At 43.1% G+C, this 72,089-nt stretch overlaps 1 protein-coding gene and 2 long non-coding RNA genes across 10 annotated transcripts in view; 2 read left to right on the plus strand and 1 right to left on the minus strand.

The window, feature by feature from the left end:
- The first annotated feature begins 15,536 nt into the window (after positions 1-15,536).
- Positions 15,537-19,588, plus strand: LOC122227056. The gene is made up of 3 exons (XR_006205875.1): positions 15,537-16,088; positions 18,821-19,009; positions 19,485-19,588. It is a non-coding gene; the product is annotated as an uncharacterized LOC122227056 (long non-coding RNA).
- TRIT1 (tRNA isopentenyltransferase 1) lies at positions 17,398-60,452 on the minus strand. 8 transcript variants are annotated; one of them, XM_042951197.1, is made up of 12 exons: positions 60,072-60,448; positions 34,569-34,709; positions 30,583-30,681; positions 29,724-29,869; positions 26,953-27,095; positions 25,105-25,216; positions 24,623-24,735; positions 24,298-24,375; positions 21,390-21,499; positions 20,936-21,053; positions 18,284-18,480; positions 17,398-17,683 (listed from the first exon to the last, which is right to left on the minus strand). In XM_042951197.1, the coding sequence occupies exons 1-11, from the start codon at positions 60,243-60,245 to the stop codon at positions 18,311-18,313; spliced, it is 1,404 nt and encodes a 467-aa protein (XP_042807131.1). In that variant the 5' UTR covers positions 60,246-60,448; the 3' UTR covers positions 17,398-17,683; positions 18,284-18,310. The 8 variants fall into 8 exon arrangements, 7 of the variants coding, with proteins under 7 accessions (XP_042807131.1, XP_042807132.1, XP_042807133.1 ...); XM_042951198.1 differs by lacking the exon at positions 60,072-60,448 and adding an exon at positions 59,155-59,262; XM_042951199.1 differs by lacking the exon at positions 60,072-60,448 and adding an exon at positions 58,675-59,131.
- Positions 60,453-66,806: 6,354 nt separating this feature from the next.
- LOC122227711 overlaps positions 66,807-72,089 on the plus strand; it is a 17,041-nt gene continuing 11,758 nt past the window's right edge. The window contains exon 1 of the long non-coding RNA XR_006206206.1: positions 66,807-67,093. This is a non-coding gene — a long non-coding RNA (uncharacterized LOC122227711). The remainder of the gene's footprint in view (positions 67,094-72,089) is intronic.

Here is a 72,089-nt window from a genome sequence, read left to right on the forward strand (position 1 = left end):
AAGTTTAGTGAATACACCAGAAGGAAGCAGCGGGCAGGACAGCAAAGGAGAGACGGTCTACAATGAGGTGGTGTTGAAAGGCCACAGTTATAGGGCCGAGTGAAGCACTATGGGATTTTCTCTTTTTCCAGTAATCTTAGGAACTGTGCCTGGTTATAACTGGTTAGTTAGGGCCTATGGCTATTTCTAGTCGGGTCACTTAATGAGACTCTTTGCATTCAGCCTGGTGGCTGTGGGCCCTTTTGCCTCGCTCTACAGTTTGAAAAGAAGGAAAGGGAAGGGTCACAGAAAGGGTGGAGGATGTTGGCCAGGATCTTGGCTTGGGGAATGGGGCTGGTGGCGAGACCGTTACAATCAGCACCGAGAACAAAGAGGAAAGGGCAGTTTGGGGAGTGGCGGAAGAAGGAAGAAGGCTAGTTCAGCCTCGCACGTGCTGAGTTTTAAAGTGCCCGTGGGACACCCTGGTGCGATGTGCAGGGGGAAGGCCCAGAGCCTCGGACAGAGCGGAGAGCCATCTGTGGGCACACGCTCTGGTCTGAGACGTGGGCTTATTTTCCCAGCTCATCGTCTGTGGGGGAGGAGGGAGGGGGGGATGAAAGTCCTTCCTGCTCCTGTCCTCGCATCCTCCTCACACCCCAATTTGGACTGGGTGGCAGACTTACTCCAGATGGGAGAAGCCAAATCGACTCTTCCAGGGAGTGCCTGACGTGCCCTGAGTTGCTTCTGGGTGAGTTCTGTTGGCTCCTGATGGGACCCCCTCCGTCCCACTGTCCATTTGAAGATGCAGTGTAGTGTCTCAGCCAGTTTCGCTCGAGGTACACCTGTGGACAGCACCAATGTGTTTCTGACAGTGACAGAAATATCTCAGTGGAGTTTCCCATGGGTCAAACTAAACATTCAAACCCTGAGCACAAAGTACACGGGGTAGAAATCACATATCCGTTAAAAAAAAAAAAAAAAAAAAAGCCTGTTCATCCTGCAGAACAGGCGTGAGCTAAGGCCTCTGAGCAGGTGAGATCATTCAGGGAGGGCTTGTGGCCTGAGAGAGGAGGGCCAGGGGCACCAACTTCCAGAGAATGGACTGGAGAAGGGCAGGGGGATCCCTGACGTACTTACCTTATATGCCCCCAGAGCGGCAACTCAGAGGATGCTTGATAAATGGGTTAGTGTGGATTTTATCCTCTACAGGCCATACAAAAGGAAAGAAAGAACGTGGGAAAATGTGTATACCAAAACAAACAACCAGATACATGTTTAGTATCTGAATAACTGAGTTAAGTGGAAAACCAGAGTCCAGTCAGAAGCATATATTGTAAACAATGTATGAAGTTATCTCAGGAAAATGTTGGATCTTCCCAGTGAATAAAATAAAAGCAAATTCAGTTACCTTAAGATAACGTTATAGGCCCAAAACACTAGAAAAAACAGAAGCAGGCAAAAAAAAAAAAAAAAAAAAGCCCTGAGCAGGTGAAGCAGTGAGACGCGAGGGCGCCCCAAGCCACAAATAGAGTAAAAGACGGGCAGGAGTTTTATCATCGCGCTCACCCTGGAACAGAGGGTCCTTGAGTTGCACATAAAAGAAATCCATGCAAGCAAAAATAAAACCCCTGCGTTATGAAGGCGACGGAGATCCCCAGGAACCCCAGCAGGCACCTTAGGCCTCGGGAGGATCAGCAAACCAGGAACCAAGCCAGGAACCGGCAAGTCGGCAGGAACATTCTTTCTCTTTCTCCGGCTGGGTTTCCCTCCTGCACCTGCACTTTTCTGCTTCTCGTGCACATCTTCCTGGTCATGCACCCAATCATACGACAAATATTTATTTTGTGGACGTGCCCAAACATTACATTTTCGTGTTCAAGGGTACCCAGCAAAGACTTGAGTTGCTGTTTGCGATCCTCGGGAGGAGTCTGATTGGCCCAGCCTTGGGTCCCCCCACTGGGCTCTTTCTTACCACGAAGGGTGTTGGAGTCTCTGATCTTTTTTTTTCCCACAAGAGGATCCTTCATCTCCATGTAGATTAGCGAATGTGATTAGATAAACTGGGGAAGGGATGCCCCTATGTAGAGAGACAGCTCGCATTAACCATTAACCTACCCCAAACTTCTGAGCTCCAGGCCTTGCTTCCAGCCAGAACATCCGTTTAAACTTTTTCCTGCTTCCTCATTCCACATCCTTATCACCTTACAGTCTATTCTCTGCATAGCAGCCGTACTTTTCTTTTAGCATGTAGATCCCACTATATTCTTACCGTGCTAAAAACAGGCACACACACACACACACACACACACAACACAAAGCCTAAAACACCACCACCACCACCACAACAAAACCCTCTTCAATTCCTTCCAGTTGCAATTAGAATAAAATCCCAATTCCTTGGGGCGCCCGGGTGGCTCAGTCGCTTGAGCATCAGACTTTGGCTCAGGTCATGATCTCAGGGCTTGTGAGTTCGAGCCCCGAGTCAGGCTCTGGGCTGACAGCTTGGAGCCTGGAGCCTGTCAGATTCTGGGTCTCCCTCTCTCTGCCCCTCCCCTGTTCACACTCTGCTTCTGTGTCTCTCAAAAATAAATAAACATTAAAAAATATATATTTTTTTTAAACTCCCAATTCCTTATTCTGGCCTACCAGGCCTTACCTGACCTAACCCCTGGCTAATTCTCTATCTTTTACACATGTCTCCCTCGTTCACTCTGCTATAGCTACATTGGCCTTCTTGCTAGTCTTCCAATATGCCAAATTCGCTCCCACCTCAGGACCTTTGCACTTGTTGTTCCCTCTGTCCCATATTTTTCCACAGCTAACTCCACAACATTCTAGACTCAGGTGATGTCATCTCTTCAGAGAGTCTTCCCCAATCGTCCCACCTAGAGTAGCAACGCCTACATCAACACACACATAACTAGTGACTCCCTACCTTCTTTTCCGTTTTTGCTTCGTAGGACTTCCCACTTGTTGAAACTCTCTTAGTTGTTTGCTTACTGGCACATTTTCTTCTCTCTGCAGTAGAACGTAAGCTCTGCGTGAGCAGGGATCTACTCTGTCTTGCTCTTTGATATTTTCCCAGCAGCAGAACTGGCCCTGGCACTCAAGAGATGCCCAAAAAAAAGTGAATCATTTGGTTTCAACGTTCTGCCTCAGAGGCCTGCGGCTCAGCATTTCAGAGCAAAGGCCTTGAAGCCGGACCACCTGGGTTCACCAGCTCCCTCACCTCCTACCTGCATAAACTTGCAGAAGTGGTTGAACTTACTTGTGCACCAGTGTCCCTGTGTGCAAATGGGGAGGATCACAGCACCCACGGTATTGAGGAGTAGCTGAGCTCACACGTGTAAAGGGCTTACAGAATGCTTGCCACAGAATAAGCACCCGACGCGTTTTCATTTTTTTTTTCTCATTATTAATCGTTAGTTTGAATTCTTAAAACTCATCTCTCATTGCTCCCCCCTCTGTATCTCCTCTTCTATTTTCATACCTTTCTCAATTTCCCCTGTGCTCTGGGAGATCATCTGAAGTCTGTTTTCTGTATTTAGTAAACCCACGGTGTTCATCCTGACATTCAGTTTTTAGTTCAAGAGACACACTTTTTTTTATGTCTATTTATTTATTTTGAGAGAGAGAGAGAGAGGGAGAGGGGAAAGAGAGAAAGCACATACTGCGGAGGGGCAGGGAGAGAGGGAGAGAGAGAATCCCGACTGGCTCCTTGCTGTCAGCACAGAGCTCAATGCGGGACTCGTTCCTATGACCTTGAGATCAGGACCTGGGCTAAAATCACAAGTCGGACGCTTAACCCACTGAGCCATCCAGGCGCCTGGAGCCACACTTTCAATCTCTCCCTCATCCTTCCTTATCTCAAATTACTCCATTTGCAGGTTGGCTGTTTCGAAGTTAATGATGTACTCTCTCTTTGAAGCTTACTGAAATATCCATCAGGTATGCCTACGTTTTCTTCTGTTCCTTGAGTAGGTCTTTTTCTAAGGTAGGTAGCTCCCCTAAATCTTCAGAGAAATGATAGATCACACTCTCTGCAACTGCAGAATATTTCTTAGTTGTCCTTATGGAGCATCCTGGTTTGCCCAGAGTGAGGGGTTTCCCACGACATGGGCTTTTGGTGGTAACACCACAAAAGTCCCAAACAAACTGGACGAGTGGGTCACCCTACCTCCAGCTGTGGAAAGCATCAAGAAGGCTGCTCTGTCGTATTGGTACAGACATTCCTTCAACTCGTTCTTTTTTATTTATTTTCATATCTTATCTTTTCAAGTAACCTCTAGACCCAACATGGGGCTCAAACTCACGACCTCGAGATCAAGTCTCACGCTCTACCAACTGAGCCAGTCAGGCACCCCACCTCCAAATCTTTCACAAAGGGAGGAAACCATTTTCTAGTACTTGCCACTGCTAATCCCTTCCAAGTAGCATTTAAGTCTGGGAAAGTCTGTCAGCAATAAAGGAAAAGAACCTCATTCAACCCTAAACTTCCTCCAGCAGCCACCCCGTCTCCTTCCTTCCGTTCATTACTTGAGGAGAACACCCTCACTACGGCCGCTCTCCTCTTACTCCTCAAACCACTTAGATATGGCTTCCATTTTCCAACCATCAGCTGAGCCCTCTCTTACCAACATTAACACGATGACATCCTCATCACTAAAATCCACCGAATGTTCTCATTCCTTATCAGACATGGCTTCTCTACACATTCTTCCCTACTGACTCCTCCCCTCTCAAAGCTCTTTCCATGGCCTCCATGATCCCAGCCTCCTGGTTTCTCCCTGCTCTCTCACTATGCCTCCGTTTCTGATACAAGCTCTCTTCCACGGTTGTCGATGTTCCGACAACTCTGTTCTAGACTTTTCTCTTCTCCCTACACACCCAGTGACTTCATCTTCCACAGCTTCAAATACCATCAATGCTGATGACTTAGAGATCTTTATCTCCAGCCCAGAATTCTCACTGGGCTCAACCTGAATATCCGGCTCCTTACTACTTTCCATTAGGCTTCTCCGCAGACACTTCAATCTCAACAAGTCCCAAAGTGAACTCATCCTCTGCCCGAGGCCCAGTCCTGCCCTGCCTCCGGTGCCCTCCATCTTGGCCAAAGGAACCACCATCAATCAACCGCTTGGGTGAGAAACCCGAGCGGGCCTTATTCCTGACCCCTAACCTCTCCCTCACCACCAATATTTAACCAAACATCAAGTCCCATAAATTCTACCTGCTATACTTTGCCATCTGTCTGCCTCTTGGCTGTCTCCAGCCAATTCATTCTCTGAATGGCCCCAGACTCACCTCTCCAGTAAACACATCTGATGTTGTTATCTCAGGGTTAAGGGTTTACAGGGCCCTCTATGACCTGGTTCCTACAGAACTCTCCAGCCTTTTTCCCCTAACACTCCCCTACCTGGCTCACTCCCATTACTTTTTCTGCTGTTTTCTTAGATGCCATTTCCCCAGAAAGCCTTCCTAGGCCTCTGACCGGGGTCAGGTACAATCATGTGTATTTCCTGAACATTGCTCTAATAGTATTTGTCACACCCATGGAAATGGCATGGAAGACTAGAACTCTCTGAAGACAGGAACTGTCTTGTTTGCTGATACATCTCTAGCACCTAGAATGGTGAACAGCAAGCAATTGTTGTCTGTTGAATAAATCAACAAACAGATGTTCCTGATTCTGAAGCTCTTATTTATTAGATGAGGCTCCCAATGACCCTTACTTGCCTTTCTGTTAGTTCAGCTCGTCCGCCTGAAGAAAGTATTGTGCACCTACTGTGAAAAAAAACACAACTACTTTGTTGGAGTGCTCCTTCAAAACAGCTAGAAGCGGCCTGATTCGAGAAAGGGCACGACCCCTAAGCCAGAGACCGGGGTTCCAGTCAGCTCTGCTACTATTGGTGCTCCTGTGGGTGACCCGCTTAACTCCCTGGGCCTTGATTTCCCCATCTACGAAATCAAATGGCTAATCTAGATCAGTGGTTTTCAAAAGTGTGTTCTACAGAGGAAAAGACTTGAGTCAGAGGGTCCAGAGGTCCCTGTGACCCGCCAAGACCCCAAGCCACTCTGCTTCGATCTATGTTAGGTATTAGGAGATTGGGTAAGGTTGCTACTTGGTTGGGGGGGTGGGGGGAGGATCCGTGGCCAAAGCAAGTTTGAAAACAATAGAACTAGATGATCCCTGAATTCCATGCACCCTTTACATGCTGACATTTAAAACAACAGAAAGCCAGGAGTGTTATTATCAAGAAGGTAGTTCATATGAAGATTCCGTGAAAGTTTGGGGAGGGTGGGCTGGCCTTTCCACCTGCTGTCAGGAGACCACTGGTTTTCATGCAGCTCTACCTCACTAGACACATCGAGTAGGACACAGAGGCATCTGCGAAGCCACCAATAACAGTTATACAAAGGTCTTTATCCCTCAATCCCCAAACATGAACCAGGAAGCTCAGGCAGAAGGCATAGGGCCTAAATGATTTCCTTTAAATCTCGCTTCAGATGGCTCATCACCCCACGTCTGGTGACTCAGGGGCTGGTCCAGCCGCACACCCGAGAATGCACTGTCCCCGGGCCTTGCAGAGACTGGGCCTTCCTTTTGTGTGGCAAGTACTCAGCCATCAGCATGTGCCACTGAGGGCTATACTAGATTCAGGGTGTCCCCTAATATGCCACTTGTTGGCTCTGGGTCGCAGTAATGGACACCTGTTGTTGGGTCCACTCGGCATCAATCTCCCACCCCCCCCTTCTTAAAAATTGTCTTTCCTGCAGCCCCATTCTTTCTAGTCACATAGTTTTTTCTGCTTTTGTCTTTTTTTTTTAAGAATTTATTTCATTTTTTTAAGTTTGTTTATGTATTTTGAGAGAGAGAGGATCCAGGCAAGGCTCCTCACTGCCAGCACAGAGCCCGATGCAGGGCTCGAACTCATGAAACTGTGAGATCATGACCTGAGCCGAAACCAAGAGTCAGATGCTTACCTGAGCCCCCCTGGCGCCCCGAGATTTTAAGTGACCTCTACACCCAACATGGGGCTCAAAGTTACAACCCTGAGATCAAGAGTCACACGCTCTGCCGACTGAACCAGCCAGGTGCCACACTAGTCATAGCGTTCTACAGGGAGTTGCCATGTTCTTAGGTGACCGGCTCTCCTGCTGAAATCTGGGGGAACAGCAGAATTCAGTTCTGTTGGGAGTCCTCCCTTGGGATTTTTTTTTTAATGTTTATTTCTTTATTTTATTTTATCTTTTTTTAATGTTTATTTTTGACAGAGAGAGAGAGACAGACAGACAGAGCATGAGCGGGGGAGGGACAGAGAGAGGGAGACACAGAATCCGAACCAGGCTCCAGGCTCCGAGCTGTCAGCGCAGAGCCTGACGCAGGGCTCGAACTCATGGACAGCGAGATCATGACCTGAGCCGAAGTCGGACGCTCAACCGACTAAGCCACCCAGGCGCCCCTAATGTTTATTTCTTTTGGGGGGGGGGCGGGGCAGAGAGAGAGGGAGACACAGAATCTGAAGCAGGCTGTGAGATCATGACCTGAGTGAAGTCGGACCGAGCCACCCAGGTGCCCTCTCCCTTGGAATTTTAAGCTTGAGAGTCAGCTCTGCTTCTTTGCTGGGGGAAAAGCTTGAAGATGCGACATGTGGCAGCTTCCAGTGACCATCTGAAGAAAACTTGTTTGCATGGAGAAAAAAAATGAAGTCAACACGCAGAGAAGAGAAAGGGGTAGAGTCAGGGCTGACGGTGTGGGGTCCCTGACGGCAGCGGCTCCTGATGCCCGGCTGTATCTGAGGTGCACTTCAAAGGGGGCTCCTTGTTCGACTTGTCCTTCCATAATCTTCCTTTATATCTAAATTAATTCAAATTGGCTCTTAGTCCCTTATGACTGAACTGACCCCAATTCTACATTAAGTCACTTAAATAGCATGAGTCTGTTACCTCCTTGCAGAACCTACTTCAAAGATTTTTAGCAAGGACTAAGGAGGTACACAACTTTGTTAAAACCCGGGGCGCCTGGGTGGCTCAGTTGGCTGAGCGTCTGACTTCGGCTCAGGCCATGATCTCACTGCTCGCGAGTTTGAGCCCCACGTGGGGCTCTGTGCTGACAGCTTGGAACCTGGAACCTGCTTCAGATTCTGTCTTCGTCTCTCTGCTCCTCTCCTGCTCGTGCTCTGTCTCTGTCTCTCTCTCTCTCTCAAATATTTAAAAAAAAAAAAAAACATACATAACACCATACTGAACTATAAATCTGTAAGAAGTGACTAGGACATATCTGATGATAATAGCAAGTGCTGCCCAGGTGGAGTTTCGACTTAGCATAAGATCACACTTGCTGCTAGGAAAAAAGTGCCTGACTAGAAGGCAATAACTCAGTAGTGGATACTCACTGCTTGTCTCTCTAGTTGTGCTCCCCTCCCACCCCACACACCCTGCTTCTTGGAATCACTCCACCACCACTCCATCCATTTGGTTTCCATGGGAACTGCCCTATTCTTTTCAAAACTGCATCCCTAGCCTAGTTGATGGACCTCAGGATAAGCACCAGACCCAATCTAGGCTAATGAATCCCTTTCCTGGGACTCTTTTTTTTTTTTTTTTTTTTTTAAAGACATTTATTTGGGGTGATTGAGTGTCTTAGTTCGCTAGGCATCTGACTCTTGATTTTGGCTCAGGTCATGATCTCACGGTTCATGGGTTCGAGCCCTGCGTTGGGCTCTATGCTGACAGCAGGGAGCCTGCTTAGGATTCTCTCTTTCTCTCTGACCCTCCCCCTCTTGGGCTCTCCCTGTCAAAGTAAATATCTTTAAAAATGGGTATTTATTGATTTAAGTAATCTCCACATCCAACATGGGGCTCAAACGCACAACCCCAAGATCAAGAGTTGCACGCTCAGTTCCGACTGAGGCACCCTTCTTTTTTTTAATTGTGGTAACATAAAATCTATGATCTTAAACCATCTTCTTCTTCTTCTTTTTTTTTTTTAATGTTTACTTATTCTTGAAAGAGAGAGTGTGAGCAGGGAAGGGACAGAAAGAGACAGAGAATCCGAAGCAGGCTCTGTGTTGTCAGCGCAGAGCCTGATGAGGGGCTCAAACTCACAAACTGTGAGATCATGACCTAAGCTGAAGCCGGACACTTAACTGACTGAACCACCCAGGCGCCCTTGATCGTAAGCCATTTTCCAACATTCAGTTCAGCAGTACTGAGCATGTCACACTCTTGCACAACCAATTTCTAGAACTTTCCCATCTTACAAACTTGCAACCCTGTACCCATTAAACAACTCCACATTTCCTCCTCTCTCCAGGCCCTGAAAACCACCATTCTCCTCTCTACTTCTGTGAATTTAACTACTTTAGATACCTCAGATAAGTGGAATCATATACTGTTTGTTCCTTTTTTGGGGCACCTGGGTGGCTCAGCTGGTTGATCGACTCTTGATTTCGGCTCAGGTCCTGATCTCACAGTTTGTGAGATCGAGTCCCGAGTTGGGCTCTGTGCTGACAGGGAGGAGCCTGCTTAGGATTCTCTCTCTCTCTCTCTCTCTGCCCCACCGCCCCCTCAATAAATAAATGAATGAATAAATTAGGAGCCATCCTAATGGGTGTAAGATGTCCTGGCACTTTTGAACTTAGAGAAAGAGTGGGCACAATCTCTGATGTAAAAGCCCTAAGCGGTAAAGCTCAGGTGCTCCTGGCAACCTTGATTTCTCTCCCGCCATGTAGAGAAGGCCTGTGTGCAGGGAGACAGGAGTCTCCACAGCATCAGATTAGGTAGCACTGGTAACGCCTGGGGCTTTTCTGTCTTCGAATCTGAGAAGACACCTAAGTAAATTTATCACCGAGTCACCTTTTTTGCTTCAGTTAGAGTCTGGCTGATTTCATTTGTGACCGTGAGTCTTAACTAAAATAAGCAGCTTAGCAGAAGAGTTGCTTCTGCAGGAATCCTGTCTGCTTTTTCTTTTCTTGATTCCTTCTTAGAACTAGTTGGGATATAAATAATTTGTGCGTTTAAAAAGCCCTAGGGATGCCTGGCTGGCTCAGTCAGGGGAGCATGTGACTCTTGATCTCGGGGTTGTGAGTTCAAGCCCCACGTTGGGTGTAGAGATTATTTAAAAAATAATAATAAAATCTTAAAATAAATAGCCCTAAAGGAATGCCCTTAGAGAAGGAGCGCAGTGGTTAGAGCACGGGTTTGGAGTCAGCCCAAACTGGTTTCAAATCCTGGCCTAACAAATGTTGCCAGCAGCAGGCCCTCTTGGAAGTGCCAGGGATAAGGCAGTGAACAATGGACAAAACACCTGCCTTCACAGAGCTTTCTTTCTAGAACTCAGCAGATAACCGTGTGTCCACTATGTGCCAGCCACCAGTGAGCACAATTAATATATACACCTGTTTATAAAATGGAGATAATTGCCTTGTCCATCTTTAATTGTATTAAAAAAAATGTTTTCTTGATGTTTATTTATTTATTTATTGAGAGAGAGAGAGAGAGTGTGTGTGTGTGTGTGTGAGAGAGGGCACATGCGGGGGAAGGGCAGAGGGAGAGAGAGAGACAGAGAATCCCAAGCAGGCTCTGCACTGTCAGCACAGTGCCTGACGTGGGACTCGATCCCACGAATCGTGAGATCATGACCTGAGCCAAAGTCAAGCGTCAGGAGCTCAGCTGACTGAGCCACCCAGGTGCCCTGCTTGTCCATTTGTTTTAAGGAACCACGATAAGGTATGCGTGTGCTTAACACACAATGCCTGACACACAGCAAGAACTCAGTGAAAAGCAGCCATGTTTATGATCGGACACGAAGTCGTGCCTTGCAGGAACTAGCCTCAATATCCACCGGGAACCCAATGTATGTCCCACATCTGTCTCAAAATAGGACTGACATCTTGCCAGAATTGACTCTCCAATCGGAGCCAGAGATGGAATGTGCTGTGGCAGAGTAAGGTGGTGAAAGAATGTGGTGGGTATTGAGGCACCTGGGTGGCCCCCGGTGAAGCATCCGACTCTTGATTTAGGCCCAGGCCTTCATCTCACGGTTCATGGGTTCCAGCCCCACATCAGCTCCACACTATTAGCGTGGAGCCTGCTTGGGATTCTCTCTCTCCCCTCTCCCCCTCCCCCTGCCCCACTCGTTTTCTTTCTCTCTCTCAAAAATAAATAAACTTAAAAAATAAAAATAAATTTTAAAAAGACTATGGTGGGTAAGAATACAGACTTTGGAGCCACCCACCTAGTTTCAAACCCCAGCTGGCCCTCAGGAAAATCACTTAACTCTTTCGTTCAGTTTCTTCAATTGCAAAATAGGGCTAATAACAACAGTGACCCTATTCCGTCACAGAGCTGCTGTGAGGGCTAAATGAGTTCTTTGTAAAGTACTTAAAGCCTGTCTGGCCCTTGGGGTCATGAGTTTGAGGCCTACATTGGCCAGAGATGAAAGAAAGAAAGAAAGAAAGAAAGAAAGAAAGAAAGAAAGAAGAGAGAGAGAAAGAAGAAAGAAAGAAAGAAAGAAAGAAAGAAAGAAGAGAGAGAGAAAGAAAGAAAGAAGAGAGAGAGAGAAAGAAAGAAAGAGAGAGAAAGAAAGAAGAGAGAGAGAGAAAGAAGAAAGAAAGAAAGAAAGAAAGAAGAATGAGAGAGGAAGAAGAAAGAAAGAAAGAAAGAAAGAAGAGAGAGAAGAAAGAAAGAAAGAAAGAAAGAAAGAAAGAAAGAAAGACAAACCTGCTATGAAAACCCAGAAGAAGGAGAAACTAAGCCTCCTGAGAGTTGCCAACGAAGCTTTGTCTAAGGAGAGGATATCCTATTTGGGTCTTCAAAGATGTATAGGAGCTCATTTTCCCAAGATCACAGAGACAATATGTCAGATAGGAAAGTGTTCAGCTGCAAGTAAAAAGCAGCAGAAAAGAGCATTTCAAATGAAGAACACAGTTCAAGTAAATGAGCTAACCCATGAAGAAATCATATGCGTTAAAAAACAATAGGGGCACCTGGCTGGCTCAGTCCACACAGCGTTTGACTCTTGATCTCGAGGTCGTGAGATTGAGCCCCACATTGGCTGTAGAGTTTACTTAAAACAATTTTTTTTTTTATTAAAAAAACAGGCAAACAACAACAACTAATCGCTGGTTGGGTGACAGATAATGCCTGAGGCACTGTTTTTGGCCATTAGCATTATCGGCCACTAAATTAATCAGTTTTGAGTCAGAGCTTGACCTGACAACTTCCGGGAACCAACACTTGAGTAGCATTAACAATTTTTCCACAGTGAAGCAAATAAATCCAATTTATACCTACCATTTACTGGACACTGTATTGCCCAGCAAATGGCAACAACTATGCTGTTTTCAAAAGGACTTCATTTAAACCTCACGATGTCTTCTGGAATGGAGCTAATAACTCCATTTTATATATGAGGAAGCCCAGGCTGCTTGAGCCATTTTCCAAAGGTCACAGAGACAATATATTAGATAGCAAAGAGCTCAGCTGCAGGTACAAATAGCAGTTTCTTTTTTTCCACGTAAAAAGAAGTCTAGAAGTAGCGACAGCCCGTAGTTGGCTTATTTCACAATGTCACCCAAACCCTATCATTCCTCCCCACCATCTTGAGTGTTGGCCATTGGCCCTCCGCGGCTCAGCCTCTTTCCTTACGCTTTTTTCAACCTGTCTTTAAAAATCTCACCAGCCAAGATTTTTGTCAAGCTTTACTTTTTTTTGAAATAGTTCAGCAGTCAGCTCATACAGCTCATTGACCTCACAGATGGGTAAATAGAGAGATTTGCCCCCAGCAAGATATCAGAGCTAATTAGTTACACCAGCCTGGAGTCCGGTGCTCTTTCCACGATAACAAGTATGTGTTTAGTGGAGACTGCAACTTGCCCACCCAAATCTGCTCTCCCATTTTTTTCTTGGCACACGGCTTGACTACATGTCTCAGCGGCCGTTGCAGGTAGTGTAGACGGCCATATGACTAAGCTCTTGCCAGCGAAAAGTGTGAAGCCTGCGTGCCACTGCAGGGTGTAGGCCTTAGGGTTTCGGGTGTCTCCTCTACGCTCTTTTTCCCCTTCTCACTGCCTGCAACCAGTGATGACCCAGTTTCAATCACGCAGGTGATGACAATGGCCCCCCTGAGGATGGAAAAGCAACACGATATAAGGAACCCGTGTCCTTGAATGACTGCTGGGAGCACGGCTGCCCCACTGACCCGGATGGTGCACTTCAGAAATGTTACGTGAGAGTTGTTCATGTGAAAAAGAAACAAACTTCTCTGTTCTTTAAGCCGCCGCATTGTTGAGTCTCTTTGTTAGAGCAGCTTAGCCTTTTATTCTAACCAGTACAATCATGCAGCTTCCTTTGTACGTATTCACGGTAGTTTTACAAGTGACCAGTTAGCCATCTTTTTAGAACAGAGCCCTAACCGCCCAAGCAGGTGATAATCAAATGATGAAAATTCTTTCCTGTGGCTACCAACTCAAGTTTTCTTCATCCTGGTTAAAGGCTATTTAATGATTAAAGCAGATCATTTATGTAGAGAACCACTTAGCTTTTATCCTTTCATGCGCTTAAGTCAACCAATATTTGACGTTTTAGATGTTGGGAATATATAGACAGGTTACTACATTCATAAAAGCTTGCCTTCTAGTGTTTTTTGTTTTGTTTCTAATGTTGTGCTGTGTTTTAAGCGGAAAAATCCTCTTTGTGGGAACTGAGGCTAAGAATACAAAGAGTTACTGAGGGTTACAAAGGATCAAACCGTGTAGACGGAACTGTTTCCTTGCTTAGTCTTGAAAACCAAGCAAAATATTTTAAATCTTTTTTAATGTTTATTTTTGAGAGAGAGACAGAGTGTGAGTGAGGGAGGGGCAGAGAGAGAGGGAGACACAGAATCCGAAGCAGGCCCTGGGCTCTGAGCTGTCAGCACAGGGCCCGACGTGGGGCTTGAACTCACGAACCACAAGATCATGACCTGAGCCGAAGTCAGACGCTTAACGGACGGAGCCACCCAGGTGCCCCATCAAGCAAAATATTGTAAAGACTAAGAATCCAGCTCCCTTTTCAGAGTATTTCCTACCGCTTCAAAGCAGCATTGCCTAAACTACAAGAAATGTGAATCCTTGCCAAGATTTTTACTTTATGCGTCAATTTTATCTCAATAAAACCAGGGAAAAACTTTTTACCAACAGAGGTAGATGGACCTAATAGCTTGCTGAGTGTTGGAATTAATTATCAAAGCCATTTAGATAGCACTGCTGTGGACTGGGGACTCTTGAGCACCTGAACTAAATGGCTCTGCTTGTCTGGGGATCAGCTGAGGCCAGATGGTACAAAATGGCATTCCTCATCCTCCCTCCGGGCTGAACAAATAGCCCAGGGCTAGTCTCCGTGGTTCCTTCCAGCTCTCAAATGAGATCTGGAATGAGACTTGGTAGTAGTGAGAGAGGAGAGGGAAGCTGAAGTTTGTCCTGCTGTGACAATGGAACATCCATGTTTGGGGCCTCAGTTTCCCCATGTGCACAAGAAGGTGCCAAGGATCCTTTCATCTCTACACTTAGGACAATCACTAGGAGGAACTACTTTCCTTCCCTACACTCAACAGCAAAGTCATTCAGAAGGTAGCAGGCGGAGAAGGGGAAATCTACCCGAGTGCAGTGCCTCAGACCAGGGCACCAGGCTGATTTCCCGGGAGTGTTCCTCTTCCCTGAGCTCTCTCCTGATGGGGAAGGAGTTCCGTCCGGCTGAATTTATAGTTTCTAAGAATAGGGACAGTGGGCACAACCTCAGCGCCTTAAACGTCGTAGGTACTTCATAAATATTAGGCACTTGGATGTTTTCTTTCAAGAAATTCCTTATTTCCGATTGCCATAGAGATAGCAATGAGTTCCTCCAGGTACTTCATTCAGATGAAAGGATTAAAGGCTTTTTGAGGTAGGATTATGAAAACTAGTTTTTCCTGCTTCTCCACTGAAACTTTTAAAGCTTTAAAATATATTTAGCAACTTGAGTGAAGTGCATTTCAGTGACTAAGGCTCCTCCTAAAAACAGCTAGCTTAACAGTGCTGTGAAGGCCTCACCTGGATTCCAGCTCCGGGGCTGGCTGGCTGTGCTCCTGTGCTGGGCCCCTTCCCCCACGGGTAATGGGGAGAGAAATAGCATCCCCCACCCCACCCCACCGCAGGGCTGTGTGAGAAGAGAAAGTATATAAAGCTTGGTCTTGCTTGACCCACAGTCAAGTATTCATCACCACTTCCAGTGGGGACATGTGGCTTCCTGCCTTGTTAGCTCCTGAAGTAGCTAATAAAAAACTGATTGGGAAAATTATACTATGTTCATTTAGTGTAAAGAACAACATGGGGTGGGGCGCCGGGGTGGCTCAGGTCATGATCTTGCAGTCTGAGTTTGAGCCCCGCGTCGGGCTCTGTGCTGACAGCCTGGAGCCTCTTCGGATTCTGTGTCTCCTTCTCTCTCTGCCCCTCCCCCGCTTGCGCTCTGTCTCTCCCAAAACCATTTTTAAAAATTCAAAAAAAAAAAAAAAAAAAAAAAGGAACATGGGGTGGATACAAAGATAATTTCTTGGACTATAAAAAACCATTGAAATTCAAAGCAGTTAAAAATGGGTAAAGCTCAATAAAACTCAAGGGGCCCAAGGATATCCCACAGAGTGGGCAAGGAGGGAGAAGAGAAGCTGCCCAAGTCACGTGGAGAACCCCCACTTTTCCAGGTCGCGCGCTACCATATCTGCAGGCCTGGGCTGACTCCTGCCCTAGTGTCCTGCTGTGCCACACCACGTGCCTCAGCACATGCCTTCCCCCAACACAGGCACACACTCCCCCGCACCAAGGCAGGGGCCGGCGGGGAGGTCCTCAGATTAGATTACTTGCTCTTACAGCAAGTGTCCTTTGTGTACACCCGCTGTAATTCTGTGATTATTTCATCAGTGTGGACCTGGATCACCCCTGTACCTCCTGAGTCTAGCAAAGCACCAAGCTTTGGGACATAGTAAGTCCCAGGGAACCTGCTGGCTGAAGGAATGGGCTGGCCATACCTCAAGAATTCCTCAGAGGCTGGTCTGGGCCTAAACACTGGCATCTGAATGAAGTTCAGTATACAAGGTAGGTGAACCCTGCTGGGGGTTAACTGGGGAACTCTCGGGTAGGTGGTTACGGCCCCAAACAAGAGACCTGCCAGCAGCAGCAGGAGAAATCCATGCACACCCGGATATTGCCAACAGGTAAGGTGACACATGAAGACAGTATGTGCTAAATGCTATCTTTTTGGGTAAGGGGAGGAAGAAAAGAATATATATTTGTATCTATTCATTTTTGCATTAAAAAAACTCGAGAGCTATAAGAAACTAATAAAGTAATTATGGATTGGGGGAGAAGGGGATAGAGACGGGAGTGAGATTTCTCAATGAATGTTTTTTTATACCATTTTAATTTTGGAACAAAATTTAGTGAAAAAGTTAAAACTTGTAAAAATTGTTAGAAGGGGGGGAAAAGGTAGGTGAGGCTATGGAGTTCAGCACTGTTTAAAAAAGTCAATCAAGTTCAATAGTTCTTTACCTTCTCCTCCTGTGGAGGAGAGTTAGCACATGGCTAACCAAGACTTGCTTTTTTTTTTTTTTAAGTTTATTTATGTTGGGGGGGGGCGGTGGGGGAGAGAGGGAAGGGCAGAGAGAGGGAGAGAGAGAATCCCAAGCAGGCTCCACACTGTCAGTGCAGAGCCAGACACGGGGCTCAAAACTCACGAACTATGAGATCATGACCTGAGCTGAGATCGAGAGTTGGACACTTAACCGACTGAGCCACACAGCCACCCCAAGAACTGCTTTTAAGGTCCAGCAGAAATGCTCCTTCTTTCACCACCCCTTCCCCTCCTAAGTGCAATTCTACACACCTCTTATGGCCTTTAGATATTCTCTTCCCTAGACTGGTTGTTTGTACAGTATGAACAAAGCTCCCTGAAAGCAAGAATGACGTCTCATTTTATCTCTGTATTCCCTCTAGCCTCACATATGGCAGATTCTTAACAAATAAAATATTACTTGAGTGGAGTTACTGCTTAATGGATACGCCTTGTTTGGGGTGATGAAAAAGTTTTAGAAACAGAGGTGACTGTTTTATAGCATTGTGAACATAATCAATGTTGCTGAACTGTAAACACAAACATACTTAATTTTATACTAAATACATACATATACTCAACGTTGCTGGAAATCACAAATCTTCAATAAAAGACCCTCTCCAGAGGTCTTCCAGGAATATACTAAGTGCTCAATAAACATTTGCTAAATAATGAATAGACAGCACGAACATATGAAGGATGTCAAGACTGAGAAAAGGCTATCATGTTGATAACACAGCCTACTGTGTATAAACTAGACATGGAATATACATTTTTTAAGCACTAAAGAGACTCTTGGGAACTTTTTCTTTATTTAACTTTCAAAAAATATATAGACTCCTAAGCCAATAGAAAGACAGTAGTGACAGTAATTATCACCAGGAAGAGTGCAACAAATGTTGAAGTCTTTAGTTTTCAAGCACCACATCACGACCACCTCCTTCTCTCCTTCTCTGTGGAATTCCAAGAACTGGTCGAGTTCACTTAATCTTCTCACTGGGGCTGGTCCTTTCCTGCCATTCACTCAAATCCAGAACTCCTGATCTGTGGCTCACAAGACTTCCTTCATCTATAAAAGTATCTGGAAAGGAGATATTTTTAGCCAGAGTCAGGGACATAAAAACTTCTTTCTAAAGGGATATAGGGAATTCAGTGTTCATTACCAGAAAGATCCTCAAGTATAAAAAAGTACAATCTGCACCTCTTTTAAAAATAGAACCTTTAAGGTTAAAAGGGGAAAAAAAATCCCTTCCCAAAATCATCATTACCAGACACACCAGCCAAACAAGAAGCTAACAAGACCTGCTGTTTCCATGACAGAGAACGTGAGACTTTAAAACTACACCACAGGGGCGCCTGGGTGGCTCAGTAGGTTGAGCGAACGACTTCGGCTCAGGTCACGATCTCGCCCTGAGTCGAGCCCCGAGTCGGGCTCTGGGCTGACAGCTCAGAGCCTGGAGCCTGTTTCAGATTCTGTGTCTCCCTCTCTCTGACCCTCCCCCGTTCATACTCTGTTTCTCTCTGTCTCAAAAATAAATAAACGTTAAAAAAAAAAAAATTAAAAAAACAAAAACAAAAACTACACCACAGAAGAAAAAAAATGGTGGGGGCTTTCTGCATAGCACTCCTCAGCCCAGACGGGGACACAGACATAACCCTCCCTCCTGAACTGGATCCCTACCTGTGCAAAGGCTCCGGGACATGTCTCTTAAACACTGGATTTCAGCTCTTTCTCATTCTGCTCTGGGGATCCTTTCTCTTTAAGCTCTTTGTCACAGTCTGGAGAAATACTCTGATTTTCTATTGCAGTGACAGCATCTGAGTCCAATCTTCTTCTTTTCTTCAGCTGGTGCAAGTGGGATTTGGATTTTATATGTGCTGAGACAAAACAATAACAACAACAAAAAAACAATTCATTAGAACTTTCTAAATTTTTTTTTAAGGTTTATTTATTTTTGGGAGACAGAGCAGGCATGGGGGAGGGGCAGAGAGCGAGGGAGACAACAGAATCTGAAGCAGGCTCCAGGCTCTGAGCTGTCAGTACAGAGCCCAATACGGAGCTCGAACTTGCGAACCCCAAGATCATGACCTCGTGACCGGAGCCAAAGTTGGATGCTTAACCAACTGAGCCACCCAGGTGCCCCTCCTTAGAACTTTCTAGAATCAATCCTAGAAGCATAAGAATTAACTATACAATCCTTTTCTTTAACAATAACAGGATCAACACATGTGCTGGTATAGCTGCTTAGCATTTTTAAGGGAAGCATCAAGCATACCCTGCTGGGTCCTTTATTTACATCACTAATCCTCACAGCAATCTTGCAGGACGGTATTATTCAGCTCATTTGATACAGGACGAAACTGAAGTTCACAGAGGACTTAAATTTTGTCCAAGGACACATAGCAGGTAAGTTCTTCGGCTCATCTATAGCTCAAAAAGAGCCCCAATTTTCCAGATTCGGGGCTGTAGATGCACTTTTCCAGCATGGGGCTTCCTGTTACAGATACATTACCTTTCCACTCACTCAGCTAAAAATGCCAAATCCAGGTCCTTGTCTGCATCAGCCCCCGAGCACCCAGAGCTGTCCTTTCCACTTCTTCCCTGCTCACACACGTTGCCCTCCTGGTCTGACATCCCCATGCCTGGGTCAGATAAGCCATTCGAATGACTAACTCACAAGCCTCACATTCTCCAAGCACACAATGCTCCAGAGAGATAACGGGAAGCATTCTTCTCTGACGATCCCTTTGGAGAGTCCACAGAAGCAGTAAAGCTGAAAGGCCACTGCTTCCTGGTATCAATCTCTGACCTCTCACCCCAAAGACTGTTCCCACCCTCTAACTAACTCATACAACCTTCTTTTTATTTTTTCTTTTTCAAGGAAATCTTATTTGGAAGCATTTGAAAAGAAGATGACTAGATTAAATGCTCTTTGATATATATTAAAAACATCATTTTAAAGGTTTTGGAGCAAAAAAAAAAAAAGTAAAGAAGAGGTTAGAAGTCAAAGAAAAGTTTATGTGGGGGAAAAAGTCAGCTTTATTCTCCAGCTAGAGCCTAAGGCAAAAAAAGTGGGGGGAGGCGGGCTTCTGGCCTGGCTCTCCACGGCAGCAGGGGATGGGAGCAAGGACTTGACAGATGGCACTATAGAAGGGCTCACACAAGCTAAGCTCACAAAAGGCTCACAAATGTTGCTTCTTTAAGGCTATCCCTGAAGGACATTCGACAAATCGAACCACTAAGTTTCCTTTAGAAAAAACAATCAGACACTCTCTTTCTCTTTCCCTTTCATCATTATAAACCAACGACAATCGAGGCTTCTTCTGCCGCTTGAGCAAATCACAGCCATCCCCAGTCTCTGACAATGGCGTTCATTTTGCCAGCGTTACCAGTTAATAGAAGTAATCATTCTATTGGTTGGAATGAGGAGAAAACCCCATTTCTATGAGAATCCCATGCAAGGCAGTACTCGGAACAGAAGGATTCCAGCCACTGGGTATAGTACAAGCCCTACTGTGCTCAAAAGGAGTGAGCTTTAAACCAGTTTCCAAATACAGTGTGAGCTGAAGGCTCGGAGGCCCCGGGCCTTTGTGGGCTCTGACCGGAGGACCAGAGGAATCGGACAGGGGAGTGCGGGTGTGAATCTGTGGCAGAGGTGGATCCAGGCTCTGAGAGGGAAAGAGAGCTTTAGGGCAGGGCCGCCGCTGGGTGGTCATGAGTGCCTTGAAAGAAGACAGCACCCTTTGATCACCGATCACCATCTTTATCCGTGTGGGACAGTCAGCTGCCACCGCTCCTCTCAACACTCTCCATCACAGGCTCAGCATCACCACAGCTTCAACACAATACCCTAACAGTTACCAAAGAGACCCTGCTTGCAAAGGGTGTACTCAGGAGGAGCACGTCCTCCCGCCTCCCCACAGCTGGCTCTGCGTCTGGGTCTCCCGGGTGAGTTGGCTGGCTTCCCTTATACTCCTACCTCACCCGCACTGAGGTCTAAACATGAAGGGCCCAGAAACTCCTAGGAGGTAGGATCAGGAAAGTCAAAGGAGCTCTGGAAAGTTAACTGCAGTCCCCTCAGTATAAAATATCTACTCTAGCTGAAGTTGGAGGGCATACGACCTTCCTTTAAAATTCAGAATACACACATAACTCTCCCACAGATATGGGAAAGTGTCCATGAAATTTGAGTACTTAGGCTCTTAGAGGAATCTGGCCGTCCCTTTATTAATAAGCAGACCCCAGCATTCAACCTACCAAAGACCTTAAATTGCATGAAGTCACTGTGAACCACCCTTAACAGATGTCTCCATGCCCTTCCCCAGACTCTACCTGCCCATTCACGGTCCCCAATGATGATTCGATCACAGAGGTCACACATGTGATAACTTCTCTTGTTCTCCATTTCATTGCATGGCATCTTTACTGGAGCAGCTAGAGGCTTGTGGCCCTGAAAGAACGGGGTTGGGGGAGTGGGGGAGATGGGGGGAAAAGCAACTGAATCAAAGAGATTTGGATGTTATTCTCTGATATTAAGGGGAGTGGGATTTTCCCAAGATTCCTTTTTCTCATTCCAGAGAGCAGGTAGATATGACGGACAGATTTTAGCAACAACCTTTCTAAATGTGAAAGCAGAAACACAGCCTCCAGGGATCTAAAAGCAGCTAGCGCTTCTGCTCTATTCCATGGAAAAGAAAACTTGGTTCCCTGACATACCAACAAAGGTGCCAGCTGAGGAAAGCCCTCTGAAAGCCAGACAAAAGGCAGTACTGTGATTAATAATCACCTGGATGAAACTCTGCACGATTTCAAGAGCAGGTTCAAGAACAGATTCCTCCCACTTCGAGACATCAGATACTTCTAAGCCATAGACTGGGGGGACACTGGGACCAGGTCCTAATAATGACAAAGAGAAGACGTGACAGGTCAGCCTCTGACACCCAATCCATTCTGCGCCCAGGACTCCAGAATCCTCAAGAGAAATATATGGAGCCAAAGGAATAAACATGCTGACCATGCCATCCATTCTAACCAGAAATATGAACAAACGGCTACATGCAATTCAAAAATGACCTAGAAGGCTCACTGATCTGTAGTCAACAAGTCTAGCTGTATAATCCAGACTTCCAGAGACAGGATCTTCCAGATCAGTCAGAAAAACAGAATGGAGTAATAGCTCTAGTGATATAAAGACAGCACGTCACAGGAGTAAATAAACTAACAGCTTGAAGTAAATGCCTGTTCTAAGTTCCCTATCATCTTACAGTGATGTTGCTCTTGTGGCAAGAGAGTTCAAAGCTTTCTTGAGGAACAGGCACTAGTCTCGGGTTTGTATATATTCCCTCAGCAGTATGGCATTCATGAAACTCATTGACACCATACCGATAATCGGGGACCGGGAACAGGAGAATTATCAGCCAATGAGCCACTAAATCTGAAAACTAGAAAGCCTTGAAATTGAACTAGTTGAGCCCCTTTCTTTTAGGAAACAGATCTACAGGAGTATTCAAGAAAACATCCTTTGGTAAACACTTCTGAATGGAGAGGAGACTGGAGACCGCCTAGGGTACAGCTACAGGCGTTTCATCCACTGGAGCCAACCATGTTAGGTCTCCGCTGGTAGCCTCCCCCATCTATAGACACACTACATTGCCTTCCACCGCTAGGTTAAGTCAGTTGCCTAAAGGCAAAGAGCATCTCCCCATGGACAAAAACATCAAAGTCCTTAGGATGCCAACGGCTGGCAGGTGCTGGCCTTTTGATTGTGCCAACCACAAATAAGATTCTTCATAAAATGGCCTGGGCTGCACCTGCCACCACACGGAAAGGTGAGACCAGGAGGGTGCAGGCAGCATCCACAGCACACCTGGCCTTGGCTAAGCTCTGCACCTGTTTTCAGGCCACTCTATATTTTCCTTTCCCCTCTGAGTCCTTTGTTGGGCTTCTGTGCCCTGTCTAAGCACCTTTCAACAAGTTCTCGGCTCCCAGCTGCTATTTCTGGCTTGGGTCCAAGGCCAAGTTGGGGCGGGGAAGTCCCTCTGGCTTCTTGCCAGAACCATATCCCCGCAGACTAGCCCCGGCCAATCACACTCAGCTCCTGGTTTACAAGGCAGCTGCGCCTTTCACTCTAGCACCAGGACTGTGCCGACATACACATGAATGAGGAATGGGCAGATGATGCTCTGGGCCATCAATCCCTCCGGACTCAGAGATGGGGGAGTTACTGTGGCTTTACCACAGGAGGAAGTTTCAAATCATTACAAAAAAACATCTTTTGTTACAGATTAATTGTTAGCCCTGGGGAGAAGAGAAGCTGCATTAGAAATCTGTAGTAGTGAGTGTCCGTTGACGCAATTCAATTTCAATTTTAGCTGAAGCAAAGAATTCACCTATCTAAAAGGTCATGCAGAGAAAACAGGGTAAGGAGAAGGAAGTATATAGAGCTTGATGGTGCCAGAACTATGCTAGAGAGGTCTGGCAGAGAGCAAGAGCAGGAGAAAGAACTGTAGCGATCGGTGGTCAACAACATGGACCAAGGTGCTTGTGTTCAGAGACACTAAAGAGCAGAGCGGAGGCCTCAGCTGTTCTTATCTATAACTGAAAGCAGAAGTCTAATGGCAAAAGGTAAACGGGATGATTTAGAAGCATATTTAAAAAGTGCCTATAAGATAGAGTTGGTGTTTCACTGGTATTCAATCTCTTTTAAATCAATCTCCATTTGGCTCATAACCACACCATTTCTTACCTGAGGCCCAATACCAATGCTGTCTAGCTAAAGTTATAGCTACAGGAAACAAGAAGAGTGCTATGAAGTACAGTGTGTGTGTGGGGGGGGGGGGGGGGGGGGTTGGGGGGGGGTCAGGCCTGCATTCAATACAGCTTATTCAGCTGGCAGGTTTTTGGCAAGATATTTAACTTCTCGAAGCCTCCATTTCCTTATCTGCAAAAATAAAAGAATAACACCTATCCCGCAGGCTCAGAAATATATGTTTAGCACCAAATTTAGCGTCAAGGACACAGAATAGGGTCAAATAAACAAGAATTTCCTTCCCTGTTCCTTAAAAGTGCTCTTCAACTGAAGCTAAGGCTGCAGCATTCTAAAGCACCACGTACCTGAAAATGAAGGCGATGCAGGGAGAGCTGGTGACGGTCTGACTCTACACTGCTCGTCTGGCCTAAGAACCATTTTTCTTTTTCTTTTTTTTAAAGTTTATTTATTTCTTGTAATCTCTACACCCAACATGGGGCCCAAACTCAAGACCCCGAGATCAAGAGTCACATGCTCTTCTGACTGAGACAGCTGGGTGCCCCAGAACCATTTTAATTAGGAGAGTGTTCCTATAGAAAGCTGACTGCACTTCAGGTACAAAATGTGAAGCTAAAATCAACCCTGAGCACTGACTCTGCTAAGATGTTGCTATTATGCTCTTGTCTGTTTTGCAGTCAACACCCATGTGTTCAAGGTGTAAGGCGGAACACATGGGAAACACATTTTTCCTCACTGGAAAGATTTAATTTGTTCTCTGAGACATTACAAAAAAGTATCCCTAGACAGTCATTTATGCGGTGGACCCTCCCCCAGATCAGGTCCCCAAGTCTTAGAACAGGTCCAGAAACTAAAGTTCCTTTTCCGGGCGAGGTGAGGACATCTATTGGAAACAGACCCAGGGGATAAGGAAAAACATGAGACTTACTATTCAAAAAGCGGTTTTTAACCCATCGGTTTTGCTTCCGGGCATATCTCTTGGTCACCTGTTTCAGAGACTCAATACCTGAAAGGCAAAGTAGATCTAAGAACCTGTAAGTTCTCACCCAGATGAAAGGCAAGCCCTCCCAGCCCAGAAGAAGAGAAAATGAACCATAGCAGCACACTGGAAGACACCTGGTAGACAAGAATCTCAGTTCTGAGCTGAAGGCCATTTGGGACTCTTCTGGCCTCAGCTCTTTCTCAGACCATACCAGCAGGATACTGTGGCACCCAAGGATGTCCAAGGCTAGGTTTAATGGAGGAATTCACACCTTTCTTTAGGAGCTGGTTACTGGTCTCTGGTGTGCATTTTCCCTCAGTGACCAGGTACTCATGAAATTCCTTGAAGCCAATGGATTGGAAGATACCATGTTGATAGTCCTGCCTGGGAATAGGAGAGCATCAGCAGATGAGCCATTGCATCTGAGAGCTAGCAGGGGCCTTGGAGAGGATCTAGCCATTTCATCTCATAGATGAGAAACCGAGACCCTGCCTCTCTAACCACCTTCCTCCACCCCACCCCGACCCGCACCAGCTCCCTGGTTAATTCCCTTGAAAATTAACTCCCGAGAATGTCTGACAGATTAGAAAGTGCAACTGTTAACAAGTACACCAAACCTCCTTCCAACAAACCTTGCCAATGCCAAGGACAAAGGCTAATAATAAACAAGTAGATCCAAAGCCAGTACATTTATGGTCTTTTGACCATAAGCAAGGGATGGAGAGTAGGTCAAAGTAATAGCCAAATCCTCACCTGTTTTCTGCAACTTTCTTCTGATTATAGCGCCTGTGAAAGTCTCTTAGTTCATCCAAGAGCCCAGCAGCAAGCATGTCATCCACTCTCTTATCCAAGCGCTCATCTAGAACTTCAATCAAATTAGCCCATCAACCAGCAAGTCTGTCACAGGTGCCCACTAGACACTTACACGATGAATGGACGGGCTGCCACGAAGAAGAACATTTGTTCAAGTGGAAGAAAGGGTTCACACTCCAAAGATTATAGAATAATTCATATTATTTTTATCATACTTAAGACTCTGCACTTCAATAAAACAGCCAGAATGAAGCACGTGTCTTATTACATAAAGAGAAGCATACAATTATAGCTATTAGGAAGGACAAATATTTTATTATGGAATGTGTATTCATTGTTTACTTTAGAGGCAGCTGTGAGACCCCTGGTTTACTCTTCTTACTTTTTTCCATTATATTTGTTACTCTAACTTGGTGTTATTTCACATTTAAGAACTTTCAGATAACACCTTGGGTAGGAACAAAAACTTTAATCCAAGCCCATCCGAGGTACACTGTGAACTACTGAGCCAGACAAAGGAGCAAAGGGTAAGGGGTCATAATCATTCAGATGTGGAGGTCAAAGACAGCTTCACTATGAGTCAGATTCCATTATTTTATGCTGAACTGCAATACAGGTTTTAATTTTAAAAAATCCATTAAATATTACCTTTTTCTATAAACTTGCACCTGAGATTAATTTAACCACAAATTTTCATCATTTCCATCATGCTCTACATTATCTGCCATTGCTACTTCTCAGCCTGCAGTAACAGTAACCTTTTTTCCTATCTTCCTAAAAAGTTTGCATTTATTAAGGACTTATCGCATGTTAAGCACATTCTGAGCACTTTGTGTGTATTATTTCATCTAATCTTCAATGAAGATGTATGTATTACTACTATTATTTTATTATCATTATTTCTACTTTACAGAATAGAAAACTGAGGCACAGGAAGGTACACCAACTTGCCTTAAAATTCACATAGCCAGAAGATGGTGGAGCAGGGATCTGAATCCAGTCTGGCTCAGAGACTGTGCTTTTAATCGCTACACTATACTGTTCACATATACTAGACCTAGCTCATAGGTTACCTTTAAAAATGGGTCCCTGGATGCCCCCAGAAGAGTGCTCATCATCCCTTGTCTGTGGCCTCACAGCACTTTCTAGCCCAGCATTTATCACAATGTAGGATCTAGCTTGTTTGCACCCCGCTGGACTGGGAGCTCCTAAAAAACAGGCACTGTCTCATATTCATCTCTGAAATCCAAGTACTCTGCAGTGTACTTGACATTTCATTGAAAGCTTACTGAATGCTAGCTGGATGAAGTTAGTACTATCACAGGGCATGATCATCTTTAGCAAACGAAAAGGAAACAAAAGAAACCCCATAATCAGGCTAGCCAACTGACTATCATACCCATTTCTCAGGCCTGCTGCTTCTAGAATAATCAGTGATACAACCTCCATCCAGCCAATCCAGGGAGTCAGACCTCCTACTACAGAGCCTTCCTTCTCTTTCTCTTCAGACCTTCCCTGGATGGCAGTCTCGTACTCACACCACCATCTCATCTTATCCAGCCTCGCTATCTTAGCCTACTGCCAGCGCTATCCTTCTTTCCATTCCAGACAGACACCCAGGGGAAGGGAACAAAGTACCTCATTAAGTCAATGAATAATGGTAATTAAATGAATAGCTAACACTTGTTTAGTGCTTATTACGAGCCACTCATGGTTCTAAGTATTTTCTACATAGTAATATAATAAGCTCTATCTCAGATGGACTCTAAGGCATCAAAGGGCTTTTACCTGTCTGGTCAGCATGAAGCCAGAGGATGCAAAGGTTAGGGAACTTCAGAGGGCCTCCAAGGGGACCACCACCTTCCTCTGAGTGTTGACGATGAAGAAATTCACTATGAGAGATTCCCGTTTCTTCAAACACTTGCAAGCTCCTAAGTCATTTAAAAGGGGGGAGGGCACACCCATAAAAACCATTAGAAAATACTGATTCTCAAGTGAAACAAGGAAAGAGGCTATTTATTACAGAACACTTTCATTGCATAAGCTCCCAAAGCCATGCAGGAATCCTGGGACTCCTGGGTGGCTCAGTCGGTTAAGCATCCATCTTCGGCTCAGGTCATGATCTTGCGGTTGATGAGTCTGAGCCCCGAGTCTGGCTCTGTGCTGACAGCTCAGAGCCTGGAGCCTGCTTCAGATTCTGCGTTTCCCTCTTTCTGGCCCTCCCCCCACTCATGCTCTGTCTCTCTCTCTCTCTCTCAAAAATAAATAAACATTAAAAATATTTTAAAAAAAGAAACAATGCTAAAGAAAACTTAGGATAAAGTAAGAATAATACTATTCTTCCAAACATACTAAATTAACTTTTCTGAAATCAGTTAGGTTCAGAAACAACAGGCTTCTTCTACACAGATAGAATGGGACTCACTCACCCTCAGGTAAGCAGTAAAAGAGCTTATTTGGGAGACTGTTACAAGCCAACAAGCCCAGTCTCGCTGGGATGCCTTTCCCACAGTTACAAAAGTATGTTGTATATCCAGCTCATCAACTTTCTTTTTAAATATGTCTAAAGTTAATGAAGAACACGTCTAACTAATTTAGTACTCTACTAGCACAAAGATCATTGAAGAAAGAACTCACATGCTTATTCTTAAGCTACCATCCAGCCTGTCCGTATCTATTATGTTATGCAGCACTAAGTAATTTAACTCTCAAATTTATACTCTACCACTCTGGGTGATTGCAACATATTAGCTTGAAAGTGATCCTTCCCTTCCTGACCCAATTCTACTTGTGTGAAATTCTAACACAAGAATAGAGACCCCTTGCCTTTCCATACCATGGTCACTCAAAGAGGACTTATGAGGGAAAATATGTAGTAACAGATAATCTCACTTAGCTGGAGATTAGAATATAGTCTCAAACTAAAAGATGAAAAGTCTTCCAGTCCTCTCTAAAGAAGAGACTCTAGAGCTCTTGATTAGAACCTATTGACTCTTACTAAGACACAATTCTCAACTCATTACTAGTTTAGAAGTAGCAAAATGAGGAGACGTGATAAGAAAACTGATTAATAAAAGGAGAGGATAATAAAGACCAACCTCTAGGATTATGTCATAAAATAATATAAAAATGAATGTTCATCATAATATTTCCGTTTTCCAAAAATGTTTGAAAGATTTCTATTAAAATGCTTTAAAATAAAATGTTTGGATACTGAAAGTATAAACTTCATTTATCTAGAATGTGCATTACCAAGGGAGCAAAAACCTTAGATATTACAATGATGTGTGACACTTCAAGGGGTACCATACCTGAAGAAATATTATTCTTTAGTATTGAATTTCATGGAGGGCAGGGAGGCACAATTAGAAAAAAATTTCTAAAAAAGCTCTAGATGTGTTGGGAGTGGTGGGAGATAATGAAAAAAGGATTAACACTGATCTAGGGGTGCCTGGGTGGCTCAGCCGGTTAAGCATCTGACTCTTGATTTTGGCTCAGGTAAAGACCTCAGTTTGTGAGATCAAGCCCCATGTTAGGCTCTATGCTGACAGTGCAAAGCCTGCTTGGGATTCTCTCTCTCCCTCTCTCTCTGCCGCTCCCCTGCTTGCGCATGCACACGTGTGCATGCACGCTCTCTCAAATTAAATTAAAAAACATTTTGGGGGCACCTGGGTGGCTCAGTCGGTTAAGCGTCCGACTTCGGCTCAGGTCATGATCTCGCGGTTTGTGAGTTCGAGTCCTGCATCGGGCTCTGTGCTGACAGCTCAGAGCCTGGAGCCTGCTTCAGATTCTGTGTCTCCCTCTCTCTCTGCCCCTTCCCACTCACGCTCTATCTCTGTCTCTTAGAAATAAATAAATGTAAAAAAAAAAAATTTTTTTTTAATTAAAAAACATTTTTAAAAAATCCCTATCAATACCATATGTTGTTATATTTAATCTGTATAACCAATCATCCATATAGTAGGTCCTTCGTTAGATCCTCTACCCTGTCAGATATGGTATCATTTCCAACACTGCAAAAAAAATAAACCTAACACATGAAGCTGCAATTTCAAAACAACCTAAGAAAACATGACCTTATGAGTTCATTCACCACCTCTCTCTTTCCTTCAAGAAAGCCTCCATATGTAAAGGTGAGCTGGTCCAGGAGATGGTTTATAAAATCCACCTCCCACTGGGAAAGCTGCTGGGGCAAAACTCAGCATTGCACAATTAATTATGAAACTCAAATCACAATGTAAACCAATTGCATGCCAGAAAAAATTTACATGAAAACTGCTATACAAGGGGAGATCAAATAGAAAATGAAGCACGATTACATAGGCCCTAGGGAAAACTCTATTGTACTATACATTTTAAATTAACAACAAAGTTGGGTGCAATTATTTATTGAGGGAGGGGAACTGAGGCAGTAACTGGGGGCCTCACAAACTGTGAGCTGGAACACACCAATCTCCACCAACTGCTATTGCCAAAGCCCTCTCATTACCCAGGCACACGGAACGACTCACTGCCCAATTCCAGAGGGATTCAAAGTCAGTGGGCCCAGGCTTTCTTACCGGGCCACTTTGCGCTTGTCATGTGGGTGCAGCTTGGCAGCCATTTCTGGGTCCACCTGGCTTAAGCGTTTGTGGAGTGCATGGCCATCCTCCTTTTCAAGCTCTACTTTCCGGTCAGTCACTTTCTCAGTGTCCATCTCCTGGGGCTATTAAAAGAAGATCTACAAGTAAATTTAATTTAACAGTTCAACAAGCACTGAGACAGTGTGTGTGTCAGGCACCTTGCTGGGAGTTGAGAATACAGAATAGAGAGAAATCAGAAGGTCCTGGCATATAGTGAGACAAAGACCATATAACAGAAAATTCCGATACACTGTGGTAGTGTTGTGAGGCTACAGCAAACAAAAGAGGACTTACTGCCTAGGGAAGTATTCAGGTACCTGCTTCCTCATCAGAAGTATAAACAGGAACCAGGGCTAACGCATCTGTATTAACATATCCATGAGTCTAGTCTTCTCAGCAAATGACCAGAGTGGACCAGAATTGCCTGCACATTACAGTTTGCAAAGTTCCACCCTATGCAATAGCATCTCCATTAGAAAGGTTAGTGTTGGACATCTCTCTGACATATAGATTGTTACAGCCAAGAAATGCTGAGTCAGACTGATGTACTGTTAACTTACATGGAGATGCTAATTAATCCACAGAGAAGCATTTTTCCCACACACAGCCCTTACCCTCAGGCCACACCCCGCAGGAGCACACTTCACATATGGAGGTTGCACTTGCTTCAGAATATTAAGTAAGAAAATTAAGTCGCTGAGTATAAGAAATAAGCAAAAGTCAACCTTCCTCCCACTAAAATTAGCTGGCAAGAGGAACCCATTTCCTCAGTGACTTACAAGTGAACTAAACATACCTTAGTACTGACAAGAACTTTCCAGAGCAGAGCCTCAATGTAATAATTCGTTCCTCCCACGACAATAGGAATTTTGTCTCGGGCAAATATATCTTCAATGTGAACGTTAAGAAAGATTATCACAATATTTAATATCAAGAAGAGCATCCTGACTCACCTGAGAAGGAGGGTATTAGCAAGAAACCACACTCATTTATTCGTCTGGAGAACAGAGGGTAAAGGGTGGAAACCAAGATGAATGGGTATCAGTCTTCACTGTTTCCCATGAGTTCTCAGAAGCATTTCCTATTAGTTCTAGAGGGTCTTGCATAAACCGGAGACAAATGCATGATGGTAATTCCTTCCAGTGCTAAAAATGTTTAGGCCTTGCTGCTAAAATTCAAAGCTTGCTTGGTATTCCAAATCAGTTTAATGAACACAAGCCCAAGGGCTCTCAGAGAACCGAGTGTCAGCTGCTCAGGAAGCCACCAAGGTGACGCCCATGGTGTGACTTTACCTTCTAAGGCAAAATACAAGCTGGTTTCTCTAAGCCATGGTTCTTGGACTCAGTCCCCACCATTATGTGGTAGTAATGCACATTTTGGCCACTTGAGATTCCACCAGATAAACTGAAAAGCATGGGTTCCAAAGATAAATAGATTTCAATGACCAGCTCCAACTCTCTGGCAAGTTACTCAGTTTTCTCACCTGTAAAATTCTCCAGAATTCTTCAGAGCATTAAATGTGACAAGGCATATAAATCCCCTACCACAATGCCTGAAATATTTGCTTTCAATTGAGTAAGTACTGAATTTACTTGAGCCTCTATTGTTTTTATATCCCTGCTACTTTGAATTCTTCTTTAGAATCTCTGTTGAGCAGATAATTATCTGCTTTATGAAGGGCTTTGCTTCTAAGGATAATTGATAAAGAGACTTTCAACCTAGACAAAGACTCATTTACATGCTTCTTCCCCCTGCCAGCCTGTCTGTGGGCACAGAGATAGATGACCTCTTTTCTATCAGAGGCCCACTAACCCCGAAGAGGCTGGGGTGGGGTGGGAAGAAAGCTGTTACCGATCAAGGATCATAAAGAAGAAACACTGTCTATTTGTTTTTTAAAAGAGAAATTCTATATTCCGCCTTTAAGCATAGGGAGCACACAATTACATAGTAACTGTAATAAAAATTCAAATATATAACATGATTAACAAAGGGAAAGGGAGCAAGGAAAGTAAAAAGAGAAGGGTAAAATGGTGAGATGCCAAAAAAAAGAGTGGAAAAGAGGGAGGGACATGGGATAGGTGACATTTGGTGGGGAAAGGTTTGACTTGTTTGCCCAAGCCATGAAACAATTGTGATTCTGGGCAAAACCCTTCTCCTCTCTGGGCCTCAGTATCTAATATCTTCACCTGCCCAATCAAGAAAGCTAACTAAGGGGGCACCTGGGTGGCTCAGTACGTTGGGCATCCGACTTCAGCTCAGGTACTGATCTCATGGTTTGTGGGTTCGAGCCCTCCGTCTGGTTTTGGGCCGACAGGTCAGAGTCTGGAGCCTGCTTCAGATTCTGTGTCTCCCTCTCTCTCTGCCCCCCACCCCTCCACTTATGCTCAGTCTCTCTCTCTCAAAAATAAATAAATAAAAACATTAAAAAAAAAAAAAAGAAAGCTAACTAAGAATACTTCTTAAAGTACTTTCAGTTCTGACATTCTGTTTCTAAGTTCTTACCTTAACTCAGAAATCTCCATTCCTGTAAGTGATGTGATTAAGTCATCCCATGCTGCCCTATATGAAAACTCCATTTTCTATCAGTTCTTTCTGAACCAAACTGTCTTAAAGCAACAATGGACATTTGGTGATATGTTTTAATTTGCCAAGGGCTTTCATATACATTATCTCATCTGATACAATTGCCTTGTAAAGCAGGTAGAGCAAGAATTACTATCTGCATTTTAATCTCTGCCTATTTGATAGGCAAAAAAATATGATTTCATTATTTTGATTTGCATGGCCTTAACAGCAAGGGTAAGCCCTTTGTCATGTTTACCATTATTTATGCTTCTTCCTTTGTGAATTACTACTAAGGCCCTTTAAGTATTTTTCGTATTGATCCATAGGCGTTTTTTATAGGGGCGTCTGGGTGGCTCAGTCAGTTGAGCGTCCAACTCTTGGTTTCTTGGCTCAGGTCATGATCTCATGTGTCGGGCTCTGTGCTGACAACGCAGAACCTGCTGGGGATCCTCTCTCCCTGTCTCTGCTTGGGATTCTGTCTCTCTCAAAAAATAAACTTAAAAAAAAATGGCTAAGTGGGAAGTTTTGTGTGTACTTTAACACAACAAGGGAAAAAATTAAGTTAAAAAGTCCATTAGGGGCACCTGGGTGGCTCAGTTGGTTAAGCAGCCGACTTCAGCTTGGGTCATGATCTCACAGTTTTGAGCCCCACAACAGGATCTGCACCATCAGTACCTGCTTGGGATTGTCTCGTTCTCCTTCTTCCCAACTTGTACTCTCTCTCTCTCTCAAAATAAACAGACTTTTTAAAAAATCCATTAAAAAAATGTTTTTTAAAGACTAGATATCTACAAAGTCCTTCCCTACTGTGTGTAGTTAAAATCACATAAGTACTCAATTATATATTATCCCATTTGTTTTAAAGTTTCATTAAGAATACACATATTTAACTCTGAAATCCATCTGCAATTTATGTCATATATAATGAGGTTGTGATTTTATTTTTTTCCAAAATAATTAGCTGTCCTAGAAATAATTATTTTTTTGATGTTTATTTTGGAGAGAGAGAGAGAACACATGTGCACAAGCAGGGGAAGGGCAGAGAGAGAGGGGGACAGAGGATCTGAACAGCAGAGAGCCGGATGCGGGGCTCCAACTCAAGAACTGTGAGATCGTGACCTAAGCCAAAGTCAGACGCTTAACCAATTAGGTCACCTAGGCACCCCAAGTCCTGGGAATAATTATTAACTGCTGCTTTATTTTTCCACTGTTCTAAAATGCCACCTTGATCATAAGCTAAGTATGGACATTGATTTGAATTTGTATTCTGCGTTTTCTCTATTCTGTGCCATAAGACTGTCTAGTGTAAGTTCCATGCTATTATAATTATTATGAATTTTCATTATGTTTTAATATCTAGCAGTCCAAATATATTTTTTAAAGTAATCTCTATGCCCAGCATAGGGCTTGATTGAACTTGTGATCCCCGAGATCAAGAGTCTCATGCTCTACCGGCTGAGCCTGCCAGGAGCCCCATCTGGCAGTCCAAATATTAAAGGCAGTCTAAACAGTTAAAATACAAGGGCAGTTCCCTTATACTAGTCTTTTCAAAAATTTATTGGCGTTAAAACTAATGTAACACTATATGTTAACTATATTGGAATTAAAATTAAAAAAGTAAAAGATCACTGATCACAGAAAAAAAATTATTTTTAGAAAAAAAAAATTTATTGGTGTTTTGCAGTCCTCCCTCACCCAACAATCCCTATTACATTCTAACTGTAACTCCATTATATTTATAAACTGATTTTGTAACCTCATTTAAAGGGTGGGAAACTGAAGCTCCGTGGGGTAAACGCTCTCTACCCAATAAAATCCACTTGGTCCAAAGAGGTAGTTCTGGGACTAGAACACAGATTTTCTGGTTCCTAAATCAGTGTTCTTGCCACTAAAACAGCTTCTCAAATTTTAACATGCCTATGAATCACCTGGGATTCTCGTTAAATGCAGATTCTGATTCAACAGGTCTGGAGTGAGGACCAAATTCAGCATTTCTAATAAGTGCCCAAGGGATGCTAAATGCTGCAGTCTGAAGACAAGGTTCTTAGTAGCAAGGGCATTGTATCTTTCAATCCATATAGTTCAGATGGGGATGCTACCTATGGGTTGTTAGGTCTTGGGTGCCCCTGTTTAGAAGAAACTGTCACTGAAAAGAAAACTTTCTGGCTTGGGCTGCCTTGCACCCACAAGCCTAGCTGCTGTCTTTCCTAAGGATATCAGAGCAGTTGCCTTGTTCCTGAAGTCCACAACTGTGTAATTTGTCACAAGAGGATCCACAAAGCTGATCATGTGGTGCTGGCACATTCTCTGCTCTTGGGCAGAAACCTTGTTGGTGATGATGTCTAAGCCTTCATAAACCTAGGGGAAAGAAAATTAGCATGAGATAGTCACCTGCTTCCATAAAAGGCACATTTGAGGTAGGAATGGTGATCCGTACCTCCCTCCAGCCAAACACGTGACTGATGCAAAGCACCGGAATAGATGTGCTCTAAGCATTTGTGTTCAGGGCATAGGGGACCCACCCAAGAAACCCAGGACAAAGGTAGCGGGAGAAAACAAAACACTGGCTTTCTTATCAAATAGTGGCAATTAGTTTAAACTTAAAGATAAAAAGTGTATGTAAATCAGTGCTCAAGTGAGAACTAATTCTGCAAGATTAACTGGAAGTTCTTTAGGCCTGAACTTTAAGCATTTAAAAATGGGCAGGTTGTTTTATTTATTTTACTTATCATAAGTCTCCAGAAAGGTAACATTTTGCATTGCTCATAGTTCTACTTCAAATGCTTAGATATTTCTTGGATTAAAATGCTCTGAAACATTTCTAGGATTTGTATAGCATTGGCTCCATTTGTGAAGAAGTGGCCTATTTACAAAGATACATATAAAACACACACATACACACTTTGAAGTCAGAACCCCTAATACTGCTACACTCTAGTGGAAACATTGTGATCTAACCAAATTACTGCTTCAGGGGGCCAGCATATACAGTCTAAATACTCAAAGGCAATATCCTGTCTGTAAGCTCTTGATCTGCCAATTCAACTAAAAAGTTCAAATGTACTTTTTCTAAATGCAAGGTCTCGGAGTGCAGATCTGAAAATACTAGTTTGAAAATAGGGATGAATGCTTTGAGATTAAATGTTCTCTCTGTAATCACTGATTCTACAGGGAGCATTGAATGAACAAATAATAAGTTCCATAGAGCCCACAAAGATGTTAAAAGCATTTTTTATCTCACATTTCCCTTTACTTACATGGGTGTCGATTAAGTACAGCACAGTATAATGGTTAGGAGGAAGGACGCTGGCGCCAGGCTGCCTCAGATCAATTCCTAGCTCTGCCACTTACCAGCTATTTGTACCAGTGGAGTAGTCAGTTACTAACTTCTCTGTGCCTCAATCCCTCATCAGTAAAATGAGGATAATAATGTCTATCTCGTGGGGTTGTTGCATGGATTAAGTGAGTTAATACATGCAAAGCACTTAGTTTTTGCCTAACTTTGCAGATGCTATGAAGGGTTATTATATTACTACCTGTATTACAACAACTACTATCACAACAGAAGGATAATGGGAAATAAATTTAGTGTTATTATTTATCTCTCTGAAGCCTCTTTGCTGGTAGCTACTGAGGTTTTTTACCCAACAGGGACAGAAGCTATCTTCAGGTAAAATAAAATTGTTAATTAGTAAAATAGTGCACATAAGACATATAAAGAGTCACCAGGAAAGAATCAGCTCTGCCTTTAACTCATTTAATCTGTGCCCGACAACAAACTTGCATTCTTACACCTGAATACTGGTGGAATCTTAGATCACAGGGTGTTCTCTCTGTGTATCTTGAGCAAGACTTCCTTCTGATGTTACAAAGTGCTATAGGATATACCCTACACCGCAGTCTTCTGCACAAATTAAGAAGACTACAGGAGAAAAGGAGTTAACAATTGCGTGTTCCTCTCCCTCTTTTCCCACAAACTTTAGCTGGCTCTGTTGCATTCCAAATGACCCAATCAACGTGAAAGAAATCAAACAGCAACAACTTGATTTTGCCAGTGGAAGATTTCTGAACCCTGTAAGTGGATTCTCGTTTTTAACATTGAGATTAATGTTAAGGAAATTATCGCTGCAAATGCAAAATTACCATCCCCAACTTACAAAAAAAACCAAAATGTAAATATCCCTACCAGCATGTTCTATCCGACATATAGATAAATTTGTAGATAAATTTTCATCCCCCCCCCCCCCCACTTTTCTTTAAATTTTAAAGAGAAACCGAGCACAAGAGGGGAGAGGGGCAGAGGAAGAGAGAATCTTTAAGCAGGCTCCACACTCAGCGCAGAGCCTGACATGGGGCTCAATCCCACAACCCTGGGATCGTGACCTGAGACAAAATCAAGAGGCAGCCACTCAACTGACTGAGCCACCTAGATACCTGGTAAATTGTCATTTTGAGTCTCGTCTTTAAGGGTATCTTCTAGAACTCCTTAAAATAGTAAGCTTAAACAAATAAACACATCAACATAAATCAAACAGAAGGTAACCCCAGAATGAGGCTCACCTTATTTTAAAGGAAGTAGACTACTACACTATTTATGGTATATGCAAATGCCAACAAATATCAGAAAGAAGTACTCATGGTTTAAGGAAAGACTTCTTGCTCACAGAGTTAACAAACTAAAAACTGTAATTCATACAAAAGTACTACATCTTGGTTACCAATGTGAATTGTCATCTTTGAGTGATTTGTCAACTTTTGTTTCCCATACCATCAGACTAAAAGAAACTGGGCATAAAGATATGGGTGGTACTAAACAGGTATCTGATAATAAAAGGATTGTTAATGTTTAGGTATCATATGGCTTTATAGTTTTGTGTTTTGTTTTGCTTTGTTTTGTTTTGTTAAAAAGGAGAAAATAAAAAAGGAGTCACTGGGGCGCCTGGGTGGCTCAGTTGGTTAAGTGTCCGACTCTCAGTTTTGGCTCAGATCATAATCTCGCAGTTTGTGGGTTTGAGCCCACATCAGGAAAGAACAGAGCCGGTTTGGGATTCTCTATCTCTCCTGTCTCTCAGCCCCTCCCCAGCTTACTCCCTCTCTCAAAAAAAAATAAATAAACTTAAAAAAAAAAAAGGAGTCTTTAACTTTGAGGTATACAGTATACTGAAGTACTTATGAATGGAAGTATATATATTTTTTAAAGAAATGAGCTGATCCAAGGTTATATCAATAATGATGTTGCTTCACTCTTCCATTCTAATATGACTTCTTTTGACAGTTAGCGATGTGCTGTTAAAGTTGAGCTTACAAATGACTGTGCAACTTGTGATCACAGCTACTGTGTATTTTTTTCATTTTACCCCTGAATAAATTTTTAATAAGCAAGAAGGCAAGGGTAGATGAAGGGCATATGTAAAGTACATCTATAGCTGCACTGCATGAGAGCAAAAATGACGCTGAAAAGACATTTGTTAATAATGACACAAGAATTACGATCACTGGGGTGCCTGGCTGGCTCAGTCATTAGAGCATCTGATTCTTGATCTCGGGGTCGTGAGTTCGAGCCCCACATTGGGTAGAGATTACTTTAGAAAAGAATTATGATCACGAAATGAAAGGGAGAACAATGATGCAAGTAAAATTTGCAGTAACATTCATAACATTAAAATTTTATCTTTATTTTCTGTTTTTAACCATAGGACAAAAAAAAGAAAGTATATGACAACTGGGATCTACATTCCAATAATGGTGGAAGAGGGATAGACTAAATGAAACAAGATTGGCCAAGTGTTCCTAACTTACTGAAGCTAGGTGACAGACACACAGAAGTTCAACTGGTACTCATTCTATTTTTTTTATATGTTGGAAAACTTCCCTAACAAAAAGTTCCTATAAAAAAATCTGGATGCACTTCATACACAGAGATAGCTATTATCAAAAAACAAAAAATAACAAATGTTGGTGAAGATGTAGAGATATTAGAACCCCTGTGTACTGTTGGTGGGGATGTAAAATGACATAGCTGTGGATGGAAAACAGTACGGTGATTCACCAAAACATAAAAAATAGAGGGACACTGGCTGACTCAGTCTGTAGAGCATGTGACACTTGATCTCAAGGTTGTGAGTTCAAGCCCCACAGTGAGTGTAGATTACTAAAAAATAAAATCTTAAAAACAACACATAAAAAAATAGAATTACCATATTATCTAGCAACTCCACTTCTGGGTATGTACCCCAAAGAACTGAAAGCAGGGAGCTGAACAGGTATTTATACACCCATGTCTATAATAGCAGCATCAATCACTGAGGCCAAAAGGTAGAAGCAACCCAACAGTCCACCATGAATGAATGGATAAATAAAATGTGTTATTCCATTATTATTCAGCCCTAAAAGGGAAGGAAATTCTGACACATACTATAACATGGATGAACCTTAAAGATATTATGATAAGTAAAATAACTCAGTAACAAAAAGCCAAATATTGTATGATTCTACTTACATGATGTAACTAAACTAGTAAAAATTCAGAGGCAAAAAGTAGAATGGTGGTTGCCAGGTGCTGGGGCAGAGAACAATGAAGAGTCCATATAAAACGGGTACAGGGGCGCCTGGGTGGCTCAGTCAGTTGAGTGTCTCAGGGTTCACGGGTTCGAGCCTTGCATTGGGCTCTGTGCTGACAGCTCAGAGCCTGGAGCTTGCTTCCAATTCTGTCTCTCTCTCTCTCTCTCTCTCTCTCTCTCTCTCTGTCCCTCCCCCACTCATGCTCTCTCTCTCTCTCTCTCTCTCTCTCTCTCTCTCTCTGTCTCTCAAAAATAAATAAATGTTTTTTAAAAAAATTTTTTACTTAAAAAAAATGGGTACAGAATTTCAGTTGGGAAGATGAAAAAGATCTGGAGATAGAGGGTGAAGGTTGCAGAACAATGTGAATGTGCTTAATGCATGGTAAAATGGTACATTTTATGTCATGTATATTTTACCACAATAACAACGAAAGACTTGGATGACAGATTTTCAGCACAATGAGAAAACAGTGAATATCTGCAATGAAATGAAATTTTCAAACATTTGCTGAATTTTTCAATTCTTTTAAATATACACCCAGAAGTGGAATTGCTGGATCAAATCACAATTTTCAAAACTATTGAGAGGACTGGTAACGTTCTATTTCCTGAACTGAGTTGTGGTTACACAGGTATTTTCACTTTTTAAATTTTTTTATGTTTCATTTTTTTGAGAGAGAGAGAGAGAAAGAGAGAGCAAGCTGGGGCAACAGGGAGCAAGGCAGCAAACTCACCAACTGTGAGATCGTGACCTGAGCTGAAACCAAGAGTCGACGCTTAACTGACTGAGCCACCCAAGCACCCCTACACAGGTATTTTCACTTTTTGTACACTTACGAATTATGCATTTAAGATTTTACTTTTAAGTAATCTCTACACACAACAGGGGGCTTGAACGCATAATCCTGAGATAAAGAGTCACATGCTCCACCAACTGAGCCAGCCAGGTGCCCCATGAATGATGCATTTTAGGGCATACATTGCTTATCAATTAAAATCATACCACCCAGCCAAAAAGCAAAAACACAGCAACATTTTACACATTGGCACTAAGGATAAATATCTAAACAAATTTAGAAACCAATCAATTTTTGTAAACGTCACATTTGGTCCATACAGATATTTATATTGCAAATGCCCCAACTGGGCTTATTTTATTACCTGCCCACAAAACAACATTCCACCAGGGTAAGTTAGGTTTGTAGCTGATTGCTTTACATTTCACCTATTTTCCAGCTTCAATTACAGTTTCAGTGTGACTTTGCCTATAGAACAGGCAGCCCTGGGTGCTAAGAAGAGCTTAAAGGGTTTGTGTTATCTTTTAAAGGCAGTATGCCACTCCATTCCATCTCCTACTCTCCCAGAAGACACCTGTGATCTGTGTACACAGAAATGACTGGATAAAATGCTTCTCTCTGCACAAATCAGATTCTGTCAATACTAAGGAGGCTCTGGCCTCTTTGTGAGGTCTGATAGCTGAAATATTCTGAAAAATCCCAGGTTTAACCTACTTAGCCAATTATCAACATAACTGACTTATCTCTGCAAACATTTACTGAGTCTATTATGTGCCAGGTAATCTGCAAGATGTTAGGCATGCAAAGAAGATTAAGAAAGGGTCCCTGTCCTCAAGGAGTCCAGGCTAGCAGAAACAGAGATACAAGTAACTGTACTATAAAGACATACGTGGTTTAAAGTTTCTAAGAGACATTAAAGTGTGACTGTACCATCTTCTTTAAATATCATAACCAGCAAACATTTAATGTTCTAGGTATTTAACTGGATACTACAAGGAAATATGAGCTCACACAGCAAAAAATTATCCCAACCCAAAATGTCAACAGTCCTGAAGTTGAGAAACCCTGGTCCAAAGAAATTTCACCATGGAGAAACTCCCCAAAATCCCTGGGTAGTTTTGGTTTAGGTCAGGATATCATGGTTTCATGGGTTTGAGCCCCTCATCAGGCTCTGTACTGACAGCGTGGAGTCTGCCTGGGATTCTCTCTCTCCGTCTCTCTCTGCCCCTCCCACCCTTGTGTTATCTTTGTCTCTCTCAAAATAAATAATAAACATAAGAAAAAAAATCTGAAGCACAGAGAGGTTGCATAGCTAGTAAGTAGTGGGGCTAGGACTTAAAATCCAGGCAACTTGGCTCCAACCCTTTAGGGTTTTTATGCTCTAGGGTGGCCCTAATAAGTGTGTTAATCAGCAAGATCCTGGACACTGGGCAGATTGTGGAGCTCTGTCTGAGTTCAGGTTGGCTATGATGCCCCAACATAGCTGTTTATAAGCAAAATGAAAAGCTGCCCTCCTTGTTTGGTTTCTTCCTCATAAGTTATCTTCCCCCTTTTAACTTCGTTTCCTTCCCAATCCAAATTAGATCCTGAAATCCTTCAATCGCTTTCCTGGCTCTATCACCAAAAGTTGATTTTCCTTTTTGATTAAAAGAATTTGAATTTGGGGCACCTGGGTGGTTCAGTCGGTTGAGCATCCGACTTCGGCTTAGGTCATGATCTCGCGGTTCGTGAGTTCGAGCCCCGCGTTGGGCTCTGTGCTGACCGCTCAGAGCCTGGAGCCTGCTTCAGATTCTGTGTCTCGCTCTCTCTCTGCCCCTCCCCTGCTCATGCTCTGTCTCTTTCTGTCTCAAAAATAAAGAAAACATTAAAAAAAAATTTTTTTTAAAAGATTTTGAATTTGATTATTCAAATGAAGAGATGTGGAAAAGTAGAGAAAAGGTCAAATCTCTTGCCTAACTTCCTTCCCTCCCTCCCTCCCTCTCTCTTCCTCTCTTTCTTAGTAGGCTTCACACCCAGCACGGAGCCCAATGTAGGGCTTGAACTCACAACCCTGAGATCAAGACCTGAGCTGAAATCAAAAGTCAGACACTTAACCACCGACTGAGCCACCCAGGCACCCTATTTAACTTTTCTTTCTTAATAAAAGGATAACTTCTTAAAAAATGTACACTTTATTAAGAAAGAATGAATTAGCTGCAGGAACATGGCAGGCAACTACTCCTTTTAGCTTTGCTTGGCAGAAGTTCAACTGCAGACATGCTGACTAAATCAGACAGAAAGTGGGAGAACCTGTACCTGATGTGTTCAGTCTAGTGAGAGGAGTGGTTTGGAATTTGTAGTGCAGATAGAGACTTTTGGTCCTCCAATGGCTATCTCTATTTAAGGGAAAAGGAACTACAATCATAATACAAGGCCATGCTTCTCAAACTGAGAGGTGCATACATAATAAGTACACTATGCATTCTTCTTAAGCACCAGATCTTCCTAATTGGTAAAAAGAACGTAAAACATGAATTTTTACATCTAAATAAATGCAGACAGGGGCACCTGGGTGGCTCAGTAGATTGAGCATCCGAGTCTTGATTTCTTTGCCTCAGGTCATGATCTCGTGGTTCGTGACTTCAAGCCCCACATCGGACTCCGTGCTGACAGTGCGGAGCCTGCTTGGGATTCTCTCTCTCTCTCTCTCTCTCTGCCCTTCCCCACTCGTCCCTCTCAATAAATAAATAAATGTTTAAGTAAATAGATAAATAAATGCAGACAGCCTGCTTGGGATATTCTCTCTCTCTCTCTCTGCCCTTCCCCACTCATCCCTCTCAATAAATAAATAAATGTTTAAGTAAATAGATAAATAAATGCAGACAGATCAGGGCAGAGAATGCAAAACTGGCATACTTTAAAGTTAACATACTTTTGGGGCGCCTGGGTGGCTCAGTCGGTTAAGCAGCCGACTTCGGCTCAGGTCACGATTTCGCAGTCTGTGAGTTCGAGCCCCGCGTCGGGCTCTGTGCTGACAGCTCAGAGCCTGGAGCCTGTTTCAGATTCTGTGTCTCCCTCTCTCTGACCCTCCCCCGTTCATGCTTTGTCTCTCTCTGTCTCAAAAATAAATAAACGTTAAAAAAAAAAAAAAGTTAACATACTTTTAACATACTTTAAAGCTGAAGTATGAGAAACTCCGCAACGGAGAGCCTCTGCAGTGGCTGCTTAGACGTCCACCTGCAAGCCCTGGCAAAGCATGGATGTAAGGAAATTCCGAGATCATCTACCCGGTCCGATCACCTGAAATTTTATACTTGAGAATACAGAGGCTCAGGGAGCTCCCCTGCATATATAATTGGCTGGCAATAGAGACACGACTAAAGCCTAGATGCTCTGCCCATAACACAAGCTGTTTCTGCTGCCTCTCGTGAGGAGTTTTTATTCCCATTTGACTCTAGTCTGTTTGCTTGATTGAAGTAATGAATTCCTACTAAGGTGAAATTAAATTCCAGAAACTGAGAAGACAGCTTCCATACACTGAACCCCTTCAAGGTTTTGAAGAGTAAATATGATAGAAAGCTGAAAATATAAACAAAGACGATGCCATGTGACCATAATGCTGGGACAGAAACAAAAGGGCTCTTTTGAGAAAATAAAATCAATAATAAAGCTCTTCTTGTGGCCAATTTTACAGCCTCCAGATTGGCCCACTTTTGATAGTTTCAGTGAGATTTTATTTTAAGATACCTGAGATAGAGCATATATTATTTGGAGGTCTGTATCTAAGTTAGGGAAAGCCAACAGTGTATGATGGAGCCAGAAGCACGGGTTCAAATTCTGACTCCACTACCCAACTTCGTTTCGCAGGATATTTAAGTATCTTAGTTTTCCTTGCCTCAAGTATCCTAATCTATAAAATGGGAATAATAATAATAATAATAGTACCTACACTCCTCACTATGTTATTCTGGAGATTAGAGTTAATATAGATGAAATATTTAGAATAATGGCAGGCAAATGGTAATAAGCACTATAGAAGTGCTTGGTATTATCTATATTTAATTGGTGGTGATTAAACAAGATTTTTCTTGGTGTTTCGAGGTGAGACCCCTGGCTAGGGTTTGAAAGAAGAGAACCACAAAATACCAGAGCTAAAAGGAGCTTTAGACACCATGACAGACAGGGGAGCCTGTGTGGCTCAGCTGGTTAAGTGTCCAACTCTATTTCAGCTCAGGTCATGATCTTGGGATTCATGGGGATCAAGCCTGGCTTCAGGGTCTGTGCTGACAGTGCGAAGCCTGCTTGGGATTCTCTCCCTCCCTCCCTCCCACACACAAGCATGCCCACTCTTTCTCTCAAAACAAATAAAAAATAAATAAAATAGACACTGACAGACACTGTATGACCCACAAAGCCTAAAATATTTACTAACTGGACCTTAACAGAAAAAGTCTGCCCACTCCTGATCTGATCTAATCAGTCCCCCCTCACTAATATAGCCAAAGAGGAAACTAAAGCCCAGAGAGGGCAGTATCTTGTCCCAGGTTATAAGTACAGCGAGTTAGTGGCAAAGCTGAGACTAAAACCCAGTTTTCTCAGTAAATAAAACTGCCTGCTAGGCTAAACAAGCTAAATGAAGACCTCAGAGTAAAGACAGACTATAAATTAGGAAACATTTGCCTATTAGGCAAATCATCTAAATCTAATTCTAATCAATACACACTTTCTGAATACTATAAGCCTGAGCATCAATGTTTTTTAATGCTACCCAGGTGATTACACTGTGCACCTGGGAGTGAGAACCACCGTTACAAGTTATGATGCTAGGCACTAGCAAGATGTAAACCAAAAAAAAAAAGGAAAGTAAGGAAACTGGGTAGTGGGGTAGCTAACCAAAAGTACCCACCTGGACAACACAGAATCCCATATTCCATCTGTAATTATGTATGTAGGGGACTGCAAGGAAAGAGCAACAGGCATGCTGAAGGCAAGGAGGCCTGAGTATACCTTCATTTACACCAGAGCATCAACAATACTTTTTGTTCACATCTGTAAGTTCCAACAGTTCAATACATTATAAATCTATTATAACATTCTCATTTTTTTTTAAAGTAGACTCGGGGCACCTGGATGGCTCAATCAGTTAAGCGTCTGACTTCAGCTCAGGTCATGGTCTCACTGTTCATGAGTTGGAGCCCCGTACTGGGCTCTGTGCTGACAGCTCAGAGTCTGGAGCCTGCTTCAGATTCTGTGTCTCTCTGTCTCTCTCTCTCTCTCTGTCTCTCTCTCTCTCTCTCTGCCCCTCCCTGGCTCACACTCTGCCTCTCTCTCTCTCTTTCTCTCTCTCTCTCTCTCTCAAAAATAAATAAACATTTTTAAAAGTTGTTAAATCTTTAAGAAAAAATAATAAAGTAGGCTCTATGTGCAACGTGGGACTTGAACTCATGACCCAGAGAGCAAGAGTCCATGTTCTACTGACTGGGCTAGCCGGGTGCCCCTATAATATTCTCTTTCTAAAAGAATGTTAAAACCAACATGTACTCACAAAAAGTATGAGAACATACAAACCTAAAACATTTATTATGACCCCAAAAAATCACACAAGTCAAAAGACAAATGACCAACTGAAAAAAATACTTCCAATACATGAGACTGCATAAAGGATTCAAACTTACAATACACAAAAAACTCTTAAAAACCAATAAACACAAAAATGAAAACCATTATATAGAAGTGGGCATAACAGGTATGAGCAAGGAATTAAAACAAGCAATACACAAATGACCAATGCACCCTTGAAAAGACAATTAAACAAAGAAATGAAATCAAAATGAAATTCATTTGTTTACCAAACTATAATAATGAAAAGATAGGTAATACACAGAATTGCAAGGGTGAACAAAAATAGACATACCACTGATACAAACTTTCTTCAAACCAAAAGTCTGGCAATATGTATCAAAATGTAATGTGTGCCAACCAGCAACAAAAAGACAACCAACCCAATTTAAAAATGAACACAAGAGGCGCCTGGGTGGCTCAGTCAGCTGAGTGTCCTACTTCAGCTCAGGTCACGATCTCACGGTTCGTGGGTTCAAGCCCCACATCCGGCTCTGTGCTGACAGCTCAGAGCCTAGAGCCTGCTTGGGATTCTGTGTCTCCCTCTCTCTCTGCCTCTCCCCCACTCATACTCTCTCTCATCTCAAAAATAAACATTAAAAAAAAAAAAAAATGAACACAAGACCTAAATAGATATTTTTTCCAAAGAAGATATTACACAAATGGCCACTAAGAAAATGTAAATCAAAACTGTAAAGTGATACCACTTTCACACCCACTAGGATGCTATAATTTTTTTTTTTTAAGGAAAATTTTATTAAAAAGGAAAAGGGCGCCTGGATGGCTCAATCGTTTGAGCGTCCAACTCCTGATTTTGGCTAGGTCATGATTTCACCGTCATGAGACTAAGCCCCATGTTGAGCTCAGCATGGAGTGCAAAGCCTGCTTAGGATTCTCTCTCTCTGCCTCTCCCCAGCTTGTGCCCTCTCTGTCTCAAAATAAACAAACCTAAAAAAAATAATAAAAGTTAAAAATAATTTTTTAAAAGGAAAAATAACAAGTATTGGAGACAAGGTAGAGAAATTGATACCCTTACACATTGCTGGTGGGAATGTAAAATAATACAGCCATTGTGTAAAAACAGTTTGGCAATTCCTCAAAAAGGTAGACATAGAATTACCATGACCCAGCAATTCTACTCCTAGGTATTACCCAAAAATAACTAAGAACAGATAATCAAACAAATACATGTACATATACATACAAGTTCACAGTAGCACTATTCATAATAGCCTAAGGTACTAAAGCCCATCAATAGATGGGACAAATTGTGATCTATACATACAAAGGAAAATTATTCAACCATAAAAAGGAACAAATTACCAATACATGCTAACAGATTATATGACTGCATTTATATGAAATATCCGGAATAGGTAAAATCTATAGGGACAGAAAGCAGACAAGTATTTGCCAGGAGCTGGGAGGGAAGGGAAAATGGGCAAGTAACTGCTTAATGGGTATGGGGTTTTCTTTTGGGGTGGTGGAAATATTTTGGAACTAGACAGAGGGTATGGTTGTACACCACTGTGAATATACCAAATGACACTGAATCATTCACTTTAAAGATTTGATTTTTTAAGTAATCTATACACCCAACATGGGGCTCAAACTCACAACCCCGAGATCAAGAGTCACATGCTCTACTGACTGAGCCAGCCAGATGCCCCAGAATCATTCACTTTAAAATGGCTGATGCTGGGCACCTGTGTGGTTCAGATGTTTAAACGTCTGACTCTTGATTTTGGCCCAGGTCATGATTTCACGGTTCATGAGATCGAGCCCCACATCCGGCTCTGCACTGACAGAGCAGAGCCTACTTGAGATTTTCTTTCTCCCACTCTCTCTGCCCCTCTCCCATGTGTGTGCTCTCTCCCGCAAAATAAATAAACTTTAAAAAACAAAAAACAATTTAAAATGGCTGACGTCATATGAATTTTCCCTCAATGAGAAAAATAATATAACCTCTAATAACCTCAGAAAATTGGGAGGAAAAAAAGAGGTAATGTTTACATCTTACCCAGTATTTCCATTCTAGGAATTTATCCTGAAAAAGGAATCACACAGTCCAAAAAGATGTATGTGTAAAGATGTTCATCTCAGCATCATTTATTATAGCAAAAAACAACCCTTTAAATGTCCTTCAGTAGAAACCTCATTAATTATGATACATCTATAAAACAGACTTACACAGATGGGTGCCTGGGTGGCTCAGTCACTTAAGCACCTGACTCTTTTTTTTTTTTTTTTTTTTTTTAATTTTTTTTTCAACGTTTTTTATTTATTTTTGGGACAGAGAGAGACAGAGCATGAACGGGGGACGGGCAGAGAGAGAGGGAGACACAGAATCGGAAACAGGCTCCAGGCTCGGAGCCATCAGCCCAGAGCCTGACGCGGGGCTCGAACTCACGGACCGCGAGATCATGACCTGGCTGAAGTCGGACGCTTAACCGACTGCGCCACCCAGGCGCCCCAAGCACCTGACTCTTGATTTCAGTTCAGGTCATGATCTCATGGTTTATGGGATCGAGCCCCACATTGGGCTCCGTGCTGAAAGCGTGAAGCCTGCTTGAGATTCTCTCTCTCCCTCTCTCTCTGCCCCTCCTGTGCTTGTGCTCTCTCAAAATAAAAAAAAATAAATAAATTAAAAAAAAAATAGACTACCTGGAGATTAAAAACAACCAAGTAGAAAGTTGGAAGGCTTACACTATCCAATTTCAAGACTTATTATAATGCCACTGTAATCAAGACAATGCAATATTGGCAAAAGAAGAGACACATAGATGAATGGAACAGAACACAGCCCAGAAATAGACCCGCACAAATATAAACTGGCTTTTGACAGAAGTACAAAGGCAATTTAATGGAGAAAGGATAGCCTTTCAAAATCAGTGCTGGCACAACTGGATGTCCATAATATCATACCTTATACAAAAATTTATTCAGAACAGCTCACAAACCTACATGTAAAATGCAAAACTATACAATTTTTCTTTAAATAATACTTCTCTTAAAAATGGTGAGGGGCGCCTGGGTGGCTCAGTTGGTAAAGCTTCTGACTTTGGCTCAGGCCATGATCTTGCGGTTCGTGAGTTCAAGTCCTGCGTCCGGCTCTGTGCTGACAGCTCAGAGCCTGGAGTCTGCTTCAGATTCTATGTATCCCCCTCTCTCTGCCCCTTCCCCATGCTCTTTCACTAGCTCTCGCTCTCTCAAAAATAAATAAAACATTTAAAACTTTTTTAAAAAATGGCAAGAAAATCTGCATGACCTTGGGGTTGCCAATGAGTTTTTAGGGTAGGAAACCAAAGACACAATCCATAAAAGAAAAAAAAAACTGGACTTTGTGAAAATTTAAAACTTTTGTTCTGTCAAAGACAGTGAAGAAAATGAAAAACAAATAAGCCACAGAGCAGGAGAAAATACTGGCAAATAACAAATCTAATAAAGAATTTGTACCCAGGATATATAAAGAACTCTTAAAAGTCAAGAATAAGACAAACACATCCACCAAAAAATCTGACAAACACTTCAAAGACACACAGATGGCAAATAAGCATATGAAAAGATGCTCAACATCATTAGCCTTTAGGGAAATGTAAATTGACCACCCTGAGATACCAGTACATACCTATTAGAATTGCTAAAATTAAAAAAAAAAAAAAAAAAAGACAATAGCAAATCCTGGGGAGGATACAGAGGAACAGAAATTCTCATTCACTGCTGGTAGGAATGCAAAATGGCACAGCCATTTTGGAAAATCCTTTAAGGGCTTCCTATAAAGTTAAACCATCGGCACATGAATGTTTATAACAGCTTTCTTTATAAGTGCTAAAAACTGGAAATTCAGATGTCCTCTCTTAGGTGAATGGGCATACTATGGTACATCCATACAATGGAATGACACTTAGCAATAAAGAGTAATGGACTTGGGAGATTTAAAAGGTACTTTTTGCTAGGTGAAAAAGTCAGACCCCAAAGGCTGCATATTGTATGATTCCATGTACATTACATTCCAGAAAAGGCAAAAAACAAGGGGATGGAAAACAGATCAGTGGTTGTTGAAAGGTGGGGTAGGTAGAAGAGCTGACTACAAAGAGGCCATACAAGAAAATGTTTAGAGTGACGGAACTGTTTAGTACGGTACTGTGATGGTGGATACCTGACTGTGCATTTGTCAAAACCCATAAAACTGTACTCAACAAAGAATGCACTTTACTGTATGCAATTTAAAAAAACAAAACAGGGGCGCCTGGGTGGCTCAGTCGGTTGGGCGGCCGACTTCAGCTCAGGTCACGATCTCGCGCTCCGTGAGTTCGAGCCCCACGTTGGGCTCTGGGCTGATGGCTCGGAGCCTGGAGCCTGCTTCCGATTCTGTGTCTCCCTCTCTCTCTGCCTCTCCCCCGTTCATGCTCTGTCTCTCTCTGTCTCAAAAATAAATAAAAAACGTTAAAAAAATTTTTTTTTAAATAATAAAATAAAATAAAAAAACAAAACAAAAAAACAACTTCTGGGGAACCCAGGATAGAATGCAGACTGCAATAAATGAATCTACCTGTGTTACAAATGCACAGCATTACCTCACTGAAGGGCAGTGGAGGGGGAAAAAAAGGAGCTTACCTAAATAACTGTGTATAACATTATGACTAGATACTATAGGCTAAAATGAACAAAAAGAACCGTACACAAACATTATACCTAATTGGCAAATTGTTGGGGCGGCTGGGTGGCTCAGTCAGTTGGGGCATCTGACTTTGGCTCAGGTCGTGATCTCACAGTTTGTGAGTTCGAGCCCCGCGTGGGGCTCTGTCCTGTGGGACTTTGTCCTGAAAGCTTGAGCATGGAGCCTGCTTCAGATTCTGTGTCTCCCTCTCTCTCTGCCCCTCCCCCAGTCGTGCTCTGTCTCTCTCTCAAAAATAAATAAACATTAAAAAAATTTTTTAACTGGTAAGTTTCTTACATAAGTAAAAAAAAAAGTACTGAAACTACTTTACAGGTTGCATAAATAAATAAATTATAGCCAAAGAGAAGCCAAATTTCTTACTCTCTGAGAAAGAGAACACAAATAGAGAACATTGGGATGGATCCTGTGGTGCCAGAGTAGAGTCAGAGATATTTGTATAAACACATGTTTATTTTCATATATATGTAGACAGATACAGATATAAACATAGATATTTGTGTATACAAGGATTAGTGTACATAAGCATGTTTCCTAGCTTTTTCCACCAAAGAGACAAGAAACAATGATATCCCAATAGCAACAAACACACCCAGCATCCAGATTTTGGTTTCATTTTTTTTTTTATTAAAAAAAAATTTTAATGTTTATTTTTAAGAGAGAGAGAGACAGTGGGAGAGGGGCAGACAGAGAGACACACATACACACACACAGGATCTGAAGCAAACTCCAGGCTCTGAGCTGTCAGCACAGAGCCTGACCGAGAGGCTTGAACTCACGAACCCGTGAGATCATGACCTAAGCCGAAGTTGGACGCCTAACCAACTGAACCACCCAGGAGCCCCAGATTTTGGTTTCTAAATATCATTCACACAAAAAAACAAACAAAACAAAAGAAAAACATTCACCAATAAAAGGAATCAGGGCTCCTTGGGAAAATGGCTGATTCTAGGGCTGGGGCAAGACAAACATAAGCTGGGAGCATCTTGCAGTGCCAGAAAGGAAGTACTAAACAAACAAACATGGAGGCATGCCAAAGGACACAGAGTCAATATGAAAGAGCGCTCAATAACCAAAGTTGGAATAATCTGAGCAACAAAACAACACTGTATTGGATTATAACCCAAAGAATAAAATAAATATCCATACTGATACAAGTAAATGATGTAAATAAGTGAGGAAAAAGGACAAATCATTCCACAAAAATTACAACTCATAAAAGTAGAAGGAATGAAGTAAATTATCATAGTAACTGCAGCAGGAATGATCAACTGACAAATCCTAAAATTAGTGAGTGAAACTTTAAGGAAAAACAGGGCATCTGAATTGTCTCAAAGTATCTCCTCTAAAATATTTATTAATTATTGTGGTGCTTTTAACATACATCCACACATTCTTGGATATTCCTCCCTTCAGGAGGTAGAGATTAAATCCCCTCCCCTTCAATGTGGGCTGGACTTAGCAAGTCATTTCTAACAAATGGGGCTTCACAGTGGCAAAATCTGGCAGATGCAACCCAAACCAAACAATCAAGGTTAACGTTAACAGCACCAGAAACAAGTCATGTTGACATCATACCCTGATATGATGTAATGAGAAGGGTATGCTTTCCCCAAACCTGTAATGCCAGTGTAATCATGAGAAACCCAAATTAAGAAGCATTCTACAAAACAGCTGACAAGTACCCTTCAACAGTTTTGAAGTCATAGACTGGAAGAGTCTGAGAAACTGTCACAGATTGGAGGAACCTAAACAGACACGAAAACGAAATGCAATGTGGGACCCTAGATGGGATCCTGAAACAGAATAAGGACATTAGTAGATAACTAGTGAGAACCAAGTAAGGTCTACAGTTAACAGTACTGTACCTATGTCAATTTCTTAGTGTTGGCAAATGTACCATGATGATGCAAGATGTTAATTTTAGGAGAAGATAGGTAAAGGGTATACAAGAACTCTCTCTACTATCTTTGAAACTCTTGTGTAAATCTATAATTACTTCAAAATTTAACAACCAATAAAGTAGAACAGGGTTTCTTAACCTCAGTACAATATATTACTATTTTGGGCCAAATAAATCTTTGTTGTGAGGAGCTGTTTTATGCAAAGTAGGATGTTTGGCAGCATTCCTGGTCTCTACCCAATATATGTCAGGGACCAACCTCCCCAGTTGTTACAACCAAAAATGTTTCCAGAAATTGCAAATGTCCCCTGGGGGGCAAAATGACCCCATATTGAGACCACTGATGTACAGTTGTGTAACATTAACACATAAAGTTATCCATAACATACTGCTAAGAGTGGGGGGAGAGCAGGACACAGAAGAATAGCAAATGTATGAGTCAATTTATGTAGAAACATACACACATAAATGGAACCTTCAGGACATTATGCTAAATGAAACAAGCCAGTCACAAAAGAGACAAATATTATATGATTCCATTTATATGAGGTACGTAAGAGCAGTCAAAATCATAGACATAGAACGTGAAATGGTGGTTACCAAGGGCTAGGAGGAAAGAGGAACGGAGAGGTACTGTTTAACGAATACAGAGTTTCAGTTTTATAAGACAAAAAGTTATGGAGATAGATGGTGTGATTATGGTTACACAGCATTATGAACGTACTTAATACCATTAAGCTGTACAGTTAAAAATGGTTAAGATGAAGGTATCTGGCTGGGTCAGTTGGCCGAGAATGTGACTTTTAATCTCCAGGTCGTGAGTTCAAAAGCCCAATGTTGGCCGTAGAGGTTCTTTTAGTTAAAAAAAAAAAAAAAAAAAAAATGGTTAAGGTGGTAAATTTTATGTGTATGTTACCACAGTAAAATTGGGAATAAAAACAAAAAAACACATAAGCACATTTGCAAAAATACACAAATGTCTGAAAGGATGTGCACCAGCATATTAAAATGTTGAACCTTTGATGCCAAGACTATGGTGACACTTCCTTTGTACTTTTCTGTTATTTGGATTTTTTTTTCAAAAACCAAAATCCTATTGATTCTGTCTCTAAAATGTCGAAATGGTTACTTCTCCCCAGCCACAGACCAACTCCAGCCCCTCTCACCCAGGCTAATGCAACCAAATCCTAAGCTGTTTATCACTCTCTAACCCACTCTCCATCAGAGTTACCCTATGTAACAGATTTGCTATCACTTCCAAATTTAAAACGCCACGCCTCCTGGCATTCCTTTCAAGGGCCTCTGCAACTTGTTCACAGGGTCCTGTATTTTTAGTTTTACCTCTTACTACTGTTCCTCAAGTATCCTCCATGCCGGATAATTCCTGGTCATTCCTTGAAAACATACCATACACTTTTATTCTTCCTTTACTTTGCTCATGCTGTTCTTTTGTCAGGAATAGTCTTCCTCCTCTGTCTGATAAAATGTATACAGTGGGTACAGGGGAAAAGAATGGGATGCAGGATGAATGGATAAATAAGTAAGAAGACGTGGGGGAAAAATATAGAATAGCACAGAGACAGAATTCAAGAAAGGAATTTTCTGGATGGGTGAGATAATGATAGCGCCTACCTGATAAGGCTGTGATGAGACTAAGTGAGATAATACGTGTCAAACTTTTAGAACAGTACCTGGCATACAGACTATTATTGCTTACTACGTTGCTGCTATTATTATTATGACTGTTCATGGTGTAGTGGTATGAGCCTGAACTCTGGATGCCACAATGAGGAAGCAGCAGTGGTGAACCTGTAGCTCCGAACCAGGGCTCCAAAGGTAAGCAAGGCGGTAAAGAGGACCCCAGTCTGATTCAAGTTTATCTAAAGAATTCAAACTACACAAGAAACCAAAACCAATTTAGTTAAGACACATACAAGTAGATACGAATCACATACGTGAATTCTTACATACCCCAAGTAACTTTTACCCCTAGAACATACATTCCTTTTGAAGAAGAGCTATTTCAACACCCTGCCCCAGGCCCTGAAGCCTCAGGGCAGCATCTCACCCTCACAAATATGAACCTGCAAGTCCCATTTGTGCCCTCCCACGATTTCTCATTTGGCCAGTAGTGACTTCTCTTCCCTTACAAAACATCGAAGGTTTGATTCCAAAGTTCTTCCCATTGCTGCAAAAAGGTGAACATACAGTATATGAACAACCCACCAAGCTGAATACTTTAGCCAAAGGAAAACTACATTCAGTCACAATGGAGGTGAATCAAGGAATCTAGAGACGCAGACAGATTTTTGGGAGGAGGCAAAACTTTTGAGACTTCCTTCTTAGCTTCTTGTCATGCTCAGTTGTTTTTTTTTAATGTTTATTTATTTTGAGAGCAAGAAGGAGCGTACCAGTGGGGGAGGGGCAAAGGGAGAGGGAGAGAGAATCCCAAGCAGGCTCAGCACAGAGCACGACATGGGCTTTGATCCCACAGACTGTGAGATCATGACCGGGGCTGAAATCAAGAGTCGATGCTCAACCAACTGAGCCACCCAGGCACCCCCAGCCTCAGTCTTTTTTTTTTTTTTTTTTTTTCTTAAAAGATCGCCTCTGTTCAGTTGTGGCAAGCAGCCTCCAGACAGCCCCCATCTCTCCTGGTTAACAGGTTTTTGTGGCTTTTATATCGTGTCCTACTAAGCCACCGTGATTCACACTCCCTTCTCTCCTTTCATATCCCTCTCCCATGCATCCCTGATCTCCCTTGAGCACTATCAGACAAACAGTCCTTTGGTTTAAAAAAAAAAAAAAAATACTGCTCCTAAATTATGTCCCGAAGCAGACAAAAAGAACCCAGACTCCACATCTATTAGATGACACATAGGCTGCTCACTAGTCAGACTGCCAAAAATCATTTGCTTCTGCTCTTGTAGGTTTAGACAAACATAAAGGGAACAGTGCTCCTATGTATGACTACTGCTTCTCCACAGGACTTGAAGAACTAAGGCATTAGGGATACTTCCTCTCTATAAACCCAAATAGAACACTTTGTTTATTTATCTCGTGGCATATAGTTGGCAGTCTGTATTTCCAGGCAGTCATTGTACATCTTTTGGCAAGTGCCTTCATGTTTCTCAGTACAATGTTTCATCCAGTCACTGAAGGCGATGCATTGTACCTTGAATTTACATGCCAAGAAAAAGACTCAGTCTGAAAAGAAGACCTTCAGTATCATCTTCCTGCAATATATTAGACACTACAGAGGAGTTAGAAGACCCAGATCCAATTCCCAGGTGTACCAGTGTCTTGCAGCGTGATCTCTAGTGTGTTCTTTAATCTTCTGTGCCTCAGTTTTTCCATCCTGGAAAGCAGGGATTGTATTACCTGACCGTCCTTAAATTTAGACTCTTACTGCTGACTAACAATATTCATGTTTCTATAATTTGTGAAATCGGCACTTGGAAAACTCAGGAAATTAAGCACAAATGTTGTTTCTCACTATAATCACACCTGCCAGGCAGAAATCCAAAGTAGAGCCCAGCAGGAGTCCCTAAGCAAGTAATCCCTCAGAGAGTGTTTCTGACTTCCCACTCAACAAATCAAGTGCATGAGAATGGGAAGCAAGAAGCCAGGCAGGACCTTCACATGCTACATGGCTACAGAAGCAAGTCATTATCTGTTGGGCTCCAGGACAATATTATCACCCTAGATATACTACCCTAAACATTGTGGTTTTCCGTTGAAGAAGCTACCTCGATATACTTACTCAATGTTCACAAAAAAACAATCACTTTCCCTGGATGGGAAATGCCCCAACAGGGGTTGCCTTGGGATCACCCTACAGTTAAGGCAGAACAAAAGGATAACGAAACAAGTATGAGGTGCTAGACAAGTTAAGATTTAACACAGTGTTTTACAATCCTTTTTGAATTACTAGTATACTTGTGAAATATGAAATTCTGGACATCATTCCAAAAGTGATTATTAAAAAGCAAATATTTGTTTTTTAAAAGATCAACTTGGAAGCCTGAAAGAACTTTCTAATTATCACACTTTCCATTTGGTCATCCTTTGGTCTGTCTGTGTGGCTGTACAACAAAGTTTACGTCTCCGACTAGGCTCTCCACAAGGCCAAGTTTCTCCTTTGTTTCAGTAAACATTCTCTGCCTTTAGTATCATTAAATTATTGACATTAAATTATACCTCTTAGTTGCAGCAAGTTTTATCCCCATAGGCAATGCCTCGTGTGGCCACCACTCAGCTCAACACTCCATTTGACAGACATCACTATGAATTCACACTATGATTCACAATATGAATCCTCAAATACATTTTACATCCTGATCAAAATGGAGCACACTCCTGTGAAAGAAGAGTGGCGTACAAGTTAAGAAATACTCTCTAATGACTGAACACCACAGCTCCTGCCTCATCTAAAGGGGATGGCTTTGTGTGGATAAGGCAGTAGACATGGAAAGTAAACACCTATGTTCAACTCCAGGTTTGCTACTTACTGCCAGACCTTACTGCAAGGCCTGTTGTCTTACCTGTGAAATGACAATGATATTTACCTTACGAGGTAAGGTAGAATAAAAAGCATATGTAAGTATTTTATAAACAAATTTGCTATGCAAATTTAAGTTGTTATTATCATTCTGCCTGTGTATTTATTTGAAATTGAAAATGCTCTTTCAAGGAGCTGGTAATCCAACATTAAGAACGTCCTTTTGTACACCTGAAACTAATGTGCCATTGCGTATCAACTATACTTCAATTCTTTCTTTAAATGTCCTTTTTGTTCACACACTTATAAAAATTCTGAGTCAACCTCAAGTCACTAAAAAGCACCATCTCCCTCCACTGGATAAAAAAACACGTAACAGGGGCATGGTAAGCAAAGGTAGAATGAAGAACTGCATATAACCCCATAAATGGGGCAGAGATACTTTATATCATTATTTGGACTGAAAAGTAAAATCAAAGGTCAAAGTTCTCCAATGGGAATCAAGAGGAAATGATACAAATATCCACAGTACAATCAAAACTAAACACAACCTATAGCCAGTTCAGGAGGCTCAATAATCTTCAAAGTGTTTTCATACATTAATTAATCCTTGTGGTGTCCCTAGGACAAAAGAAATGTAATTCCCATGCTCTAGTTACTTATATAACCACACGAAAAATCTGAATGGATCAAGATGTGCCATTTTAATACGGCAAGTCAACAAATACTTCATCAAATATTAAGGGTCTGCCGTATCATCAGCACTATATGAGGCTCATTGTCCCATACACATGACCTGTTTTACAGTCAACAAAACCTCTAGCAACCTCAACCTTACGGCACACAGCTATGAGTAGAGAAAGATTTCTGAGAAATGGGTAATAGCTATTAAAGAGCTATATACAACACTCATTGCCAGAACCCACTAACTTACTTAAAAATAAATGTAAAATTAAGGGGTGCCTGGGTGGCTCAGTCAGTTAAGCGTCTGACTTTGGCTCAGGTCATGATATCTCACGGTTTTTGAGTCTGAGCCTCGCGTCCAGCCAGCTCTGTGCTGAGAGCTGGAACCTGCTTCAGATTCTGTGTCTCCCTCTCTCTCTGCCCTTCCCCCGCTCACACTGTCTCTCTCTCTCTCTTTCAAAAAAAACAAACATTAAAAAAAATTATTTTAAATAAATGTAAAATTAGGACGACTTACTGAGAACACTCTCGACAGGGCTACGTGTGGTGTTTGAGGAAGATGGGAACAGGGAGCAGTGGTGTGTTTTTTAAATAGGAGGATCAGAGAAAGCCTCATAAGGTGACATCTGAGTAAAGATGTGACTGAAGACAGAAAGCAAGCCACGTGGTTAAACAGATGAAGAAGTTCCACCAGGCAGAGGCAGTCAGTGCAAGAGTCCTGAAACGGCTCATACCTGTTACACTCTCCACCCCCCAACAGCCTTTCCCCTTGGAAGTCCTGTTGCCACCCCCACTGTGCCGTGCCAAACCTTCCTGACTTCCTGCCCTGCTCACCATACTCTCCCAGGCCCACAAACCTGAATCCTGAATCACATGGTGTGCATTATTCTTTCAGCGATCAGTGGTCAACTCACTTTGACATGATGACATCTTTCTTTTCCCCTGCATTCCTAACACCCACCCCCAAATCCAATTCATCAGGCACACTATTCACAGATGAATGCTTCTTACACACTGCCTTCCTTCATCATATTACTCATCCCCCATTCCCCAATATCTGCAAAACCTAACGAACAGCCTCCTTTCACCATCCTACATACACACATGCCCATTTCACCTTCTAAATCTTCCTTCATGTTCTCTCCTTTGACATAATGCCTTTCTTCTTTCTTATCTATCCAAACTTCACCTTTCAAGTCCCTTTTCAGAGAGCTTTCCGTGACTAACCACACGTCTTTGTTGACTTCTCCCTTCTCAGAAACTGTATGCTTTAGCATAAAATCTAACATTTGCAGTCTCTCTCCTCCCTGCCCCATCCACCTTGCAGAGCATCATTAGTATCACAGTTCAAACAATACTTCTGCTTTATTTCATGTTTAGCTGGACTAAAACTCCATGAGGAGAGGCATTATGGTTTTTCTCTCCAAAAGGGCCTTGCGGAAAATAGCACCTGTCATGTTTTTAGCACTCCGTGCCGTACGTTGTATTAAGTGCTTTACACACTCTATCATGTTAATCATCACAATTATGTTGCGCTGATACTCTTCTTCCTATTTTACAGAAGAAACAAAGGCGCAAAGAGTTCAGGCTGAAATCGCATACCTTAGAAAAGACAGGGCTGGGATTTGAGGTGAAGTCTGGATCTTGAAGTTGACACATCGTAGAGGTTGCAAACAAACATTTGTTGAATTACACTAATCATTTCATGTGTGTTGATGGGTCATGTCCCTCCAAATGAAACCATGCCCCGAGGTTTACGGGGTGCAGTGGGAAGGACTGCCCTTCCTTGCTGAGTACCCATCAGGTAGGGGCTAGACTCAGTGCCAGGCATTTCACACTCAAGCACCTCATTTACTCCAAAACCTCATTAACTGTAAATTATCCTCAATAAATAGCGTTTGTAATTCCTCCATCACAGATTTACCCCAAATGTCACCCACTCTCAACCCGAGGCCAAATGCACCCAGGTGCTGTGTGTAGTACACACTCCTTCTGGGCTTTTCCTCTAACTCAGGGAAGAGGACAAAGCCTCCCGACTCCCATCAGCCAGAGTAGGTTAAAAAACCTCTAACCTCAACTTACACAAATATTTGCCAAGTGCATGGCCCCCGTCTTCTTCAGGACCCTGCTCTTCATTCTAAAACTCATGATCTCGGGGCGCCTGGGTGGCTCAGTCGGTTGGGCGTCCGACTTCAGCTCAGGTCACGATCTCGCGCTCCGTGAGTTCGAGCCCCGCGTCGGGCACTGGGCTGATGGCTCAGAGCCTGGAGCCTGCTTCAGATTCTGTGTCTCCCTCTCTCTCTGCCCCTCCCCCGTTCATGCTCTGTCTCTCTCTGTCTCAAAAATAAATAAACGTTAAAAAATAATTTTTAAAAAAAATAATAATAAATAAAACTCATGATCTCACCTACTAAGCACCACAGCCCTGAGGGCAGGTGGCATTTTTTCCACTTTACAGATACGTTAAGCTCACGTGGCCGACGCAGATCCGGAACTAGAATCCAGGTCTCCATGAATATCCATCCTGTTCCATACCCTCACGAGGCACTCATAGATGGTAACCAACTTAAACCGGTGTCGCTGAATACTCTAAGTAGCAAAGGCTCTGCGATAATTTTCATTCAAAAGATATTTATTGGACGCCTGTCAACCTTGTAGGTTCAAATGCTATCTCCTCCCCTTAGTCGCTGTGTGACACAGAGAAAGCCATTCCATCTCCCTAGGTGAATTTTCTCACGCGCAAATGGAGAGAACAGAATCTACCAACAGCAACGTCGTGAGAAGTAAATGAGATGAGGAAAGCCAATCAATCGCCTGGCACTACGTCTGGCACATGGTGGGTGGGCACCTAGTAATTATGGGTTCCCTTCACCTGCCCACTCCGTCCCACAAGCCTCAGGGTTCGCCCACTACACCCATGCGACAGGGTATCCACTCCGCCAGAGGCCCGCACGCGGCCTCTGGGTTTCACAGGCCCGTGGACAGCCGCACTGTCATACCTGCATGGAGTCAGCGCTGACGATTTCGCCACCGAGCCGCTGGCCTAGCTGCAACGCCAGGGTGGATTTGCCGGTGCCGGTCGCCCCAAGAATCACTACAAGAGGCAGTGTCCGTTGCAGACCCCGTAGCCCGGAACCCACAGAAACTGCTCGTGCAGCCGCTACCGCCGCCATCTTGAAGATATCTGCGCTTGTGCAGGAGCAGCTGTCCCCATGGCAACCGTCAGTGCGCCTGCGCAGACCTAGGACTCCGTTAGGATGAGTGGAGAGGTGGGAGCGGCGCGACCAAGACTTCGGAGCTTGAGAGGCTCTCGACCTGACTGCCCTCAACTAGCTGGTGCCAGCGCCTCAACTCTCTCCTCTCCCGTTTTTGTTGTTTTAACAACTGGTAATCAATTTATTAAAAAGATTTTTTTAACCCTCTCCTCTCTTAAATGGGGGATGGCAATCCTATCTCAAATCTATCCCTGTTATTTCTTCCTTTCACGGCAGCTAGTTCTTTTCTTCATACCACTAATTACAGTATAAAATTATATACTGACTCCTATGTATTGTCTGACTTCCACCCCAGGCTGTTAGTTCCATAAAGGCAAGGAACAGATTCTGCCTAGGTCTAGGTCACTGCTAATATCTCCAGTGCCTAGCACAGTGCCTGATGCAGAACAGGCATTGTTAAATGGAGAAGAGAACGGTTTGCCTACCTAGTGCTGGAGCCACTGAACTAGAAGTGTGGTGTTCTCCAGAATCAGATCTGCCTAGTTCTTAGGCAAGGGCAGCTGCTCTAATGTTTTTATCCCACAAAACAAACCCAGACACAGAAGGAAGGACAAAATCCATCTCTTTAGCAAAAGGATGCAAACGATGGATTGAGAACAGAGAAAAGCAAGTAAACAACCCACAAAATATAAACAGGAAGAATAAGGAAGGCAGAAAGTATAAAGTAGGAACCCTCAGATGAAAGTGAAGACCAGGGGCACCTGGGTATTCAGTGTCTGACTCAGCTCAGGTCAGGATCTCACAGTTTATTGGATCGGGCCCCATGTTGGGGCAGTCTGTGCTGACAGCTGGGAGCTGAGCCTGGAGCCTGCTTCGGGTTCTCTGTCTCCCTCACTCTCTGCCCCTCTCCTGCTTTCTCTCTCTCTCTCAAAAATGAATAAACATTAAAAAAAAAAAAAAAAAAAAAAGAGAGGCAGAGACCAGAAGACCGAAATTCAAGACCCACAACCTTTAAGAAAGGGCTTCGAAATGATAGAGCTGGGTTCAAATCCCAACTCTGCTACTTACCAGCTGCTGCATAGCCTCACTTTACCTCTTAGCCTCAGTTTTCTTTTGTTTAATGTTTATTTATTTTTTTAAGTTTATTTATTTATTTTTGAGAGACAGAGAGAGAGCGCACGGGAGGGGCAGAAAGAGAGGGAGTCAGAATCCCAAGCAGGTTCCACACCGTCAGCACAGAGCCTGATGTGGGGCTCGAACTCACAGAACTGTGAGATCAGACACTTAACCAACTGAGCCACCCATGTACCCCTTAATGTTTGTTTATGTATTTATTTTTAGAGAGAGAACACGCATCAGCAGGGGAGGGCTGGCGGGGGGGGGGGGGGGGGGGAGACAGAGAGAGAGAATCCCAGAGCAGGTTTTGCACTGTCAGCACAGAGCCTGACACAAGGCTCAGACTTGCGAATCATGAGATCATGACCCGGGCCAAAATCCAAGAGTCAGATGCTTAACCAACTGAGCCACCCAGACGCCCCTTAGCCTCAGTCTTCTTATCATTAACTACCTCTCAGGATTGTCATAAGGATAAAATGAAGTTATATCCAAAATGTGTCTGCCACAATACTCTAACACATAACAACCACCATTTGCTGAACACTTGGTGTTACTTTAATGGTAACACCCCATCTGCCTCACTAAAGAGGTAAGAGCAGAAGCCTAAGGGCAGAGAAATTTTCAGTACTGTGTAAAAATACCTAAATATGTATTTTCCTAACCCCTTGTTAGCCAATTTAAGGGTTAACTTTTTTTTTTCCTGAGATTACTTGGCTCCACCTAGCTCTCAGGTCATATCACCAGGATCCCTTGGGCCAGAGGAATTACCCTTGGAAATTTAGATTATATGATAGTCCTGCCTGGAATAACTGCCAATACATTTCTCAATCACTTGGATCACTGCTGGCATAATGGGCACTCTTGCAGGCCCAGCCTGAACCCTGTAGCCACATATATTGTTTGGAGAACATCAGAATCCAGGGTCCCCTATACCTCCTTTTCTCAGTCCAGTCTGCTTTGATCAAAAGCCTGTTCTCTCCAATTTGTGGTACCTGCCTGGGGCTGGTTTTAAAATCGAGATGTGTGGCCATATATTGGCAGACACTCTCACATGATGGTTGTTAACTGTAGAGCCTTTGCCTGGAGACTTTCAGAGGGTACGGTTACCATGACAACCCCTAGAAAGACGGCAGGCAGGAGAAACGATGCAAATAAAGCAAAAGAGAGGCTAATTTCATGATGACAATCTGACCATGACAGAGTGCTCACTCACAGATGGGAAAGCACTGTCCAAGTCATGACCAGGTGACTGTTATGAGAGAGAGAAAAAAGAGAGGAGTGGAATTTACCACTGAGAGACCCAAAGAGGGAGAGGCTGGTTACCAAGGCAACTGGGGAGAAAGGAATGAAAAAATGAGGCTTCACCACAGCAGCAGAAAATTGCTTCTAGCCAAGCAACACGGGACTGTTGCTATAGAAACAAAGAGAACAGGGATCCTATAGACCATGGGGAGAATTATCACTGAAGTGGTGAGCAGGAAAGACTCCTAAATCAGAATGGAGCCCATGATTCAAAACAAATCAGGAGAAGTGAAAAAAAAACATACCATTTCTATTTATTTTTATTCTACCAGTCTTACCAAAAGAGAATAGGAACATATTCTGTAAGTATCTTCAGGCTATTCCATTTGTACCTCTATTTGTCTCCCTAATGATCTTCTGAACTCTAAATTATATTAAGAATAGTTCCTTCAAGATAGCTGTAACTTGAAATCCTAATTGGAGAGTTTAAGTTCAAGGGAAAATTAGAAAATTGAAGTCTATGACCAAGAGTTAATAAGAATTTCTAAAAACAAACAACAACAAAAACAACAACAAAAATAATAGAAAATCCTCTAATGGGAAGCTTTGCACAAAAGGTACAAAAGAGAGTCAAGAAAGCTATTTGTAGTCATGCCCAGGTATTAGCCCTGACCCCCTCTTTGCCTTCTGTGATGCCAGATGGGAAGTGGTTCAATCTATTCTGAAAGATAACCCAAGAGGTAAGAGGGTCTTTCATTTAAGGTCTCTGCGTATATCTAGAGGTGGAGGAGGCAGAAGCCCATTTCCAACATACTCCGCTGCTTACAGATTATTGGGGGTAAAGAATTTCTGCTGGAAAAGGCAAAATTTCTGGGGATAGGTTCGGTCCAGAAAAGCACAACTAAAATGTAAGACTAGGGATGCTCAAATTACTTGGAAGATAATAATTCTTTGCTTCCCCTCCTGAAAGTCCACAACCAGCCACCTAATTATTATCCTTCGTGTGTGCGTGTTGTACGGTGTCTGTAGGACCGATGTATAGTCAGGCTGGGCAACCTATGCACCTGCCTCACCTTCTTCAGGAAATTGAGAGCATGGGGTGGGATAGGCATGGGAACATGGCAAAAAAGGAGAAAGGGAGTAATGCAGAGAGGTAGAGGGGATATTGGAGTGATGACCCAATAGTGTTCATTATATTATTTCCTGCCCTTTGTATATTTTAAATAATTTATTTGAAAAAAAATTTTTAGAGGGGCTCCTGGGTGGCTCAGTCAGTTAAGTGTCTGACTCTTGACTTCGGCTCAGGGTATGATCTCCCGGTTCATGAGTTCAAGCCCTGCATCAAGTTCCATGCTGACAATGTGAAGCCTGCTTGGGATTCTGTCTCTTCCTCTCTCTCTCTGCCTCTACCCTGCTCGCTCTCTATCTCTCTCTCAAAATAAATGAAAATAAACTTTAAAAAATACCTTCTTAAAAACATTTTTCTTTTTTTTTCTTTTTTTTTAAATTTATTTATTTTTGAGACAGAGAGAGACAGAGCATGAATGGGGGAAGTTCATAGAGAGAGGGAGACACAGAATCTGAAACAGGCTGCAGGCTCCGAGCTGTCAGCACAGAGCCCGACGCGGGGCTCGATGCGGGGCTCGAACTCACAGACCGTGAGATCATGACCTGAGCCGAAGTCCGACGCTTAACCGACCAAGCCACCCAGGCGCCCCTTAAAAACATTTTTCTTAAAAAATGTAATGTTTATTTATTTTTGAGAGAGACAAAGAGACAGAGAGACAGAGACAGAGTACAAGTGGGGGAGGGGCAGAGAGAGACTGAGACACAGAATCCAAAGCAAGCTCCAGGCTCTGAACTGTCAGCACAGAGCCCCTCTTGGGGCTTGAACTCACAAACCGCGAGATCATGACCTGAGCCAAAGTTAGCGCTTAACTGACTGAGCCACTCAGGCGCCCCTTAAAAACATTTTTTTTTTAGAAAAAAGGAGAAGCATAGGGAGATGGTTAAAGGTGAAGCCATTCAAAGTGACGCATCCAGAAAGTTCAAATGTTCAACATGGAAAGCTAGGGATGTTGTGATAGGACAGAAGGAGGAACATGCCATGGGAGGACCGAAGCATCTGTTTCCAAGGTAAGAGAAGAAAGTCGAGTTGAAGACAAACACTAGCTTTTTATTCAACCCAAGGAGCCCTAGCAGCCTGACCCCCATACTAATTAGGTATCCCAAATAAAAAATATTTCCTGTAGGATTATTTCACAATAAATTTGGTGCCTGTTTTAGGTTCCAAGGGCTGCCATAACAAATTACCACAAACCGTGTGGCTTAAACCAACAGAAATTTATTCTCTAGCAGTTCTGGACCCCAAAAGCCCAAAATCAAGGGGTTAGTAGGGCCATGCTCCCAAGCTTCCCTCTAGGAAAGAATCCCCCTTTGCCTCTTGTAGGTTCTAGCGGTTGCTGGCATTCCTTGGTTTGTGGCAGTGTGACTGCAATCTTGCCTCTGTCTTCCTATGGCCATCTTCTCTGTGTGTGTCTCTTCCAAAAATTTCCCTCCCTAGGACCCCAGTCATTGGATTAGAGCCCACCTTAATCCAGTATGACATCATCTTAACTTGATGACATCTGCAAATGCCCTATTTCAGGTCACATTCATAGGTTCTGGATAGACATGTATTTGGTGAGGGACAAAACACAACCCAGTACAGTACCTGAGTAATCACAATATTTTCCATCGGTTGCTCTTTCCATTAGCAATTGGCGGATTCAAATTTGGGAGGCCAGAATTGCTCACAACAATTAAGGTTCCCCTCCCAAGAGAGTAGAGCTCACCATGTCGTATAGTTTATGTTCCAGCTAAGGTTGAGTTATTGGGCTTTCTCCAGAGCATACCAGAATGTTCTCAAAGGGGGCTCACTTCCAGTCTTCTCAGCTCTCTAAGAGGGCCTGCACACCCACAGCAGATCCCTGAAGGCTGCAAAATCAGAGTGGGGGAAGTGCAAAAAGGAAGAAGATACAGAGCCATAAGAGCTCCTTGCCAATCCTAATCTCATGGCTCTTTCAAGGCCTATGTCTCTGGCCCCCTCTCTTTCTCAAGGCTTGGCATGTTGGGCCCTCATCATCTTTATATTCTGATGAGTCTCAAACCTGTACCATCATTTCAAACCCCTTCCTAAAGCTTTAGTATCACATCCTCAACTTCCTGTTGGGTGCTCTATTTTGTATGACCCCATCACCTCAAATCTCAAACCACAATCAGTTTCTTTCCCTGACTTCCCTATTTCAAAGAATCACAGAGAATGTTTGCTATTGAAAGGAACCTCTTAGAAATCCAGTGCAACCCCTCTTGTTTTGTAAGAATGAGACCACCCAACCAGCACATCAGACCAGATTGTTCCCCATTCCCCAGATTCCATACAGCCTTCCCACAATCCCCTCTTCCCCAACACTAGTCCCTCGGCCTAGAACACCTTCCTCTTCTTCACTTAGCCAAATGCTTCTGGGACTTCTGGTTCCAGTTATAGTCACCGTATCTCCAACAAGAACTTTCTTGATGACTCCCAAGTGCTCTCTTCCCCTTCTGAGACTTGTAGCCCTTGACTGAGCCACACACTGCCTTCTTTTGTGATGGTGTTTGCACGCTCATAAACTTCCACAAGGAACCATAGCTTCATATATCATTGCTCTCACTATTATATACACTTCAGAGAATAAGGAAACTTCTAGGACTCGGGGATATTAAGTGATTTGCCCAACATCACACAGGTACTAGGGATCCAAATCCCTGTTTTTATTTTTTTATTTATTTTTTAATTTTTTTTAACGTTTATTTATTTTTCAGACAGAGAGAGACAGAGCATGAACGGGGGAGGGTCAGAGAGAGAGGGAGACACAGAATCTGAAACAGGCTCCAGGCTCTGAGCTGTCAGCACAGAGCCTGATGTGGGGCTCGAACTCACGAACTGCCAAATCATGACCTGAGCCGAAGTCAGACGCTCAACCAACTGAGCCACCCAGGCGCCCCCCAAATCCCTGTTTTTAAACCGTTATATTATGCCATCTATACCACCTCCAGTAATTTTTTTTTTTAATCTCCATAGGATCTGGCTCCAACTCTTTATTCCAATATTCTTCTAAGTGTGACCTCAGGATTCCGCCTTCCTGCTTGTTTGTCAGCAGTGTAGATTCCCAGCTCTGACCTACTGCATCAGGTGGGGTGGGTAGATTCTTAACACATACTCAAGTTTGAGAGTCACTGCCTGAACAAAATAGGCATTTGAGGGTTTAACTGGCCAAATGGAGTCCATTGACTCCTGCTCAGTTTGAAGACACCACAGTCAGTGCCCAGGAGGACAAATGGAGGGCCCATATGTGCAACAGCATCGCAGGCTCACAGCTCCTGCCTGCTGTGGGTCATGGGATGCTACGGACCAGACAGAAGCTCAGGTCTGTGCCTGCCTTTTCTCCTCTGCCTAGCTCAGTCTCCCCAAACCCTCGCTACTCTTTCCCTGATGACCTATTGCCTCTTGAGGCATCAATATGTGCACTCCAGATTACTTTAAGTACTCCTTGTGGGAAGGCTCTTTATTTTACCACTCTCTTCTGTCACTTTTTAAATATGACTAATCTGTATTCTAGGTGTGCCTTGCTAAATGGTTTGAATAACGCTAATCATTTACTGAGCACTTACTATTGCTCACCACAACTCAATGAAGTGGGTGCTATTATTTATACCTGTTTTACAGAGGAGGAAACTGGGGCTGGGAGAAGGTAGTAATTTGCCCAAGGTGGTAGCAAAGGTGCAGCTGGAAAATGCAGGGCCAGACTTGGAACTAAGATCTGTTGGGTGAGGGAGACCACTCAACCATACTGTTTCCCACAAGTTGAAAGGCAATCCAACACTTCCTAGGCACCTCCTAGGCCCCTGGCACAGAGTGTAATTATTTAATAACTCACCTGATTAGAGACTTTAAGACCATATTTACATTTCCTGGTCCGAAGAATGGGTAATGTTAAGACAAATGTTGATCTCTTTGGCAACAGTTCCAAATAAAGACATTAACAAGGGCTGCCCACTGGGCTTAAAGTAGAAATGCTCACACCCCCAACGGAACTTTAGCTGACACATTTAGACACCTCTCGTTCACCCCTGCCCAGTCACCCACTCATCAGTCATCTGCCAACGGGTTATCTTCTCCTTAGAAAAGAACCTCTTTCTCAGTCCCTCTTATCACCTTCTAGATCAACAAAGCCATCCCCATCCTCCCCTTCTCCTTCTAAAGTGAATATTCTGGAATATCCTAACCCTGGGAGTCCTTTAGACAAATTCAGCACATCTAAGATAATTCAACCTGTCTCATTCCCCCCCAATATTCCCTGCCAACAGAGGCAAGAATTAGCACACACTTTAGCTTTTTATTGTCTAACACAGAAGATGGCCTGTCTTTTCTATACTAAGTGTGGCTTCTCAGCTGCCCCTTATTGTCTATGTGCAGAGTCCCTGAGGTATACTATTCCCAGTCAAACCTAATTTGTAGAAATTGTCCTCCAAAATCCAGGAATAAACTCCCAGCTATTTTCAGACAAAGATAGAGGTAGGAGTCTGTAGAAATGAGCTAGGAAGGAGCTTAAAATACTTCACATTCCAGAAACACCCTCCCTTCCCCCCAGGAGATGGCTTTATTCCCTCTCCTTTCTCAGCAGAGTTACACTCAAAAGAGCTGAAGTTTGGAGTCAGGCAGCTGGCACTAGCTGTGTGGGCTTAGACAAAGGATTTCAATGTCTCGAGTCTTCAGTTTGTTCATCTGTGAAATGGAACTGACGCCACCCTGTTCTCCAGGTTATTGCGAGAATTGAGATATGTAAAACAACTAACACTGGGGGTCCCTGCTGTTTTACAGAGGGCTCATGATTTCTTTCGAGGCCTAGGAAAGGGAGAGGAATCCTACAAATTAGTCTTTTGACAAATGGCATCAAAAAAGAAGGATGAATATACTGGGAGCAGAGTGACAAGAACTGAAAGAGGGAACTGAAGTTTTAAGAAAACAGTCCCAAGAACGCAAGTCTATGTTTATCAAACAGCTACTTACAAACTAGGTTCCCTGGCTTAGAGACAGTGGGGGGTTGAGTGGAAAGTTTACCTGACAAGAGACTGGGTTTGGGACTCTGGTTTTGTTATGTGACCTTGAGCAAGAAACTGCCCTAGGCTCCAGTACTGTGTGGCAGAGGTTGCATACTTGTGATGAGGGTCACTTTGTAAACGTGAGGAATTTATAGGAAGTTTTTGACTCTACTCAGGCTCCGTAAGAGAGAGGGAGAGCAACCAGGTCTCAGCTGTAAAGGATTAGCCGAGGCAAAGTGGCCTTCTTCCACCATGATGTGCTCGGCCTTTCTGAACAGCAACTGTTTGCTTTCACAGTCCCAGAAGGGGCCTCGTTGGGGCAAGATTAACCCACCCAGCCCACAAATGTGGCAGAGTGACTGGTCATGGAACATTTGCTCCACTCCATCCCAATAAATGGCAGGCGCAATGGCCCCACGGAGAGACAATTCCAACAAGCAGTTAAGTGATGAAATTCCATGTTTCCCTCCTCCACACACCCCATGCTAACAAAACCAGCTGTCATTATTATGTAGTGGTTGAGACCTCTGGCTGTGGAGATAGGCAAAAGCGAGTTTAGATCCCAACTCACTGACTTACTAGCCAAGTAACTGAGTAACTTTGGGCAGGTTTGTTTTACTTTTACAGAGGTTTTTTTTTTTTTTTTTTTTAATGTTTATTTATTTTTGACAGAGAGAGACAGAACATGAGAGGGGGGGCAGGGGCAGAGAGAGAGAGAGAGACACAGAATCCAAAGCAGCCTCCAGGCTCTGGATGCGGGGCTCGAACTCACAGACTGCGAAATCATGACCTCAGCTGAAGCTGGATGCTCAACCAATGGAGCCCCCCAGGCGCTCCAAGTTTTATTTTGCTTTTAGAACCTCAGGTTCCAGGGTGCCTGCGGGACTTGGTCGGTTGAATGTCCGACTTTGGCTCAGGTCATGGTCTCATGGTTCTTGAGTTTGAGCCCCGCATCAGGCTCGCTGCTGTCAGTACAGAGCCTGCTTTGGGTCCTCTGTCCCCACCCCTCCCTCATTTATGCTCTCGTTCTCAAAAGTGAATAAATATTTATTACGGAAAAAAAAAAAAAGAACCTCAGGTTCGTCTTCTGTAACCCTGTCACACAGTTGGTCGTGGTGTAACATGAAGGAGGGGGCAGAGTGCTTTGACATAGGCAGTGTTCTATCAGGAACAGCTGTTATTCAATTCTCCCCTCCTGCGTGTAGGGCAAGTTTAGGAAGACTACGGGAGGGAAGAGGAGCCTTCATTTGCTTTCATTGAGGGAGAAAGAAAAAAAATCGTATTACATCACAAAATCTTAGCGAATTTTTAAGATATCCTGCATGGTCATCATACCACCAAGGTAAGAACCTGGTACCACCCAAAAGAATATAAGGCTTCACACTTTAAGAAAGGGGTTTAGGGGCACCTGGGTGGCTCAGTCGGTTAAGCGGCCAACTTCGGCTCAGGTCGTGATCTCGCGGTCCGTGAGTTCTAGCCCCGAGGGGGCTCTGTGCTGACAGCTCAGAGCCTGGAGCCTGTTTCAGATTCTGTGTCTCCCTCTCTCTCTGCCCCTCCCCCGTTCGCGCTCTGTCTCTCTCTGCCTTTCAAAAATGAATAAATGTTAAAAAACATTAAAAAAAAAAAAGAAAGAAAGGGGTTTAAAAATCTACTACTTCATGAATACCTGTCACCCCCCTGGGCAGGAGCATTTATCCCCATTTTACAGATAAGGAAACTAGGGCTCAGAAAGGTAAAGCTAAAAGGCACAGAGCAAGTGGTGGAGCTGGGATTTCAAACCTTCTGAAGCTCAAATTCCACTCTCTTTGCAATTCACAAGAGAATGCCACGTTCACGGACTATACCACGGACCGAACCTACATTGTTTAGACATGTCTGAAATGGCATTTCAGGAACCCGAAGTGGAATGACCTGGTTAGCAACATGGTTAGAGAAATGCAACCCTCTGGATCGCTGGTGGTTACCCCGAAACTGTTTTCCTTGGCTCAGGGGGACTTGGCTGGCATAAGGTGCCCCCACTCTGACATGTTTGAGAAATCTTTTATTAGCAGAGGTCTCAGAAGGCAACATTTTAAAATCAGGCAATTGATAACCACAACTAAATACAAAATTTCAGGTAAACTTGCCTTTCAAAATAAACCAGACTCTTGCAACAGGAGAATTGCCCAAGAGATTTTTGTGTTTTTTTTCTTGTACAAAACAATTAACACCACTTTGCAAAAGGCATACAAAAATACAGTATTAAAAAAAAACAAAACAATAAAACAAACCACTGCTCCCAGCCTAATACCCAACAGCAGCTTATACACAAGCTATTCAGGTGATACATCAGTAACCTACGTCCCACCTGTTCTCCAAAGACAGTTCCAGAAGACAGTTGGCTCCCGAAAACCATACTCCAGAAGGTAGAGAGATTTTTTCCAAATTTCCACTGGGGTTCTCTGAGGCCAGAAAACGACCTCAGAAACAGACCACTGTGCATAATAAGTTTGGAAGTAGCAGCTGGCTTTCCAGAGCCACAGACAGTGCTCTACCCGCCCCCCCCCCCCCCCCCCCCCCCCCCCCCCAATTTCAAAACCACAGCCAGTAGGCACCTGCTGCCCTGGGCAGAGTTCTGGAGGGGTTGATCTTTCTTCCAGGCCAGGCTTTGGGGCTCCTGAGTTGCCCACATGACACCTGTTGGGTTAGAGGTCTTTCCAAACTGGAGGCTGCACCTGGAGTCCACTTGGAGGTGGGCTGTTCACCTGGGGCAAAATCCGTCATGGTCAGCGAAGCAGAGCTCCTGGAAGCTCCTTTAGAACCCAGCAGGAAACTAGTCCACCTTCTGGAGCACTGGATGAGTCCCAGCAGCTCTCCCAGCAAGAACTGCAGTAAGGCCCGGACTCTGGGAAACAGATCTGACTCATATCAGGCTGGCAAGGGGCCCAAGGTGGGTGCAGGGCCAGCAAGCTCTTTGGGAGTTGCACTAGGACAGTTTGCAGGGTTCTAGTAGAACTTCAGACTTACCAGTCAGAGACTGAGAGGAGAGGGAAGTAGGAAAGAGGAAGTGGTATAGTTCTCCCTCTGGATGTGCCTGACATCTGCCTTGAGAAAAGATTCCAAGATGGAAAACACCTGGGCAGATCACAAGTTCACAGCCAGGACTCCAAGCCTTCCTCAGGCCGCAGGCTAGGACCCATTTCCCAGTGTCTTAGGGAAATATTTCTGACCTGTGGGAAAGGGGTGCAGGAGAGCCCATTGCATAACAAAGGCAGAAGAAAACAAAAAAGTCCCTTGTGAGGACAGAATGGTTTCTCCCTCAGAGGAAAGGGCCCACAGGGC

Source organism: Panthera leo, chromosome C1, assembly GCF_018350215.1.
Source record: "Panthera leo isolate Ple1 chromosome C1, P.leo_Ple1_pat1.1, whole genome shotgun sequence".
NCBI classification, from domain to species: Eukaryota; Metazoa; Chordata; class Mammalia; order Carnivora; family Felidae; genus Panthera; species Panthera leo.

Bases quoted from the DNA above. Each gene is read 5' to 3' on its own strand.
- TRIT1 (XM_042951197.1), bottom strand. From the start codon at position 60,245: ATGGCGGCGGTAGCGGCTGCACGAGCAGTTTCTGTGGGTTCCGGGCTA. The intron at 29,870-30,582 runs GTATGTTTAGTT...TTCTTTTAATAG, and splicing joins AAGTTCTTGTCAGTACTAAG to CCCCAGGAGATGGACACTGA. The intron at 18,481-20,935 runs GTAGAGTCTGGG...GTTTTGTCTCAG, and splicing joins TGGGGACCGTGAATGGGCAG to CACATATAAAATCCAAATCC.